Source organism: Porites lutea, chromosome 7 (genome assembly GCF_958299795.1).
Source record: "Porites lutea chromosome 7, jaPorLute2.1, whole genome shotgun sequence".
Taxonomy (NCBI): Eukaryota; Metazoa; Cnidaria; class Anthozoa; order Scleractinia; family Poritidae; genus Porites; species Porites lutea.
This window is the reverse complement of record NC_133207.1, coordinates 9,115,896-9,187,984: the sequence shown is the minus strand read 5'-3', so window position 1 is coordinate 9,187,984 and position 72,089 is coordinate 9,115,896. Positions and strand designations below refer to the sequence as shown.

The 72,089-nt window shown below is 38.6% G+C and overlaps 2 protein-coding genes and 1 long non-coding RNA gene across 3 annotated transcripts in view; all 3 read left to right on the top strand.

Annotated features, from left to right (window-relative positions):
- The window catches only part of LOC140943238 (uncharacterized), a 22,976-nt gene extending 5,100 nt beyond the window's left edge, over nt 1–17,876 (top strand). The window contains exons 6-21 of the mRNA XM_073392306.1: nt 1–41; nt 714–895; nt 1,760–2,062; nt 2,514–2,798; nt 3,414–3,579; nt 4,343–4,533; nt 4,884–5,216; nt 6,396–6,683; nt 9,125–9,317; nt 9,540–9,760; nt 11,653–11,952; nt 12,576–12,884; nt 13,649–13,802; nt 15,057–15,250; nt 15,754–16,071; nt 17,551–17,876. The exon at nt 1–41 is cut by the window's left edge and continues 149 nt beyond it. Coding sequence (XP_073248407.1) covers nt 1–41; nt 714–895; nt 1,760–2,062; nt 2,514–2,798; nt 3,414–3,579; nt 4,343–4,533; nt 4,884–5,216; nt 6,396–6,683; nt 9,125–9,317; nt 9,540–9,760; nt 11,653–11,952; nt 12,576–12,884; nt 13,649–13,802; nt 15,057–15,250; nt 15,754–16,071; nt 17,551–17,876 — 3,804 coding nt within the window. The remainder of the gene's footprint in view (nt 42–713; nt 896–1,759; nt 2,063–2,513; nt 2,799–3,413; nt 3,580–4,342; nt 4,534–4,883; nt 5,217–6,395; nt 6,684–9,124; nt 9,318–9,539; nt 9,761–11,652; nt 11,953–12,575; nt 12,885–13,648; nt 13,803–15,056; nt 15,251–15,753; nt 16,072–17,550) is intronic.
- A 4,449-nt stretch (nt 17,877–22,325) lies between these two features.
- LOC140944173 (uncharacterized) lies at nt 22,326–24,294 on the top strand. Its single transcript, XR_012166674.1, has 3 exons — nt 22,326–22,363; nt 23,459–23,583; nt 23,961–24,294. It is a non-coding gene; the product is annotated as an uncharacterized lncRNA (long non-coding RNA).
- A 1,171-nt stretch (nt 24,295–25,465) lies between these two features.
- Nucleotides 25,466–44,952, top strand: LOC140943237 (mucin-like protein). Its single transcript, XM_073392305.1, has 19 exons — nt 25,466–25,507; nt 25,585–25,685; nt 27,209–27,301; nt 33,295–33,836; nt 34,759–34,977; nt 35,086–35,418; nt 35,753–36,010; nt 36,804–37,003; nt 37,203–37,545; nt 38,030–38,152; nt 38,332–38,454; nt 38,639–38,704; nt 39,426–39,548; nt 39,965–40,090; nt 41,597–41,712; nt 42,320–42,417; nt 42,728–43,153; nt 43,553–43,675; nt 44,703–44,952. The coding sequence occupies exons 1-19, from the start codon at nt 25,466–25,468 to the stop codon at nt 44,770–44,772; spliced, it is 3,525 nt and encodes a 1,174-aa protein (XP_073248406.1). The 3' UTR covers nt 44,773–44,952.
- The last annotated feature ends 27,137 nt before the right edge of the window (nt 44,953–72,089 follow it).

The following is a 72,089-nucleotide window of genomic DNA, read 5'->3' as shown; positions in this document are numbered from 1 at the left end:
AGTTTGTCCGTTTACCATCATTACCAGTTCTTCTATTGCAGGTAGGCCAATTGCATGTAGTGTCTTAGCGTCTTTGTTTGTTTGTTTTGTTTTTCGCGACTGACTTTTAAAAGAAAACATATTGCAGAGAAAATGCCATTTACAGTGCAGATCTCGTCTCAAACGCGCTCTCTTCTCATAATAGTGCTGCAGAGAATTATAAAACCTCAGAGGCGGATCCAGAAAATTCAGAAAGGGGTGGCCGAAACACTTTTCCACTTGTTAGCTATATAGATACTTTTTATTTTTCTGAGAGTTCTATAAAAAGTCATACCTTCTCTTCAAAGAAAAAGGGGTGGCTGCAGCCCCCTCAGCCCACCGCTAAATCCACCCTTGAACCTTTACCACAAAAAGTCACTAAATGATATGAGAAGTGGGGCTTTTAGAAGGAGGTTCCAAATTTGGAAAAAAAAATCAGTTGAGGCGACCAGTAACGAGAGGTGACCATGGACGCACATGGAACTCGAGCTCAATGATTGTTAACCCTGGTCAATTGGCAAAACTCCTGGGCCAATTTCTTAAAACGGTTTCATGTGTTATATTATGCCCATTGTTTTAGTATCTAAAAACAATAGTTACACTTGTCAAGTACACTTCTTGTAGTTTTATTAGACTGAACCCTGTATTGTTTCTCAACGTACTAATTTAAGCTCCATTTCTCTTGTCTGATTTAGGTTGCAAGACTATCTTGCATTCTCATCTGCAGTGAACAAGAATGCCAGTTTTTTGTGTGATGGAGATGTTAATTACGTTCTTGTATCAAGTAGTCAGGCTGATCTTACTTTTTCGGCGCTTCACGACCGAAGCTCCTCTGGTTTTAAAGCCACGTATGAAATCCTGCAGAGTAATTTTACAGGTAATAATTACAACAGCCTTTCGTTAAGTAGCCTGCATAACTGGCGCTTTATGAGCCAAGCGAGGCTTACATGGAATTTCGAGGGAATCGCGAGACGAGCACGAATCGCAAAGCGGGAGGAGCAATGCAGGCTATTCGTAAAGCAATGGTTCCGACAGATTTTTGGACGATTGTTCTGAACATTTTAGGATCGGTGATACGACTCAATGAATATTTCGTTGGGGGCAATGTAAACATTACTGAGGAATTCGAATCCCGGAAAAGAAAAAAAACCTTAGGCTAGCGGAAAAGGACTAGACGTAATTGTTGCAAATTTATCTGTTGAGAATGAACAGGTAGTCAGATTTGAGTAAAACTTTTTGTTCCACGTAAGGGAAATTAATACAGTCTTGGATTCTGGATTCCACGCCATGGATTCCGGATTCCAGGTACTGGATTTCGGACTTTTTGTCAGTGGGTCCTGGATTCCGAATTTAAATCGCTACTGGGATTTCGGACTCTTTTATTCCAAAGCCCAGGATTCCGAAGCCAGCCGTGGCCAGCCACGGGAAAACCGGGTTTTGCCTTTCTCCAGTCCTGCCGAGCCTTGACTCGACTGACTGAAAAGGGACTGCTCGGAGTCAAAAACATTTTTAGGAACCCAGATTTCACAAGAAAAAATTTCTCCGATTCTTATAATCATTGCACCAGGGGGGGAATTATGACTACGATGCGATGATGAGTCGACCATGTTGCCGTTTAACAGCCCTGAAATTGATGAGAGTCCGGTAGGGACAATTGCCAAATTCTGGTAGCGGCGTTCCTTTAGTAGGACTGGCATGGGCGTGTTTAATTACGTTTCTTTTCGTTTCTTATAAACATTAGCTGAAACTGCGCTCTCTTCATGGAATGTCTCTGAAAGATGGGTAAAAGAACACGAAGCTGAAGTAGAATGGACAGAATTTCCTGGACATGGAGAGTATATTGCTCAATTTGCTCTAATGGTAAAAGAGCTTAATAAAGATATATCCAGGCTTTATCTAGTCTATCAGCACGACAGGAATAGACACATCCAAGAGTTGATACCAAACCGTGTGTACGTGGTTCAAATTTTAGCTTTCAATGGCTCACTCACTGATGGTCCGTCCTACTCAAGTAAAACGATCATTATTACAACGCCGCCAGGCGGTAAGTTACAAGAAAGTGGTGAATGCAGTAAATAACGCAACGATTTCTTTCTTTGTTTTACACACTTCCTCGTCACGTCGAAGAAGAACAATTTACGCTCCTCTTACGAACTACAACAATCTCGCCTTGAGTATTATCTGTTCTTAGTTGTCTCAATATGCTTCTATTTTCGGGCTTTCAGCTCGTTAAAAAATAACATTTCTTCTCCTTTGGTAATGTACCCTTTTGTACTGGGTATTATTCGGCTCTTTCGTATAGGTTTGGGATATTCAAAATTAAATTCCTCGTGCTAATACTTCCTCGTAATAATACCGACGCTTTATTGAAATGATTACATTCCTCTTCCAATTCAATTAAAAATACAAAATACTAATCAGATGTTGTTGTCTTTACTAATAATACCATAGGACCAGCATTTTTGGTTCATGTCTTATTATTGTGTCTCCTTTAGCGCCTAGTGTGTCTCCCGTTTTCCATCTGCACAATCTGCAATCCGGCAATGCTATCGTTGTTGTATGGAGACCGATTCCGCCAGAACGTCAACATGGTGTGATTAATGGGTATAACTTGTACTATAGAGAACGACATCATCACGAAGAGAGAAAAATGAACATCAGCTCGTCTGAAAAACGAGTGACTCTCTTCGATTTGCAACCATTGAAGGAGTACGAGATTGCAATTGAGGCCTTTACATCCATAGCAGGACCCCGTTCGGAATGGCAGACCATCGTAGTTGGTAAGTGGCAGTACTGTCTGTCAAACATTCCCATACAAGCATGAAGAAATCTAAAATAATAAAAATATATATTATTTTATAACAGAACAAGAATAAAGCACGGCGCATTCTGATTGGCCAATTTCCCATTTACTATTTGCCCATGGGTGAATGGTGGCCAAAGTTAGCGCGGGCACGTTCTTTTTTCTCTCTAAAAGTCCGGGTGGCCATGCCATTTACCGGCAAGACGCGAGAGCTGTTTGAAATGCAAAATATCACCCCGAAGTGGCCTACAAACATAAACTGTGAAATGCACCCAGGCAAAGAGTTTCGTGAATGACAATGACATCCAGCTTTTATAAAACATTAAATTTCATAGGCTATTGGCTTCTCAAAGGAGTGTGGTGGCGGTGGTTGCGATCGGACTGATCGAATCAATTGAATTATAATTTTTTCTATTTGCTTTAAAATCAGTTGAGTATAAATTTCTGGATTTTTATAGGTTGAAGCGTATTCCTTTTTTTTTTTTTTTTTGGTTATAAGTACTGAAAAGTATATACATAGACGCTTCGCTTTTAGCCTTCGCTAAATCTATATAATTATTAACGGTTTAATATTGTATTTTGCTACTGTTAGGTTGTGGAGGGACATTTAATCAGTCATACGGAATGATGAACCTAAGTAGATCGGACTGGGACTGGGACACCCGCGAATGCTCTTGGACAATTTACAATCCTGGAATAGAAAATGCAGTCCTTCTAATGTCCATATGGAAAATAAAGTTCCACAACTGCGGATACAAGTAAGGCAAATTTCTTTCAAGTTTTATTTTTATGCCGTTATTTATGATCATCATCATCATCATCATCATCATCATCATCATCATTCCTTTAGTGTCAGTTATTTGTCAGTTTGCCAAGTTTAACTTCGCTTTAAATCAGAAAAAATACAATACAAGTAAATAATAATAATAATAATAATAATAATAATAATTACAAACTAAGACGATTAACTCAAGATGTTTTTGACTCAGCTTTATATATTTAGTATACTTTTTTTTTCAACATATACAAAAAAAAACTTTTACCGAATATTTATACCGTATACTTATTTTTGTTGTTGTTTTGTCTTGCTGCTGTCGATCTATCAGGAGTTAATGATAAGCTGGCAAAAAATAGTTACAATAAAATTAAGGTAAATAAGAAACAATTGTTAATATTAGCAAAACAGCAAATTTGCACGTGCATCACGCTTTTTGTGCATTTCTTTGCCGTTGCTGCACGACTACAACGTGAAAGTGCCTAATTTCACGTTTTGTCGAGGACGTGAACTACATGTGACAACGCTTTTATTTTTCTTTTCCTGAACTTCAACGGCAGTCTTTTAGAATTTAACTGCAGATAATTTGACAACATTTGACGAATTGAACGAGTTGGAATAAGCGCGATAATGTTTGAAGTAGCTCGAATTTACTTTTTAAGTGATGTTTTCATAGCCGTCGCCGTCGCCGTCGTTGCTGCTTGAACTCCGTAATAATAATCTAAAGATACGCCGTTCATTTATAGCGACGAATATGCTACGATACTCAAGGGTGACCAGGAGGCTAAAACTCACCGAGGATGCGATCCTCTACGCCTGGATATGACAACAGTACCGTTCGGAGATTCAAACTTCCTTAAAGCAGAAGTTCGAATACAGAATCCGCAAAGTCGAGTGTGGACTTCTTTCGTAATTGTCAAAGGAGGCCTTGAATCAGGTGACTATATTAGTGTTTTGGATACATTTCTGTTCTTTCCCACAAGTCTGGTAATGTTTGGGTATCCCTGAAAAAACAAAACACACACACACACAAAAAAAAAATAAAATAAAAAATAAAAAAAAATAAAAAAAGTGTACTCTTAATACTTACCCTTAAGTAATTGAGCTTTAAAATACGCTTATTTCATGGCGGAGTTTAAGAGTCGTGGCTTTCTTTCTGAATTTGAATTTCCTATATTTCCAAAACACAGGAGTTTGCAATTAGTAATACGTCGTCGTTATAAGATAACGGCATTTTTCACATGCTCCGCTCGCATGTTTAACTGTGTTGTTCCTCTTTCTTTGTAGCTATTGATCCTCCCACGGAGTCTTGGGGTTTAACAGCTGAAGCGAGTGGTAAAAGTCTCCTCGTAAACTGGAGCTCCTTCCCAAATGATTTAAACGCCGTGTACTTCATAGTTTCTCTGAATCAAACAGAAATTCATGAAAATAATGATCATCATTATGACCATAAAAACTACAATCCTATACGCATGCTCAGGTTTTTTAACGTTTCGGAGACGGAGGTCAACGTATCAGACATTCCTGCAGCCACAGAGTTCCAAGCTGTCGTCTATCTCGTGGCCTTAAATAATGATATCTACAAAAGTGAAAGACTCACCATTAAATCTGCTGAGGGTGGTAAGAAATTAAAGTTTTTTATACATTATTCGAAGCCAAGCGGTTGTCTGCAAATAGTTGTGGTTGCTGGAAATCGATGGAAATATCAAAATGTCGTACCCGTTCGATTCATCAATTAGGCAATTTCACAATTCGTTTGGGTGCCATTATACCCGATACTACTGAGTTGTGGAATATTTTAGGAGGAGCTACTTACTATGTGAGCACAGTTACTAACAAGGGATAGGAAAACAAAGGGATGGAAAACAGAGAAAAGTAAATGCAATACACCAAATAACAAATTAAACGCTTAGGGTGTTAATTACTATTCATATTTGGGCCATCGTAAGACATTCCAATTGCGCACTGAGTCAGCAACTAGTTGTGCAATGCCATTATTGGTTTCGCTCAATTTAACACTGCAATAGATTGTAGAATATTTTAGCACAAGCAACCCACAATTTGAGTGCATGCAATTAGTGACAGGACGTATTGATTTCGATCGAAGAGGACAGACGGGGAATTGTTTTTGCAGGAAATATCTATGATTAAATGCAATTCCAAAATAGTTTTGTTTCCATGACATCTAAGACTAACTGCAGAACATAGGGAGAAGGAGGAGGAGGAGGAGCCACCTACAGACAGTGTGAGCAACGTTTCTGACAGGACATAGGAGCTAGGAGTACAACCCAGAGTAAATGCAAGATGTCAAAAAAGAAAGAACTAAACGGGCGACAATTGTAGTAGGTTCTAAAGGGCTGCAAAGCTAATGAACTAAACGCAAAGTTCAGCTTATCATAAGTACGTATATCTGAGAAAGTATGTTTGCAGACTGCCTTAAGATATTTCTTACAGTCTTAGTTTATTTTTGATCTTGCTAACTGTCGTAAGACTACTTAACTGATAGATTGATAGATATTAGAAAGAGTTTTCGCACACTCTTAAAGTTACAACAAAACTACTTGGATGAGTCTTGCCACTCTATTACCAGGATCGTGTTCTCGATCCGTAATTGCTCTGACCAGCTGTGCATGGTTTGGCATAAACAAGAATTGAAGAGCACCTTGTGATGGCGAAACGACAAGGAAATGTAACAGCTACGCAGCTCACAGCTTCCCTTTACTTCAGGGGTTTCTTGTTATAGTATCTAGCTGTTTCATTACTTGTAACTCCTCCTTATTTGTTTATTTTCTTATCAAGTACCCAGTGAAGCACCTTATATCCACGACTGGAGACAAGACTTTGATGCACGCAGCATTTCATTCCGATTAGAATCCATTGAAGAGAGCAATCGTGGAGGAAAAATACTGGGATATAAGCTGAGATATCATCGATTTGGGAGATCAGGCGAGATAGTATACCAGGACTTGGACGTGAACACTGAGCAAGTTACTTTGAATAATTTAATTCCCGGGAAGGTTTACGTTATTTCCATTTCAGGATACACAAGCGCAGGAGAGGGAAAAACCAGAACAGTCTCCGCTGCGTGTAAGTTTGTAACCTCCTTCGCAAGGTCCTTTCTCTCTCGGTGTAGGGAGGTCGAGTAGGAAAGGACGCTGGAATCGAAGTTGTGCAACTTTGTAGTCTTATAAATAACTACGTAGGCAGCTGCTGAGACGAGAAGAGAGGGTCGTCTCTCGTTTTCCATGTGTACTTCGTAGAGTAGACAAGAGAAAGGAGGAGAAACAAAAAAAATTAAAGCCCTGAGAAAGATGAAACACAAGAGGGTTTTGCTTGGCTCAATTGACAGCCACTGTTCGGGAAAAAGAGCCCGCACTAGTATCAAAGACCCGGCTCGGGAGAACGGCAGAAACCGAGCCTAAGGTTTTACTTGCGTTATTAATGCTATATATACGTAGGTTCCTTATGTTACTGCTTGTGCTCATGTGCTTCTTTCATATATGCCTTACTTCTTCTTATGCATATCCTTGCAAAGTAACTTGAACCAATCCTTACATTTTCTATAGCCACCATTATCCACCATGTAAAAATAACCTAAATTGCATTATTTATGTTCACAACGTAAGCGCTGCTTCCAAAACATCCGTAGCGTGTTTTCTTTACGGTTTAGGTCAAAACTAATATCAAGTTAATAATAATAATAATAATAATAATAATAATAATAATAATAATAATAATAATAACAACAATAATAATAGTTGCGTTCGTAGAACACCATCATAAATTTGTTAGCCAGAAAAAATTGAGAGTTTTGGCGACGGACTTCCAAATAACTTCGCCTCTTGAAAGAACGTAGCGCCGCCCTGGGTACGAACGATACGATACAATACACATGACTTCTTTCGACTACTACTGGATGACTGTTGATCAACTTGACTGGATCGGTATAACACATACAGGAAACTTTCAAAGTGTTTCTCGATCTGTTTTCCTTCTTATGCTCGATTCAAGGTTTTCCTGATGCTAGCGAAGTCGCGAAAATCAAGTTTTAACGAGAACATAGGTGAATTCTGCTCTATTATTATTATTGTTGCCTTTATTTTATGGCGCCTTAGATTACTTGGATATAGTTCGAATTCAGGCATATGCGATAAAGTGCGTTAAGAGAGCAAATTTTTGGTGTACACGGCGTACAAAAAATGTTCTTTCGACTTTCGAAGATCGTTTAGTTACTTTAATAAATTAAGGTTCATGAATTGAAGTGTGGATCTTTCAACCTTGAGTCACATTTTAAGCCCTTTCGATGATTTGAGTAGATAATAAAAAACGCATGCAGCGTTCAAGTTAAATAACTATTGCTCGAGCCTTTCCCGATAACACCGCACTTTATTTACTTAAGTAATGATTTAGAAATTTATTAAAAGAACTCTACAATAGAAGCCTGTAAAAATCTATGGTCTGCCCCTCAGGCAAGTTAAGGCATCGGTTGAAAGGCTAAAAAGACCCCCTCGGCGACTGCAAGGATCATTTTTAATGACGTAGAAGGATCTAAGTAAAGGGTTCCACAAAGATATGATAAGACATATCTTACTAAAATAGTTTTGGAAAATTCATCCCAAGCATCACGTGACATTCCTTGGACCATGACGTCAAAAAACCTGTTTTTTCAAACGGGGTAAGTTGTTACAAAAATACTTGTCATCAAATTGTCAGCGAAACTGTCTAGATTGTCAATTAGCCCTGCAAGATGGATTGAGTTATTTAAGTCTTTTATAAGTCACGTGACATGTTTTTCATTATCTTGTAATCCTTGCTCCACCTATGCATACACGCAGGGCTATCTAGGCTATGGGAAAAACACTGGTGCCTAAAAATATTTGCCGCTCTTTCATTTCCTTTCCACCGTTTTAATTTGAACACTTTGAACGTTAACGTTCATTTCCAGGTCACGTGACTAATATTTCAACAATGAATATGTCACACATTGTTAAGGCCACCGAGCTAAAACTATTTGCCAAGTTTCATGACGACTGATCAAAACAATCCGTTTCAAATGCCACTTTGCCAAATTATGCAAATTATGAGGTGACCCATGCCTTAACATGCCTGAGCCGGAAATAACTCACTTCGCATATCGAACACACCCTTTAATCTATGATTACCCCTAGTTAATAGTATAAAAGGGGAAGAGATGGTACCCACTTACACTCCATTTTCCACAGGTAAGATATTTTTAGATTCGTTCCCAGACTATAGACCCCAAGGGGATTAGGCAACAGCTAAACAAATGCCACCAATGTTACGCGTTCACGACCTACGCTCATAGCTACGCTCCCCTTATGTTTTATAAGTTTATTTACTACCTTTTTTTCCTCAATTTGTTTTGTCTCTTCACCAAAAGAGACAAGAGAGATTGAGGATCAACCTAGATTAAATCGAAATTAACCTGGAATCAGATTTGGCTTTTAAAGTTTACACATAATCTGTCACGCACCAAAAAATAATTAGTTTTTCTACTTGTTTTTTAGTATGTGGTGGTGTAATAAATGCACAGATGGGAAATATTTCAAGTCCTGGCTATCCTAGTACTCCATACAGGCCTAAAGACCAACATGACGACAATATCCGCTGTCACTGGAGACTTCGACCTCCGACCGGGTCGTATATGATGGTGACATTAAAGAACTTCTTTCTTGGCCGCAGAGAATGGAATTATTGCAGGTCAGTGTTTATGTTCATGTAAAGCCTTCTTCAATGTCCCTTGAAGAGAATGTACCGGAGTATAATACATGGTCAGCCTATTAAGCAAGTTATTAAGAATAACTTTCATACGGCAACCCTTCAGACCTTATTACTTTGTTGAACCTTTGTTCTATTTATTTATTTTTTAACCGATGGCTTAATGTATGAATAAACAAATAATTTTACCGCCCTATTTTTCAGTGGGCAACTTAGAGTACACTTTCCTGATCGCGACTGGGACGAAAGTAAGAGTATGGACTTTTGTGGAAAAGAAACGAATTACTCCATTCTTATAAAGAACAGGGATGTTGATATACAAGCCTGGGGATTCCATTACCATCGATATGACGACGAGTTTAGAAAAAATAATGGTACCAAGTTTCTAGTCGAATTCAAGGCTTTCTCTGAAGAAGACTTGACAGGTAACGTTTAATATACATTAAATGCCTTTTCCTTTAACTGTCAGTCCAATTTTTGACAGCTGTTTGTCAAAATTTGCGTTCATTCTATAAAAATGTTTTATTTTTATTCTTAATAATTGAGTTCTTGTATCAATTATACTAAATTTAGCATATTTTATCAAGTTTATTATAACTGTTATTAGTAGATACACACTCAGTGATCTTGGTGATCCAAGCAATCCGATTGGTTCGTTTTTTCGGACTATGACGTAACATTTACCTCGCTAGACGAGGTGTTTTGCCAAAGTTTCAGAGTAAGAACTTGTTGAACATATAAGAAAATGCCGAGTGTCGTTGTGTTTGAAGGTAGGAAAAGACTTTATGGTGTTTTTTTCACTGTTTTGTGAACTCGGGATTTCCTGGAAAAACGAATTGAAATAGAAATCAATTTATGGGGAAAAAAAGGAAAGCAAAATTTTCGCAAATTTTATTGCCAGCAAGTTAACAAGGCAATGAACACCACAGATAAACAACGCTCACCTCGATCGTAGCCGCTGTTGACAGCATTTGCAAGAAGCGACCAAAAAGAAAAAAACTTACTCACGGTGAGTTGAAAGAAGCATAAAGCTCCGCGTCTCTTCTAAGTAGTTATTCAAACTTTGGATATTTTCTTTTAAACCACTGATGCAAAAGCTTACAAAAAGATTAAGACTATGATTTGCCGTGTTTGAAGATAATGTAAAGTTCTAACGTTTGCTCATGTACTGTTTACGGCTAAGTTAACGCATGAATTAACTCGGTATTTCAACTTAAATCGCTTTTTCAGGTTTCCTTTCTAATTCTGTCGGGATCACTTCCTGTGTATATAGTAATTTTAAAAACTTTTTTTTTTTCAATCTCGGCAAATAGTGGCCTTAGGAATATTTATCTCGATTTCAAAGGATAATTGTTAAATGTGTCCAGGTTTTTCAGTGACCAAAAAAACGTGGATTTTTAAATAACGGGTTTTGTAGCTGAAAAGGAACAAATTCAAACTGAAGAGATGGCGTTTGGCTCAAATTTCAGTAATTTTAAATATCGTAAATATCAATAATGTGTAAGCGGAACTATATGGTTTTATCAGACACATTACCATTAAGGTGTCCTTCGCTTTATGGCTACTTTTCAGGAAAAAGAGATGAAATTTGGCTTCTGCGAATAAATTTAACAACATGACGCCACAATGACGTAGAGAGACCGGTCTTATTGCTGGTTTTCAGTGTCACGCCATTCAAAATCGATTGAAATCAAAATCAAAACCGTTCAATAGTTTAATGCCAGAATCTGGGAAATCAAAGGAGGTAAATATACAAAGAGCCTCGCCAAGATTCGGGTCAGAGGAATATTTCTTATAGAGATATCCGAAGAAATGTTTTACTCAAATTTAAAGGAATTTGTAAGGAGACGCCATGCTGGTGCCCACCTGGATGGACACCAACATGGCGGACGGAAACCAACAGAAACATCTGTTACCGAGTTTTGCTACAAAAACGAGAATTTATCCCTCGAGGAACTCATAAACATCAAAGTAATACTGGTTCTAATACATTAGCCGTTTAAATAGAAAAATTCCCCAAAGTAAGTCACTTTTTTAAACCTACATTACGGCGCTCTCGGCCGTCATGTAAAAGCCGCGTCACGCAAAAGCTAAGAAATTTATGCGTACTCTAACACAAAACCAAGAACGCTTTTGAAGCAAAAATTTTTATGAACGATAGTTTTCAGCTGCTCTAATACATGATGAAAGTAAAATCTCAGTAGGATCGATAGTTTTGCAGTTTGAATTTTAGTGACATCATGTGAAAACCAACAATATGAAACGCGTGCTAAATGAATTCAACAACTCGATTATTCTATTCTCCTCTTCCCATCAGGGTCAGTGTTAGGAGACTGGGAAGTAACAATAACAAATATTACCAATTCGTCAGCACTCGTGTCGTGGCCCCCGCCCCCGAGTAGCTTTGCGGGTGGAGCCACTGTTGAGGGGTACCTTCTAATTGGCGATCAAGCTTCAAGGGAAATATACCATCCAACTTGGTTATCGGCATCTCAAAGTGCTCACCTCGTTGAAAACCTGCTTGCGCGAACGAACTATACTGGTAAAATCGTGGTCATTCTAAGTAATGGAACGCGTGGCAGCACAGACTGGAAAAGTTTTCAAACTAAAGAAGGAAGTGAGTGGTTAATTTTACATTAAGAGTTTATTAAATTTCATGCAATTCAATTCACTTCGGTGATTCTTAACCAATGGACATTATTGAGAGGCTAAACAGTCAAGAGCAAAACCTAAACAGCTGTTTAAGAAGTGATGAAGTGAAAAACCATCGTTACTTAGTCCTGTACATGCTACGTGAGAACTTTAAGGCTCAACTATATATACTTTGTCATAATAGAGTGAAACGTAAACATGTGTTAAAGAATTGAGGTGAAATAATATCTTTTTTCAGTCCTTCTTAGGTTGAAATTTTACTTCAAGAATTAAGAAGGCTCAGCATACACTACTTCGTTATAAAAGAGTAAAATGCTCGCATTTGACTATTGGTACATCTAAGTGATGGGTATTTAAGAACGATGGAATGCAGTTTGAAGAAAAAACATTAAAAGCTCTTTTATCCCAGGTCACTTTGGTATGGGCGTAGCTTGTTATCTATTACGTTCCTTTGATTTGTTTCAATATGGTGATTACCTATATATGAGGTCTCCGTTTATGACTTGCATTGTCAAACTTGGCCCCACTGTTTTCGGGGAGCCTTTGATTTTGGAATACTTAAAGTATGATTTATCTTCTTGTTGCCAGTTCCATCTAGGAACCCTCGCATTTACGAGCGCAAAGCCACCGACTTCAGCACTCTTTGGATCAGGTGGGAAAAGTTGGAGGAAAGTGCAAGAGGAGGAACTCTTTTAGGATATCGAGTCCACGTGGAAGAAAACTACCATGGCGATTATCGACCCATAAACTTGTTTTTCAAAGTTGTGACTGTGGGCCCTGATGAGTTTGAGTATAACATAACAGGACTCCCACAGTGGACTGAGTTCCAGGTGTGGGTTACAGCCTACACAGCAGCTGGAGAAGGAATCCAGCAGAACAAAGAATGGATGAGAACAAGTAAGTCATTATTTTCGACTTGAATGCTTCAAAAACAAAAAAAAATCAAATTGGTAAAGAACTCCAAAATATTTTGTCAGGTTATTTTTTACATTGTCCTCGATAGCGATACTGGTTGTTCCTGGCGATTTATGGTTCCAGTGCGCTGCGCTCTTGGGCATACAACGCTGTAAAAACACTTTTTGTAATGTCATTTTTTACAGTGGAAACCTCAAATGTTGCTTATAATTTGGATAATGTATTACGAAAAGCACAAAAGTGACTTATAATTAACTACTTTGATATGGACATCATTTTGTATGTTGCTCCAAAAGACTGATTGGTGAGTCATTTACCAGGTAAATGGATTTATTTATGGTTGTTGATATGGGAAAGGTCATCGGGGAAAACTTCAGAATTTATTAGTCCCTTTGAAATTTGTTCACCCACCTGATAAACTCGTGAAAAACAACAACAACAAAAACAAAAACAAACAAACAAAAACAAAAAATACATTCATTCTCAATTTGCTTTTTGTAATGGTCAAAACGGGAGCCGCAGTGTTTTATCATGGTTACAAATATTTTAGATTTTTTTGAGCCTGGTAGGCAATTTTTACTTTTCGCTGTAAATATTATATGTTGATTCTTGTTTGACCCTTTTTTCAAAAAAAAAAAACAAAAAAAATGTTTGTAGAAAATATTATATTCGCTCTTGATACCTTTTGTTATTTTACAGAACTAGTTAGTAGACCATTTTGATGGTTTCTTTACTTTTCATCTTAGAATGCGGTTGGTGGCTGAATAGCACTACCGATTTCATTCGAAGTCCCGGGTATCCTAACGAAATGACCTATTCTGAGTGCGTCTGGTACATCCAGTCGAGAAACAAAAGTGTCCTGTTGTGGTTTGTTCATGCTGATATTGAGCACGATTGCGAGTAAGTTATTTGAAGAAGGATCCTCCAGGAAATTGAGTAATTTTAATTTTCAGTGGACAAAAATCGTGTACCCGAATAATTTAAAGAATATTACATTCTCTTTTACATTTTTCAAGGGCTAAAGGTGTAATAAATCATCTGTAGTAACACTAAAGAAAATTTCTAATGGGAGTCCGAGAAAATAAATGTCAAATTTCACAAGAATTGTGATTATGCCAGGTAAAAATCTAAAAATTTCATGTGTAAGAAGCAATTTTGTGAAATTTGACATTCATTTTCTAGGGCTTCCATGAGAATATTTTTTGGGGTGTTACTACAGATGATTTATTACATCTTTAGCCCTTAAAAAATGTAAGAAAGAATGCAATATGCTTTAAATTATTCTGGTACAAGATTTTTGTCCACTGAAAATCAAAATTACTCAATGTCCTGGTGGATTCTGTCTCAATAATTAAGACAAATGTGTGAGGTTCAGATTAATTACACCGATTTACATTTTATTCATTTAAGTTGTTCCCGATGTCGTCGTTTTATGCATGTCGCTATCCACCCTGCCAACAGAGCCTTTCTTTGGCTTGCTAAATTTTGGCGTCCATGAGCGAGTAAGATCTTCGTTGAGCATACGCAGCATGTTGCTATGATATAGTTTCGAATCCAGGTCTAATAGCCGTGCGCTTTCTACGGTGGGCTCGGTTATGACCATAGGTAGTTATTAATAATAAGATGCTTGGAAGAAAAATAAAACAACATAAATGACAAAAAGAAAGAAAGAAAGAAAACGAGATTGATTAGTCTAGAAGTTTGGGCCTCGGCGACCTCAAAGGTTGGACATTCAAGCAGAGCTGCCTTTTCTCCTCCTTACTGAAGAAGAAAAAAGAGGCTTTGCTCGTAGGATGGTCGTTATGGAGTCGATTCAGGTATTACATAATTTTTCATAATTTATGCGTCGCAATTTTGATGGCACGGTCTTCGAATTAATCAAATGGGTAGTTTGCAGGCTTCCAGGATGTAAATAGGATTACAACCGATATAAATAATGCTAGGTCACATTACATGCATGTGTCTGGGATTATCAATTATGGTGTCACTGGCTTCAGTGTTTAAAGAAATAAATCATAAAAAGTAATTCAACGTATCCGGCAAAAGCAGCCACTCCTCCTCGTCTCTCGCCAATGGAGACGTTTCGCGAGGAGAAAGGAGCGGCTCAGTTCTTTCGCAGGCTAAATTCAAAGAGTCTTGGTTTTTAATCCACAGGCGCCATTTTGTGGCTGTTGGAGATGATAGTGGTGTTGTACCAAAAAGATGGTGCGGCGTTACCTTTGAACATAAACCTGTCCTCGTGCAAGCGCACAGGGTGCCTTTAGTCTATGAGAGTCACAATCATATCAGCGATCAGAAAAAAGGATTTGAATTGGTTTATATAGTGTTAAATGAATCTACATGGGAAGGTAGGCATATGCGTAACCTTTATTTACTAGTTATCTTAGGGTGCAACTCCATGAAAATTGAAACGTGTATGGGGGAATAAAAGGACGGGAAGACAGGTTATCACTTACAAAATGAGAGTTGTCTCCCCTTCAAAATCCTTTTTTCGATATTTTCCATACCTGTCCAAGATCTAAAAGGTAATCACATGACTTTCCAACGATGAAAAGAGCAAGAAGGCGAATAGGAGAGTTATAAAGAATCTAATTCGAAATGTCCCGTTTACGATATGCCCAGAATACATTCAAGAAAATTGACGTTTAAAAAAGAGTTCTCATAGCCGAGGATATTCCCTACCAAATCGTGATAACGATTTCACACTGGTATTCCATAAAATATCCCTTGCAAAGGAACGCTTATCATTAGATGAAAAATGCTTTGCGTTTTTTACTAACACAAATAATCAGAAATGATATAAACACACGATCTGTATAGTTAATGGTTATTTATATATATATATTCTTAGCTACCCGTGTTCCAAACTGGATCATATTTAACATCACGAAGATAGATCTTGACAAGGTAGTAGTTGAGTGGCATCATCATCCACCAGTGACGTATCCGCTCGAATTATTTGCATATGCAGTGGTTTGTACACCTACCGATGGAAAGCTAGGTCCAACCCTCACAACTGTTCGTGGGAATATAAACAGAACGGAAGTACATCGTCTGAGACCCGGAACTAATTTTTCCGTGGAAATTGTTGCCTTAATTTATAACAATCAAACGGAGGAGATCACTTTAGAAAGAAGTCAGAGCGAAGACTTGGAGACTGACGAAGGAGGTAAAACGATCTTAGTTCATAGCGTACAGTGTACTTGCATTGGTAGGGTCACCCTCCTAGTCGGGGCAAATTTTCCGTTTCTCTATGTAAACACTTCAGTTGCCGAGCCTAAATAATATATTTTATAAGAATATCAAGGCTTAAATTTGCAATATCTTAAGAATATGATAAGAATAAACCCAAGGCTGAAAAGAATATAATTTTGTGTGCTGAAAAATCGTGTAACTTAATCGTGAAATGATTTCTTTCTCTTATCGGCAAAACTAGACACCAAAACGGAAAACAACGTGCCATTGCCATTAATTGCAATTTATACCACAATACATTCTAAAAAGGAAATTTAAGAATAATGCAAGAATATTTTCAGCGCAAAATCGTAAGAAAAATAATAATATTCAGCCTGGACCGGAAAAACAAAATTATTTTAAAAAGAAAAGAGTGTACCAAGTTCAGTTCAGTCAAGGTTGCATTGCGCCGAGAGTCATAATCTGCAAGTCGTTTTTCTTCTTCGTATTTAGGACACAACAGGGAGGTCGGTCTCCCAGGCTTTCCTAGTGGAGACCACGAGACGAGACCACGAGACAACTTTCATTGTATGCAAATGAGACTCGTGATGAGCATAATTATGGTTTATTCTTGGCGATGATTGAGATGATACACGTAGTTGATCACGTTCCGTAATTTTACGTAGCAATGATGTAATCTTTCCCCGAACCAAGACCCTTGATTTTTGTGTTTTCATACTCGCGTATTGAAAAACAAATTCCCTGAGGAATACTCGACGGTCGATAAAGTAGGACGTGAAAATATTATAGCGGAGGAAATCATGTTTAGTGGTGTATTGAGGCATTGCTTTTCTCAGAATATTGACGCAATTACTGGAACTCTACAGTTAAATACATTCGATAATGCAGATTCAGTTTGTTTTATGTATTTAACTGATAGATTTTCGCAGTTGTTAAGTTGTGAAGTCGCGTTATACTTTATAAATACCTGACATATCAACGATTTAAGCTTCATCACGCACTCTACTTGCAGCACTCATCGGCCAATGGAAATTACTGATCTACAGATTAAAGCAGTCTATTTATTTTTGAAGTTCTCTAGTTTGGGAAATGTGTATTCTGTTATTTTTCATACTGACGTCCTCATTGATGTTTCCTTGATGTCGTAGATTTGCAGGGTCTCGATCTTGGCCTCTTGGTATTGCCTGTTACTGTGGAAGACTGCTTGAAATTACAGCATATTGCCGAGACTTAATTGGAAATTCCCACTTTAGATTTATAGACTGTAACGATTGAACAATAATCTTTTTCCATTTTATGCCTAGCCTGACTATTCTATGAACCATAAGGCAGTCAGTAGTTTACAGTGTATTGCCTGCACACTGGCTTCCTGAGAATTTATCTCCTCCTCATTTCTTATCTAATCTCCAATCAACCTCGAGTTAACACTTCAAGAGTGTCTTGTTCATTGTAGTGCCATCAGAACGCCCCAGTATAGAAAGGACAAATACCTACCTCGACGATTCCACTTTCTTCTATATTACGTGGAGGCCAATTCCTCACGACAAGTGGAACGGCAATCCCCGTGGATACAAGGTCTTCTATCGCGCTGGCGATACAGGAGCATTTCACACAAAATCTGTCCCACCAGATGCCCTTGAGGCAAATATTACGATTGAGAGCGGCCCAGCACCTTACGAAATCAGGGTGGCAGCCTTTACCAGAGCTGGAGATGGACCGATGAGTGATCCACGAGAACGGCGAGGTACCTTTGAAAGCAGCCTTGTTTCATTTAAATGAAATGCTTTTGATTATGATCCATGTTAAACAAAGGCTCGTTCTAGCGATGCTCACATGCAGATTCTAGGTATTCAACTCTTCCTTTTTCCTATGAAGCTGAAGAATCGTTGATCATAGATTTCAAGTGCACGCAATTTAGCTGTAGAAATACTTTACCGTGCTCTTTGATAACTAGACTTTGTAGAATGGGTCAACAATGGGGTGTTGTGAAACAAGTTTCTTGAGACCAAAATTAGTTAGACTCATAACATATGAGTTAAAAGGAAGTCAAAGACAGACCTGCGCAGATTCCCAATGTATTTTTTTTGTGTGGTTACGTCGTATTATCAGCTGCCTTCAAGTTATATTTTTTCATCTTAAAGGCATGTGTTTTAGAGATCTACCTGTGGGATAATTATAATCGGAGATATTTTCTTTTAACAGGGGCTGATTTTTTATTAGACTCCAGTTTGCCATGAGGGTCTTTTTAAAATCTTGTACCGCACTGATTACCATTAAACTTGTTTCTATAGAATTAATATCTCAAGGAGCCTTTATTAACATTCGTATAAAAAATAAGGAAAGAATGGAGAAATTTCAGCCAAAAGCTCGCGGCATATTTCGATTACTTAACTGATTGATTTTGCAGCATACCAAGCTGACGTTATTGGAAGAATGGGTGTATTCACAAGTCCTGGGTTCCCACAGACCATACCTGGAAATCTGGAGTGTTACTGGGGTTTCCATCCAGTCTATGTTCCTCAGCGTTTCCGGATGGTGGTGGCTTTTGAGGCGGTCTACCTCAGGGATTCCGAAGGAGCTCCAAACTGCACGTGAGTAGAACTAGTTTTTTAGCCAACTGTTTTTTTTTTCAAAACAACTAGCAAGCTTATTAGCCTCCATTGCAGACATTTTGAGGGCTTTGTCACGCGTTTAAGGCTTTCCCGAGAAGGGGAGGATTAAGTAACGATCCAAAAGTTCGTCTGTGCGGGAAGCTAAAAGCTTATAAAAAGATAGAAAGCTGAGCAGCAAATCATACCCAGAGCACACGTTCTCAATCCTCCCGTTTTATCTTTTTTCGTTTGATTCTATTTCAGAAATTTGCAGAATGATTGGATGGGAGTTGCTCGCATTAACCCTTTGAGGTTCATATCTGGCCCGTTCTGTGGAACCTACCGTCCCTTCGCTGTGCTTTCCTGGGAACACACAACCGATACTCCTTATATGGGCTTTTTCACAGGCGATGGACCAGCTAATCGAGGCTTCAATGCCACTTACTTTGTCGTCTTTGATGTTTCAAAAATAAGTAAGTACTCTAACTCTTGTGTTTTTCTTTCTTTATTTATTTTTTTATATCCAATGCTTCCTTCCCTATTTTCTTTTTCCATGTTGCAAATGGTGTATAAATGAAGCTCAATAGTTTCCAAATTAGGGCTGAATTACACCATATGAACGAAAAAGTAAGTAAATTGTAGCAATGCAATGGGTCATTAAATGCAATGGATCGGTCCTGTAACTTTAATCCTTGAATAACAACAACAACAACAATGATAATAATAATAATAATAATAATAATGATAATAATAATAATAATAATAATAATAATAACAATAATAATAGCATTAATAGTAGTAACAATAATAATCAAGATCAGGCCCGGCTGCGGACTAATTACATCAGGAACACGATTGACAAGAAAGATGTTTGACCAATGTGTCGCCTATGTGGTGAAAGGGAGGAAAATGTCAGCGATATACAACAAACAACAATGTAATTATTTAGCTCAAAAGCAATATAAGTACTGGAGGCACGATCAGGTTGCTAAGGTTGTTCTTTGGTAACTCTGCCAAAATAACGATCTGCAGTCCAATAAAACCTGGTATATGATCATCCTACCGAGGTAGTAATGGAAAATGACCAAGTGAAGTTACTGTGGGCGTTCAAATTTCAAACAGACCATCTCTTAGATCATAACAGGCCCTATATAGTCGTACTAGAAAAGGCAAGCAGAGTGTGCCAAATCATCGATGTGGCATGTTCTTTGATACCCGAATTGCAGAAAAAGAGAAGATTGACCACTACCAGGACTTAAAAGTGGAAATACAAAAGATGTGGGGGACAAAAGATGTTGGGGCACTTACCAAAAAGTTGATTATGTGGGTTACTAGGATAGGAACACCTGGGATCTTGAACTTACTCCAGAAAGCTTGCTTGTTGGGAACAGCAAAGTTCTTAAGAAGGACCCTAGACACCTAAGGCTATAGAAAATAGCTTGATGACCTAGGGATAAGTGACCAACGATACAACTAGTGGTGTGAGATATGAACAACAACAACAACAACAACAATAATAATAATAATAATAATAATAATAATGAAGAAACAAGCAATTCTCAAAGGAGACACTTGTATGGCTATGCTTGATGGACGAAACGCTAAAATTAAGATAACAAAATATTATAGCGGCAATTGTGTCATTTTTCGCTTGTTAGGTCTTTCAGTTGTCTCTGGGACTATCACAGATTACAATGTACAAGTGGCCTGGACCAATACTGGTATACCAGAACAGATCAAAGAGTACTTCATTTTCTATAAGCCGGTCAAAGAAGAGAATCAGCAAATTAAAAATGGCTGGAGTTTTACGAGGTCTCCCCAGCCCTTGGCCACACTGGCTCCTCTTCAGCCTGCAACCGAATATTCTGTGTTTGTGCTGGGTTACACGTCAAGCGGCAAAGTGTACGGAAGCAATGACGTTAATTTTACAACCACTGGAGGTATTGTAGACTAGTACTTTTTTTTATCAATGTCGTAAAGACCTACTTCAATACTGTGAACAAAGGAAGTAAGATTCATTCATTCATCCATCCATTAATTCATTCATTCATTCATTCATTCATTCATTCATTCATTCAGTCAGTCAGTCATTCATTCATTCATTCATTCATTCATTCATTCCATTGATTCTTTCATTCATCGTCGTCATCATCGATCAGTTAAAGTATACTCGACTGGGCTTTGCTAAATTGTGATAGCACAATTGTTGGCATAATTCGTGTACACAAGCATAATTCTCACCTATTTTCCAAAGAAAAAAAAAAACAGAAAACAAAGGTAGCATAATAGGCGCTTTTGCGGGCTAGTTGTGCTGCACAATGTTTATCTTTTAATGATTATGTAACAACCTTTTTGGCCCGAGATCAGTGTTACAAGCAAATGTCTGCTTATTATCGAATTCATGGGACCTTGGTCCCATGGGAAGTGACCCAGGGACCCTTTCCATAGATCTCAACGCATGGGCATAACTAGCTCGGTTACCTAAGATCAGCTATATGGCGTCCACGTGCTTGTTGTTAATTGTTGGTAATGAGTTTTTATAGTTGTCAGACAATGAATTATGAACTCTTAAAGTTGCTAGATGTTGGATATTGGGGGAGCAGGGATGGCGCAGTGGTGAGAGCACTCGCCTTCCACCAATGTGGCCCGGGTTCGATTCCCGGACTCGACGTCATATGTGGGTTGAGTTTGTTGTTGGTTCTCTTCTCTGCTCCGAGAGGTTTTTCTCCGGGTACTCCGGTTTTCCCCTCTCCGCAAAAACCAGCATTTCTAAATTCCAATTCGATCCGGGATGCTCGAGCGTTTGATACATGAGCCCCTTGCTCGGGAGATTGGGAAACCACTCCTCACGCTTCGAGCTTAAATAAAAATTAATTTAATTTTTTTTTTAGATCTAAATGGGGTAAATCTGTTTGCAATTTACTTGTTTGCAGCATCGGTTACTGAGGTGCTTTTACCAAATTTAAAGTAAAGAATAGAAGCATAATTTCTGCATTTTTGCTAAAATGAGCATAAGTCTCAAAAAACTAACATAATAATTGGCATTTTTTTAAAAATATACGAGCACTACTAGTAGCATATCATGCTACTGTTGCGAGCACAATCTATCGAAGCCTACGTACACTCGACTGCAGGGTGTTTCTGGGTAGCTTAGCCTTGGGCAAAGCTTGAAAACACGCTTGTTGTTGTTTTAGGTCTTGGGTCATACATCTGTTGCCTAGTTAGCTAATTAAACCATTAACTCAGACTGAGAGCGTCTGCGTGGCTCGCTCTGGAGAAAAAGATAATCATTACGTTAGTTTTTAGATTTTACTACGTCTTCTACGCTCTGCATTGTAGTCTTCATAGATGCATACCCTCAAGGGTTAAGCAAGCTCTTACAAGGATAGCGAAAGTTTTGCGTATGTTTAGGATAGACACTATCTTGACCCTCTCATACTATAGTACGAATTAATTACCTGCATCTGCAAATTGAGCAAGACCTATGTCAGACCAGGGGAAAAACTGAGCGCTTGAGAAATTAGATTTTAACTCTCCGCACTTGGAAATCTATCTCTCTTAATACTTGTGGTGTGGTTGCTAATAATAAAGTAAGGCATGTATTGAAATTTGCTAAAATTACTCTCTATTTTTTTACAGTAATCGTGCCAACGACCACAATGATACCAACGACACGTTAGTATATTGATGTTATTTTTTTCTCATTAAACAAACACAGACTAGGTAGATGTTTTAAAGTCAGTAACAGGCGGCTCGGAAGAAAAAGTCCGAGGCTCAGTTGGGACCAAAATTTGTCTTAAATAATGCGATGACGGCCTGACTTATGATTATCCGTATTATGGGTCTGCATACCACGGTAGGGAATATCTGTGCATTAGGGTCTTGTTGGGAAAGTAAAACAATCCGTGATGCATTGAACTGTTCTAGAGCAGAAGATTTTATGTGTTACCTAAAGGTGTGTTCTTTTTTTTAGTTTTGAGATCCAGGACAGTGAATTTGAACAGACCATTAACTGACTTCTGCTTTACATACTGCTTTCTTTTGCAAATCATCATTACAATAATAATAATAATAATAATAATAATAATAATAATAATAATAACAATAATAATAACAATGGTAATGATAATGGTAATGATAATGATAATGATAATGATAATAATGATAATGATAATAATAATGATAATAATAATGATAATGATAATGATAATGATAATGATAATAATAATAATTAGTATTTACCAAATCAATGAATAGCAATTTTCGCTCGTTTTGAATGGCTCCAGTAACTCGGAATATCCTTGGCTATTCACTGTTTTGCAACCAGAGCCAAGATGGTGTCTCGTTTCGAGACATTTCCGGAAGACGAAATTTGTGCGATAAATGAAGCAGTCGTATAAACAAATACCAAGAAAGCGACGAACTTTGGCTTCTCGTTGTTCACTGGTTAGGTAGAAAATTATTTTCATGCTGAATTTGCAACAAAATCGTAAAGTGCACTTGACAAAATCCCCGAAATGTTTGTAAATTGTAAACATAGTTCCTACCACGTGACGTTTTTAATTTACGAAAAGTTACTTTTTTTCAGTTTTATCCAGCTGATTTGGTAAATACTAAAAAAACTATCCCCCTCAGGGTCGGTGAACAGCGCTAGATATATACCTCGACGCTTCGCGTCTCGGTATAAGTGCCGCCATTCACTTCCCCTTCGGGGAATAGTTGTATATAGTAATAGTACTGTAATAATAACCACATACATCTCTGTTTCAGCGCCTGTTAAACGGTTGTACCCTTACGAAGGAGACACACTTATCGACTTCAAACTCAAATGTGAAAAAATCAAAATACCAAGAGGAGGGATAAGAATCTATGGGAAACGTCACAGAAAATGCTTTGTATGTAATATTATGTATCATTTGTTTAACGATAGTCAAGTTTTTATTGATCAAGACATATCGATGCCCTCGTACTGCTGTTCTTTCATTGATTTTGTGATTTTACTGAGCGATAACACCTTGTAATTGGTGCTTTTACCCTTTGACAACTGCTTTGTTCATTTTCACCCCCATTGGTTACATATGGAGCGATGCATGTTCTCCTCCCTGTAACCATTAAGCTTCCAGTTTAATATACTTAGTTAGGAAGCAGCAAAATCAGCAAGAACAAGCTTGTTCTCTTAACACGAATAGATATTCTCAAGTGTTCCTCCTTTTGCAATCAGTTTTAAAAATCCCGATCCATTAATATTGTATTTTTTGTATCACGATGTCAGATATGTCCAAATGGCGTAATCCAGTTTGAAAGGAATAGAATAAATCAGCGCCCTTACCCATTTGGTCAAAGATGGTGGTTGAGATTTAGTTCAATAATAGCACCATACTGGACACGAGTCGATCTTGGACGCTCATTCACCAATTCGATATCCAAAGTGTATTATCACATCTATACCGGACAAGGAGCCTATGAAACCTTAAGCAAGGCTACATCTGACGTGCTGAGTGTATACCAAAGCAAACTTCCAGAAGGAAAAACATTCCAAGCTTCCTGGGTTTGTGTTGTGACATGGGTGAATCTCCGCCCTGCGGATTTGAATGATTTTACGGAAACCCTGGTAAGACTTAAGCCTTGTTGACACTTGGAGCCTGGGCACGTTTTCTGTTAGCCAATCCAATATATACGAAAATATACGCTTTATCAGGACTCCATTAATTTTGCATGGATATCCTGCCCTAGGCTCTTGGATAACTGTCCATTTGTCTACGGCCTCGTTTATATGGACAAAAAATTGTCCCGGGTACGGAAGAGTTACTCCGCCTACCCGCGCTACTTTCAGCGTGCCAACTTTTCCTACATTCCCTTAAAAAGCATGGCGAACCACGGCCGTTTAACTAGAAACATAAGGTTGACACGGCTAGAACGGGCTCATTCTTTTTTAATGGTGGGGGTTCACCCTCTAAACGGACCCACTTTACTATATGAACACTTTGGCTCGCCCAGCCGGGTCAACAGCTCAGTCAAGGTGAGACAATCAGAGCGTGCGTGAACGCTGCTGGCTCAGACAATGGGGTCAATTTTTTTTCTCATATAAACGCTGGCATAATTTGACTAGGCTGGGAGAGTGGCTGTCTTTCCAGGACAACTTGTCTTCATTTAAACGGTGCCTAAGTAGCTCTCATTTTTTTTACTAAAAAGCTTACAACGATTTTCGGCGGTTGTGTTTTTCACAAATTATATTACCAAGTTATTGCGATTATTGTTTAAAAAGGGAACCTGAATATTTCGGTAAAAACACTATACGTCCCCTAGAATCTTCCTATAAAGGTACACTAACCCCATGTCCTCGAGTAGTTAACAGTTTCGGATGGCGGAAACAAATGCAAAAAGCCACCTTAAAACTTTCGAGACGGCCAAAGTTCCCCTACGGTATCCCAACGGATAAAAATGCTTTAGAAAAGCTTCAAATTAACCAAACAGGTTTCTAGGGCATAGAGAAAACCATTTCAGACACTTTTGACGTATTTTTCACGTTTGGTCGTTAGATGCCCATGAAGCGTTACGAGCACTAAGCTAAGTGCAAAAGGAAGCAACAACTTCCAACATTGTTGGCCAACAATGTTGGGAATTGTTACGCCCATTTGCCCGTGGCTAAAAGTTTGACCGGTTTCAAACTTTGCACAACAACTCCCAACAACACACAAGAACAAAAGCAACAGAGTGAGTGTGCAAATGGGCGCAACATGTAACATCCAACAATGTTAGGAGTTGTTGGTTAACAATATGGCGTCCGTTTGCACTGTGCTTTACGCTCCTTTATGTTTGGTAATTTTTAGAAAATAGTTGTTAAGTAAGCCAAAATCATTGATGTAACTTGTGATTTCAGTTTACTTTGTTTTCAGGGGAACACATTTCAAGCAGTTATCGTCACTGACAACATATTCTCTTTCGTTATATTTAACTATCCTCATAACGGCATTCAATATTCTGCTCCAACAAGCCGGTAAGTGCAAAGCACCCTGAATTATTATGCACATTCAATCACCCCCTCCATCGACTCTCCCCAACACTCGCCCCTTGGAATTCCCCCTTCACCATTGCAGGAGAAAATACTCAGATAGAAAAAACTAGGTATAAGCAGCTTGCACTTAAAAGGAACTTTATTCTCGAAAAATGATAAGAAAGGTTATGGAATGGAATCAAGAAGTAATATTAGGACAGATTCATAAAAAGCATGTGTACACGCTGTCAAATTTGTCGGTTAAAGTTTTTGTGTTAACAGTTTCCATAAAAGCTTTAACACCATGCAGTCATGTCGTGTCAGATGTCCGTAAGAAAGAAAAGTGATAATTCTGAAGGCCGCATACAAAACTGCTGTATGATTCAGTTATCAAACAAGGAGAGTCTATTACGTCTAATCGTTACTTGTCATTTTATCACCGGCCTGGTATCAACAGCTGCCCACACTAGATATTTTGGTGCTCCTTTTTCGTGAGATATCTGTGACCAATGCTACCCTTTATAATATAGCCTAAATTTTGGCAATCTTTAACAGTGTAACCTAGGAGGAGTGGTTTCTTAAGCAAGCAACCGTTTGCTTTTCCATCGAGCATGCGCTCCACGTGATGCCTAAGTGAAAACGTCAAACGACTTCACTTCCTCTTGTTTCGCAAGAGACATAAAGGAATTTAAGGGCCTGTTTGCATCAAAGTGGGGGACCCTAGATAGGTGAGGTAAGATGTGGCGGGTCACCCCACCTATCATGTAAACGTGATCAAATTAAAATTAAATTCGGATTTAGTCCCTAGGAATTCAACTCCATTTGGGTTCTCCTGCGATTGACAAAGAGCGAAAAAGAGTGGAAATTCCCATCAGGCTCGCGTTAAGGCAGCACTTGTAAGCGTAAGCAATAGCCTGCTAGCAGGCTCACTTATGCGGGCTACGTAACCAAATGTGCGAGAGCCTTAACTTGTTTTTAAACAGTTTTTAACCTGATCAAAGTTAATCTATTCGTCCATGGCGCTGGACGGGGGCTCGATCAAAAGAAGCAAACGGTCGCTCGTAGTAGTTTATCGCCCTCTCTAGCGTAGCGTCCGGCCTTAAAAAATCCACTTCTCGCAGGGTATTAGCAGTGCTGAGTTAGTATGCAAATTTTAAAATGGAACATTCGATGTTTATACATGATGCACTACAATAATCTGCACTTCAAATAGCATTAATGTATTCTCTGAAGTAATGCCTGTTGGAACGGTTGAATAGAAGTAGCAAATAATTATAACGGCGACGAACTAGGGAGCCTAGCTAGTTAGGTCGGTATCGTGATATAAGAGTAATTGAGTAGGCTAAGTAGAGGCCAGAATGTGTTTGTCCTTTAAAGAGCCAATTAGGGATTCCACTAGGACAAATATAGACCAGGTCCCGAAAAGAGTAGCCCGTCGGGGGACCTTCTCTTATGAGTGTTTTCTGGCTTAAGATAACATATACATTTTTAACAGACAGAAATGCCTTTTTCCACCCTTTTTACAGGTCAAACTACAAATATTTTACCGACTATGAGTTCCTACCTGTTATTGGTTTCAACGCAGGAGACGACGACAACAATTTCCTTAATATCAAAAGGTATGCAATTTTAGGGCTGAAGCTTCACCCCAAAAACGAAGCCACGACTTCAACGTTTTACTAGGGAGCTTAAGCAACTACGACGACGACCCCAACGACGACTTCAAAAAAACAAAGGGGGTTTAATGATAAAAACAACAGCTCTGCGCGTGCATCACGCTTTTAAGTACATTTCTTTGACGTCCAATGCACGACTACGACGTGAAACCTCTTAATTTGACGTTTTATGGGGGACGTGGACATACGACGACGAATTTTCCTTCCTCTTTTTGAACCTGAATATAATCGTTAAGAGCGAATGTCTGTAAATATCGACCAGAGGCGGGAAAAATAAAATTTTTGAAAAATCCCAAAAAAATTATGTAGACTCCCCTAGGTATTCTAGTAATGAAAATATGAATTTTAGTTTCATTGGATAAATATTTTGGCGAAACAGCGAATGTCAAGTTCGGGCGATTGACGGCCTCCGCCAGACCGCTTTTTCGGGCCCCTAGACCGGGCTACGAAAAGACCACGATTTCAATCGAATTTAAATATGATTCAACCCAAAGAGCTTGGTATCGTATTAGAAGGGGTTTAATACACATATTGAGCGGTCATGTTCTTGAGTTGATCGCAACTGGAATATTTCATGGATTTTTAAATATTTACAAAATTTTAAGGCTTTTACGCGAGCAAAATATAGTCAGATTTCAAAGGCCTAAAATCACATCCGATACATGATTTCTAATACAAAAAGAAATTCTACGTTAAAAAGCAATCTCTAAGCTTTCAAAATATGCTTTCAAAACTCTGCGCAACATATGAAATGAATTTGGGGCTAAACAAGGTGAATACTAGCCGATCTCCCCTTTGAATGTTACTTCCCTGAAGTGATCCCGCCGAATAACTTTTGATGACTTTCACGATCCCCGCCGCCGCTTCTCCCCCTCCCCCCACCATATGTCTACATTTTCCAAGCAATTTTGAGTGGTCTCCCCTCTGAATCCTTCCAAAGTTTTTAGCGATCCCCCTCTTTGGGTTCTCAGTTACGACTGATCCCCAGGGGATAAATAATGACCGGTCCCTAATGTGTTTGGCAGTGATTATGCAAAACGCTAATATGGCGCGCCTATCATGTGCAAAGGGCTTATAAGGGGCCGACCATTTGACTTTTGAGGGGAGGGGGGGGGAGGGGGGTGGTAGAAGTGATGTGAGAAAAAAATATCCTTAAGTTTAATTTTGAGCACAGAAAAGTCTTGCAAGGAAATACCCGCCATACAATAGCTTTGTATGTCAGGGAAAAACATTCTATGATTACCAGAGGTTTGGGGGAAAAATATTCTTACGCAAACCCATGAAATCACCCAAATTACATGCAGAAAATCCTGCTACTGTCTCACATTGCGCTTGCGACACCAATCTTTGATAGTGCACTCTCGGCCTAAGCTAGTGCATGTCTACTCGCTACTGCACGACGAGTGTAATACCTCTGGCAGGCTAGGTACTTTTTAAATCTAACTTTAAGCTGTCCACCAATTGCACTATTGTAGTCACATAGCAAGTAAACATTATGACAAAAAAAAAAAAGCTATTATCTCCAACGCTGATTTATCTGCAAGGAATGGGGTTCAAAAGCGTGGTTTGCAAGCTAGAGCTATAAACGTATTACACCGTAATGCGTTTCTGGCTATTATTATTATTTTATTATTATTATTATTATTATTGTTATTATTATTATTATTATTATTATTATTATTAGCGGAGCTCTGGCGCGCGAAGCGCGCCTGCGGAGCACCATGGGTAAGTAAATCTACCCATCCAAGAAAATTTGGTAATCACGTGACCGTACACCGCCCGCCCGCCCGCCCGCCCGCCCGTCCGTCCGCACCACAGGGAAACCAGTGTTTAATCCTCACACTTTCTAGCCAGTTTGGGGGCACAGGAAGACTGATATTGCACACATATATTGCACGTCAATGTTGTGACCAATTGACAGCTGTCAAAACAGGGTATCCGCTGACCAGTATCACCTGACCGTTTCGCGGGCTCAGGTGTCGACCCATCGAGGTCGATATCTTTTTGAAGTTATCCGCTGACAAGTTATTAGTTTTCAAATGATCGCAGGCTCAAGTTTATTTTTTTAAATTTAATGAAATATGTTGTGTTTTGTATGTGCGGCACAATTAAAATGTTGATTTCAAACTGACCTCGGAAGCTAAAATTCAGCCAGTTTTTACAGGCAGGGAAGACATGCCAGTTGCTTTTGACTTTTCTCACCAAGGTCACGCGTTGGCCACGCTCTACGTCCAATTTTTATACTCTGATTGGTCAAAATTTGACAGGTGAATTCATGCCGAAAATTTATGCAGCATCTTGAAACTTGTTTATTTTGCTGAAGACAGAGTTTTGTGTCAACTTGTGATGTTTTTAGCTGTCTTTTTCCACTGAATGTACAAAATGAAATTCAGCTGCTATCAAGAGTCTTCTGTTATTCATGGCTAGTTTGTTTACTGGGTTTTTGGTTGAGAAATACGTCGCTTGTCAAAGTCGGAAATCCGATTTCGGATGGCATCGTTTTCGTTTTCCACCTTGCTTGATGCGTAAGAGGGTTGAAAAGTCTGAAGCGATTCTGGCCTTACTTGATAGTTTTCAGCGCATCTCGAATGGTAAGCCTGAGTAATTATTGCATTTGACGTTTGTCTTTTATATCTAATTTAATGAAGTCGAGCGTAGTTTATGCGGCTATTTAGTTTATGCACGTTTTTAATTGTAAGATTTGAGACAATGATCTGACCGAGTATCAGGTTTGATTATAAGCTTATAGAACTTAAAAAAGCCTTTAGACATTTTCTCACCGCAAAAAGAAAGAAAGTAAACGTTCCAAAGAATATTTAGTTATAATTCTGGCTGTAAAAGAAAGCTTTGAGCGATTTTCTTGCCTCGAGTTCATCTTTGAAAAAGCAAACACCGGGAAGCCGGCTTACAAAATGAAAAACATAAACAAGGATTTTCAGAGGGCTTTAATACTTGTCTTCGTGAATGAAAATTGTTGCCTCTGTATATGTTTCACCGAATTATTTTCCTTTTATTGATTGTTAGTAGTCTCTTTTGCAATTTTTATCGCCGTGCCGTTTGTTTTCAGTCGCTCATGAACATCGCTTGCATGCAGGAGTAGTCAAAATGTCACGCGTATCAAACGCCTTTGACGATTACACATCGTTATAAAACCATTAAATAAAAAATAAACATAATAAGTTCTTTATTATGTTGAAGCGTATAACTCTATTAATCATAATTTAAACAGTCGACTTTGGCGCTTGTCAAAAGTGAGAACTGACTAGCCGTATAGGTGATTTTGGAAATTTTTTGAACGGTTTCGCTAAAAGCCCAAACGTGCTTCGATCGTCCTGAATATTGAGTGAGTGCAATTTGTATTGCAAAATTGTGGAATACTGCATTCTGTCCGAGGTCTGTATGATAAAAACAGTGCCTCATGGTACTGTTTCACCTCAGATGTGATGTATAAAAAGTATAAAAGGTTGGTTTACACGTCCCCAGGCATGTTGGCAAGATTTTGTAAAGTAAACTTGTCGAACGCAAAAAATTCGGCCTGATTTGTTTTCCAAGAATTTGTTTTCCAGGCCTAATCTACTGTGATCAAGAGCCCGCGCTCTTAAATGTGATGAAGATGATTGCTTTTTTTTTGGTGTACATATAAGGCTATCAACTCGATGTAAGATTAAGTTCACTCTTAGCTTGTACTGTTTTGCAAATTACTTTTCTCTAAAATCACTTAACCTTTCCCTCAAAAGTCACATGAATAAGCTCTAAAGTTAACTGAATTGTGGAAAACAAGTTTATTGTTTGATTTAACTTATAAATTCGAGTTAATATACAGGAGCTTCGCTTTTAGTCCTGGCTAAATCTATATATTATTATTATTATTATTATTATTATTATTATTATTATTATTATTATTATTGTTCATATCTCACACCACTAGTTGTATTAGTGGTCACGTATCCCTACGTCATCAAGCTATTTCCTATGGCCTTAGGTGTCTAACGGACAAGGGGCGGGGGAGCTAAAGATTGGTTCGTGTTACACTGATTCTTCTATAATAAGTTCGAAGATGTGCAGGCACCTACGCAAGTTCAATGGTATGATGCAGAACTGACTGTAAAGTGTCACTTAACTGATCAGTTGCTCTCTCCTACGCGCTCGTACTGTGTGCTCGGTTATTTATTACTTGAACCACACTGATCACCCACCCAACGCTCCATTTTTGCACGCTGTATCGCCACACAAAAGCAAATATCGACGCCGCAATCGTTAGACCGTGGTAGGACGCCTTTGCTTGACATGTGCTTTACACTAGCCTTATACAGCGTATTGCAATACAATTGCACAACGCATTAGGATATTTCCAAACTGACAGAAACCAGGACAAACAGAGGAAGGGGGAAAAGTGTCGAACAACTTTCAACAACCAAAAAGAAAGACGCAAACAATAATATCTGACCCTAGGCCCGGCCCGAGGCGGGGTTTAGAGGGGAAGGTGAGAGTTGCAGTTACCGAGATGATAAAGGGATTTCTTTTTTGTTTTGAAATTTTTCATCACGGGATTTCTTTGGGGATAGGAAAATTTGAAAATATAAATATCTATAGACATTTTAGGTAGCTTGATTTAAGTAGGAATTTCAAAGGGTATTCAAAACAATCTGATTGGTGTAGTACCGCACGCGTACAATACTGGCCGCGCAGTTCAGACTGTCAGATGAGAAAAAGTGAAATTCAGGGGATGTACGATGAATAAACCAACCACAAACATTTACTGATCCTGACATTGATCCTTCACGGAAAAATCTCAGGGCTTGGAGAAATTAGGGCTTGAAAATTTGGGCGGTTAATTTTCTGTCCTAAGATTTTTTGGGTTTCGTCGGGAATCCGACAAGTCTAGTAAAACTGCGCAGTAAAAAAAAAAAAAAAAAAAAAAAAAAAATCCGATTGTCGGTTCATTCAAATGGCATATCTACAACATGTAAGACAGAAATGGATTTTTTTTCATAACTCAGAAAAAAGTTTACCCTAACGCAATCAAGTCTAGAACGGCCCTTTCACGTGTCACATGTTGAGCGAGCGGGAATTTCGGGAATTTGAATTCGATTGAAATCGTGGTCTTTTCGTAGCCCGGTCTAGGGGCCCTAAAAAGCGGTCTGGCGGAGGCCGTCAATCGCCGGAACTTGACATTCGCCGTATCGCCAAAATATTTATCCAATGAAACTAACATTTATATTTTCATTACTAGAATACCTAGGGGAGTCTAGATAATTTTTTTGGGATTTTCCAATTTTTTTTTTTTTTTTTTCTGGTCGATATTTACAGACATCCGCTCTTAAGAATTCAACTCCAGGAAAAGTTGCCTACATTTGGCATATTGAGTGGGTCAAAATAGACGCGATTAAGTTTGAAAGCACGCAAATTCATTTTTTTACCGACGTTTTCACTGCCGTCGTGGTCGTCCTTGCTTAACAAATGAGTCGCCAGCAAGGGTTAGGTACTGATTCAGACAAGGTCATCGTAGCGGACATGGGGAGGCATTTCTGCATACCTATAGTTTACAAAAACCCCCTTAAGAAACAAGGTTTACTGTAAAGATATTGAAAACTTATTACAAATGTAACGAAATTTGTCTTAGTTGTGGAAGAATTTTCGATATTTTGTGGGCGTTTTTAATAAAACAATTATTCCACTCGCGCTTTTTGGATATGAGATGTTTATAGCTAACTCGGCGCTACGCATCTCTTTCCCCCTTTGCGGCCATTTCATATCCAACGCGCACTCGTGGAATAATTGTTAATTAATTCATGAGAATTTTGCGTGATTTTCATTACAAAATTAATAGTTCAAGGAACTGAAATAGTATGTCAATACACAAAGGCAGATGAAATATATATTTTCAAACCTTGTTCTCAATGAACTGACTGTTGGATTTTGTTGTCACGAAACAGGTCAGGTACTGTTGAAGCTGAAAGCATTGACAACCTTCCTGGAAACCAGGAAAACATACCCGGGCGATGGATCATGCGACTTGAGAATTCTGCTGGTGAAGAGGATAGCGATTTCAATTGCGTAGTCTGGCTTGAAAAGCACGAGCTAGACCTAGATTTTACCAACTCTACTAAACCGGACCCTTGTCCCTGTACGTTGGATCAGGCAAGAGTGGATGATAGGTATACATGGGTTGAGTCAATTTTTCCCTATACAAGGTGCTACTACACGGTCAGGCGCTCTAGTAATAACCACGGTAGAAAGTGTTGTTACTTCATAAACGCCAATAAATTGGGAGCTTTGATAATCGGACCGCGTCGTGGTGGTACAATTGACCGCTTCCATAAGCTAGTTCCAGAATTAAAGGATGACCACACAGAAAGTGACGTCTTGGGGTTTCAATATTGCTGCATTGGAGCAATCAAAAGGGGGAGACTGTGCAAGTTATATTACCAATTGCGGCCATCTGAGGGCTGTGAAGCTTATGTCCCCCCGGTTCAAGGTAGGATATTCTTGCGTGTTTGTGTTTTACTTATTTATTTTTGGCTTCTCAATTGTAAGCGATTTAACTTTTTGCCTCATTTTTGGCAACAAGAAAAGTCATGAACATTAAAGAACAGACAATTATGGAATGACGAAGCTGAGTACGTGTAAAAGCTGAACCAGCCAGTTTGTTTTTCATTCAAAATAACTTAAACTTGGCTCGAAAAATCCTTGATTTTACCATAACAGTTCCTCGGCATTTTAGGACGCGACTTTCTGTCGAATTTCGATGCCTTTCTGCGATCTGTTTCAGTCAATTGTTTAGCTATTGTCATTACCAGTGGTGTAAAAAAAATCGATTGGTATTCGAAAAAGTTTTCAAAACGTGCAACCTCGATTCAAAGTGTACGTGAACTCGCAATATGGCTAACCGCGTCCTGTCATTGGATATCCCATTTAATTTTAACGGCTCTTAGAATGTCAACTGAAACTAATAAGGATGGCGTATAATGAAAGAGGACAGTGTGTGTGTCATTTCTAAGTCACCAAAACGTTTTTCTCTTCCTTCTTATTCAAACAAACGCATTTTTAGATGAAAGTTTTTACATGTAATCTTACCGTACTTTGCGAATTCGGAAATGGCCCATTGTTATTTCTAATTGTGGGTTAATGGGACACTTTATGTCAGCTGACATGGAGAGAGCGGACGGGCGGTCCTACAAACAATCACCTTACCCATGGGCTCCAGAGCTTTACTGAAAAAGCAAACAAACAAATAAACAAAAACAACAATTTTTTACAATTAAGCACTCAGCACAAAGTGCTCACTTGATTCAAAAGACATAAAAACTTGACTAGACCACGTCAGGTTCGTTGAAAAGTATCTTGAAATTTTTGTTGAGATTTTACTTATGATTACCAACTGCTGTCTTGTATCGCAGCTCCTACTTTTGGAGATCCTCATGTTGTGACACTAGACGGCAGAAACTACACTTTCAACGGACTTGGTGAGTACACTATGATAGACATCAACGATGAGTTCTTCCAGCTGCAAGCTAGAACAAAACTTGCTAAAGGAGGAGGGACAGCGACCATCTTTGCTGCGGCAGTGGCGAAGGAGGAAAGTACAAGCACAGTGCAGGTTGCTCTGAAAGAAGGAGGTCAGTAGACGATACGAGTTTTTTTCTTTTCTCTTTTACCTTAGATGGCATCCTATAAGCAGGTCAATGTTCCTAACATATGAAATTGTGTGCTTGGATTGTTTACAGGAGGATTGGAAGTGCTCATAGATGGTCAGCCATACAATGACTACGATGGTTTGACAAACTCCAGCGTATTTGTCAATGGATCTCTAGCACTGTCACGTCCAGAAAGCAACTCCTTCCTCATGACGTTCCCCTCTGGGATATCTGTAACAGTCACTGAACTACAAGGCTCTCTTACTATAGTCTGCGCTGCACCCATATCCTTCAAAGGAAACACCAAGGGGCTCTTAGGGACTTGGAACGATGACACCCTTGATGACTTCTTGAGACCTGATGGAACAACGCTACCATCCAACGCCACAGGCCGTCAGATACATTTCGATTTTGGCTTACATTGTAAGTCTCATCACACTTTAGTGCCACGTTTATAGTATTTCATGTTATATAGTCTTTAACAGTGTTCTAGACGGCTACCTTCGTTATCCAGTATTTAGTATAAATGTGCAGGCAAGAGGTTTATTAACCGTTGAAGCAAGGGGCTCTTTAACATTTTGTCTCAGTGTTTAACACATAAATGAGAAAAAAATAGTTGTTAAACTGCGAACTAATCTTTCCTACAGTATACTTCATTTTTCTTTCCAATAATTTGATTTATGTTTTAAACAAGAAAAGGCGCGTGCAAAGTTCACAAAGGTACATGTTCTAATGTTCTAATATGTTATTTTGCTAGGGCAAGTGATGGAGAATACAACCCTATTTACCTACAAACCTGGAGAAAACACAAGCACTTACGCTAATGCGTCATTTGTTCCTATCTTTTTGGACGAACCAATAAATTTTGCAACCAACGAGTTAAGAGTTGCAGCAGAGCTTGCTTGTCAAGGGGACGTGAACTGCTTGTTCGACATCGCTTCCACTGGAGATGTATCTGTTGGAGAGAGCACCAAACAAGTAGCTGTACAAATTGAAATTGACTCACAGGCATTGGGTAAGACAGTGGCGCAGTTGTTTGATTATGCGCGCTATAAATTTTGAAATATTATTATGTCGTTACTGTCAAGTATCTTCTTGCCAAGGATTGCCGCTTTTAAGAAGTCTGGATGTAAACTCTACCACACCGAACACAGACATCTCAGCTGATAGGAATAATAATTCGTAAAAAGTGAACCACAATTTTGAATTTGAAGAAAGACATTTCTTCATTGATGTATGATCATCTTCAGTTGCAAGTAATACAGTAACTTTGGGTTGAAACAGACCTTTGTCACGCGGCGGCCATTTTATCCCAAGAGATTAAAAAAGCTTTCTTTTGCACGGCTAGCCTCGCAGTGAAAACGACGCTAGCCGTGCAAATACAAATCTTTTTTAATCTCTTGGGACAAAAAGGCCACCGCGTGACAAAGGTCTATATAACAATACATGCACAAGTATATGGTGATACATCATGCATCACCATAATTGTTATTTCGAAGCTGATAAACTGTATTACATGCAACTGAAGATGATCGTAGACGATGGAGACATTTATTGCTTTAAATTCAAAGTTGTAGTTCATTTTTTGCGGATCTTTGTTTATTCTCCATTTTCCAGACCAAATGAATGAAAATTAGATTCAAATCCAATGGTATCTCATTGGCCTCCTTCTTAAACCTGGTTACCATTTAATAAAACTGTGCCACACATCTCTGCACTTCGTGATAGTACTAATTCCATGCTTAGAGTAAGGGATCTCCGTCCTTTTTTAATGCTCAGTCTATTTTTATAATGTTCATGTTTTGCAGAAAATTTCCCTCCAAGGATTCTAACAGGACCAACTGAGGTCAATATAACTGTCAACGAAACAGCTACTATTATTGTGACAGCAGAGGATCCTAACAACGATTCCTTGACTTTCACTTTATCTGGAACACTTCCCACCGGTTATACAACGACAAGCGATGCGTCGTCAATAACTTTGACTTGGAGGGTTACCTCTGAGGAGGTAACCGTTTGTTATTGTAAATCACAGTTTGTCTTCAGCCTGGTGTGGGGGGCTTCTGAAAAAATAAGATATTGATTTTTTTATTCTTCTTTAATACCGTTTTCAAATAGATCTCATTTGCTCGTATTTATATTTTCATGCAGACTCTTTTGAGTATTCCGCTTCAAAATTAATTTTGACAAGCACTTTACTTTTACAGATCGAAGTAGACTTCATTGTGTCGGATGGAACTGCAACCACAGTCTTAAGTCCAGTCATTTATGTTTGCGCATGTCTTAATGATGGAAGCTGCTTTCATGAAGAAGAGGATAGCGAGGAAAACAATGCCAACAACACAGAAAGATTCAACACTCTCTCGTGCGCGTGTAAGGATGGTTACACCGGATCCTTTTGTGATTCAGATCTTGACGCCTGCGAAGAAAATTCCCAGCCATGTTACCCAGGTGTCACCTGTACTGATTTACCGCCACCTGCAAACGAGACTGGATTCCAATGCGACCCCTGTCCAAGTGGTTACTCAGGAGATGGTATTGATTGTACAGGTATATCATAATTATAGGTTACTGACCAGGCAAAACGGCTCAAGGCCAATACCCAACCATCTTGTCTTGCGGCTGGACCACCAGGGAAATCCCGAAAGGTCAAGATGGGCCTTTCTTTCACGCTCTGGTGGCCAATCAGAACAAGGGATTAGCTTCAAATTGCTCACGGCCTCTACAGTCATATAATAAAGGCGTTTATTGCAACTTATGATTTCCCGCCTCCAAATAATATCCAGGGATATAGTCATCCTTCAAACGATCATATATAATCCCGAGCCGGTTTATGTTAGCTACGAAGGAATGCTAGCATCGTACAAACGCCCTTCGGTGCTCAAACATCTTCGATGGTACGGTTTCTGTCGTTTGTTTCTTTAGGTTATCCATTTGAGCCCGGAGTTCATTAGCAGATACTCAAGAGTTGGTATTCTTACTCTTTTACTTAAAATGTACTTAGTATGTTTTCTATATACTTCGTTTCTTTTAGACATTGATGAATGCTCTGTAAACAAAGGTGGCTGTCAGCACAATTGCATTAACACCCCCGGCTCATTAGCATGTAAGTGTGATGATGGATATTATCTCGATGCAGACAAAAAGTCTTGCCAGGGTAAGAACGATTCAACCTTGTTTGTCTCGTCTTTTTTTCTCCCATTTCTTAATTTGAAAGTTTGTCAGCAAGAATCTCATGTGTTACGTTTGCCTAAACCTTGAATCGGATTCTCAATGCCACTTCGTTTGGAAAGAAGTATGAAGATGACAGTTTACAGTGTACTCTTGCGCTTTCAGATGTGAATGAGTGTTCCCCTGCCAGTGACTGTATGCATCAATGTGAAAATACCGCAGGAGGATATAATTGCAAATGTGATGAAAGTTTTAAGGTGGATCCTGCTGATTCAAAGAAATGCATACGTGAGTATTCTTATTCAAGGGCAATTATCGCCTGTCTGTGCCACTCATGTAAAAAAATATATATTTTAAAAAAATCACCTTTACTTTCATTGTTCCTAACGTGATGTTTGTTATTATTATTTTTCGTCAGCTGAAAATGTATGTACAGGTCAACATGGCTGCTAACAAGTTTGTTATCAAGCAGATGGACAGAACAAGTGTTCGTGCCACGCGGGATATGAACTAAACCAAGATGGCATGACATGCTCAGGTATTTATTTAAACAAATACTTTATTCAGGCAGCTGATCATTTAAAACATGAGTAGTTTAGGAACAAGGTCGCTAGAACGAAAGTTGTTACTGAAGTAATCCAGGTTGGCATGACCTGTTGTAACTATCTAAGATTACCAGTAAAGGGCTTCGTCTCGATACCCAACCATACTAGTGTCCACTGACCTTGTCTGGGAGCGTTCCGCCAGGTCGTGGTTTCTAAAAAAAGATATTTAACAGTTACGGTGGACATCGCAGAATTAAATGAAACTTGGCGACTATAATTGGTTGCCTAGGGAGGTCTTGGTAAAAGTCCTCTAAGCCTATCAAACCCTTTTTTTCACTTGGAACTTTCTTGACCGCTGAAGACAAAATTTTTTGCAAATTAACCTTTTCGCTGCTTAAAAACAAAGAGCCCGTCTAAATTCAGCGACGATTGATTGATCGGTCGAAAACTGAGAAGCGTGCTCGCTTCCTGGCGCCCTGCGGCTCACGTATTGTTAAATTTCTTTCACATGATTGGCTAGTTCGTTAGACCACAAACACAAAGGGAAAGGAATGTAGTTTGGTTTTCAGCAGCCGTTTGTGGGAAGGAGCGTTTCCTGACGACACTAAAAATGGTTGTGTAGCTGACTAATCAAAGGGCAACCCTGCTCTATGATATGTCACGTACAATGGTATGATTTCACATAATTATACTTTAACTACTCCTCTTTTCCAGATATAAACGAATGTGAGACTGGAAAAAGTCTATGCAGTCAGACGTGTAGTAATCGAATGGAAGGTTACAATTGCTCCTGTGCAGACGGATTTAGTCTTGACAGTGACGGTTACACTTGCAACGGTATCCAGTTTGTTCTGACTTGTTTTTCTCGGGCATATATTGAAAGAAAACAAAACTGATAAAAAAGGAAAGATATATAGATATAGATATAGATATATATATAAATAGGAGAAATAATGAAAATGATTACGATAATGATGAAGATAATGTTAATGATGATGATGGGTCCATCAACTGAAATTACCCATGCAAAGCTTTAATTATTTTTGACCAACAAATAATTTTAAATAAAAAAAAGATTATTCTTAATAAAATAAGACTAAGAAAATTAGTGAAAGCGGAGCATGCAAACTGATAATCATTTCCATTTTAAATTGACTCATTAGATTGTCCGCAATTAGTTTTTGATTTCGGTATAATCTTGGAGCATTTAACTTTGTTAAACTGTTTTGGTCTACCTCTGTTCTCTTTATAAGATATCGATGAATGCAGGGAATTCACTTTCCAATGTCAAGATGCTTCCCAGACTTGTAGTAATCTCCACGGATCTTACAAGTGCGTCTGTGGAGAAGATTTGTACTGGATTGACAACAAATGCCAAGGTTTGCTTGCAAATGAATTCAGTTGTTATTTGAATCAAGCCATGACTTTAATTTGTTCTGATTTATCAATGATTTGGACTCATCTTTAACAGATTGTTCAGTCAAAGTTGTTTTGCCACTATCATTGGTGATTTTCTACAGTTTACCATGTTCCTACATACATACATACTTACATACATACATATTTATTGGTTTGTCCCAACAGGCCTTTCAGAGTCAATGTCACAGTAATAATATTAATCACATAAAGCTCAAAACACGAAAAATAATTAACTAACTAAATTAAAAGGAGGCGTCTAGAAGAAGTCGCCTAATTGACGCTTAAAACTTTTAACGAATTCGCTTACTTTGAGCTCTGGTTGTAGCTTATTCCAAAGGGGACGTCGCTCTAAATTCGAAGGACCTTTGGCCACTAGCAGTGCATAAGAGTGGTATTCTCAACATTTCCGAGTTCCTGATTGTCTTTCATTACCAAACCATAATATCTTTGTAACACATGTACTACAGCATCATTACAGGAGGCTGCTTGGCCATTTGGTCAGCGCGTCGGACTCTTAATCCGGTTGTCCCGGGTTCGAGTTCCAGTTTGGCCACTTGCAGGACTTTTTTTCGTTTTTCCCGAGTTAAAATCCTCGGAGACGCTTGTAAATAGCCAACTGGTTGCCGGATGTTTTTGGGATCTTAATCCTTTTATCTTAAGTTTGAATTATTTGTTCTAATATTGTGTGTTTTCACATGACGTCATGGAGGCCATATTTGTGTCCCAAAACAATGAAACGGCGGCCATGTTTGTGTCCCAAACCAATCCTGTGTCCTAGAATTATGAATCCTGCCTCTGTTAAAGACTAACTGGAATGATTATTCCTTTCAGGAAATCAGCTTAATACAAAATATTAACAATTAATGAACGAGACTGAGTATCTTATGAAGAATTATGAAGATCGAGGAGGGTGTTATCCGTCGAGGCCGTAGGCCGAGGCGGAGGACACCCTCCGAGATCTCCATAATTCTTCAGATGATACGAAAGCCGAATTCAATAATTGTTTTATTATTCATTCAAAATAATTGCTAGTTTAAAAACATAGCTAAAAAATGCTTACCACCGTCGATGTTAAGTTCATTCTCGATGGTGCACGTTTAAGGTTGTTCAGATCCGCACATATTCTCCAAATAGCCGATGTCGCAATTCGAGTTGTCTTCTTGCTGTTCTTGCCATGTCTTTAACTATTATTTCGCCTAGTTCTTACTCTTGAAACGAGTGAAATTTCCGCCATTTTTGTTTTCACAACCTAAACAACTGAACCTCGTCCCCAGGTATCTTGGTGAACGGTGCATTAACTGCAAGGAAGCTGCACTTTTGACGTCATCGGTTGATTTATCGCAAAATTCTTTCAAAGCTGGTCATCAGTAGCTGGTTATGGTGAATTATGCGTGTGCTTTAGCCAATCAGAATAAGAGAAATACTTTGAATGAATAATAAATATATTTATTTCTTTTTTTCCAAAGGACTTGGTAAAGGAGAAGCTCCTCCACCGCCTCCACCCGCATCAACACCGAGAACACCTTCTGCAGAAGAAACGGCCGAATCAGTCAGCGTAAATGTCGGATTAAATATTTCTGAGGTGAGCCATTTTTCTGGCAATCAATTAGTTGGAATTTTTTGAAAACCTACCTTGCGAAAATGGCCATCATTTGACTAAAAACAAAACCCATGTTTCTGCCCTCCGATAAGCGAAAGTGAGGTAAAAGGAGCACCCCCTCCTCAATTTGTAAGACGCTCCAGATCAAACCAAAGGGGCAAATTCAATAGTTACTTAAAGGCGCCAATATTGAGCCACGAGTTAGACACAAGGATATTGCTGTTTTGGGTTAATTCTGTGCAAAAGTCATTGCCTTTACCCTATACACGAAATGTTTCTATACAGTTATGAAGAAGATATCAATAGTCAACAATAACCATGATAACCTTTTTGGTGATTTTTGCAGGCATAACATTATAACTTGAAAAAAGTTGACAGTTTTTAATACATTATTATCCTTGCCCTCCGTTGCAACAGACGACAAGAAACAGTTTAAATGTCTAAATATAATCTTAAATAACAAAATTAACCATTATTTTTGGAATTAAATTGAAACGAAGACAATTGCAGATTTTAGCTTTTTAAAAGAGAGGTCAACTAGCGTGACATTCTAATTTCTAGATCTCTCAGCTAATTTTTCTTATTGCAGTGGAATAAACCAAAGGAGGACGCGTTCAAGCAGTCCGTTGCACAAGCAGCTACAGATCATTGTTTGACAGGTAGCAACTGTCAATCAACGGAAACCAGGTATTGACTACTTGTCGATTTATTGCTTTACTGATTGATTGCTTGAAGAATGGATGGATGCTTAATTCTCCATAGACTCATTTCTTGACAGTTTAACTAAATTTGTCATCATTTCAATATTTTGATCCGGAGATTAAGAAAGTAGCTGTGAAGTAAGGAATCTGCACAAAACAACAACAACAACAACAACAACAATATATCATAATAATAATGATGATGATGATGATGATGATGCTTATACATTGTAGTTATGATAAATATAATATGATAATAAATAACAAAAAGACAACAAATCCACTCCCATTTTAAGCTCTCGACGCAAACGCAGATCAGCGGGAAGCCTGGTCTTTACAGAGAACCAAGTACACGTGTTGCCTGGTTACCCAAAACTGATTTCAGTGAGTCCACTCCTGGCAAATATTTCATTTTACATACAGTCTCCAGCTGGATCGTCGTTTACCGTCATGCCGAAAGCTGTCGTGGTTGCCATCGTTCAGAGTTCTCTGGCAAGCATTTCAAGCGCCCTCAATGCCAACATATCAAGTGTACAAACGCTTTTTGCAGACACAACGACAGCGACATCTTCAACTCCGCCGATTACAACCGCCACTACACGGGTGTTACCTACGGAGAAAGAAAGCAATATGAAATATATCATTGCTGGTTGTGTTGCTAGTGGGGTGGTGATTATCATCATTGTCGTAATCCTTGTGTGGTGGTGCAATAAGAAAAAAAGGTACCTGTGCCACCTTAATTCTTATAAAATCTACGGAATTTATGGGATTAATAAAATTCCCACGAAATGACGTCTGAGAAACAAGAGCAGAAATTCCATACTGATGACACGTCACAACCCAGATCTGGGTAGGCCGTAAATTTGCTTCCCCCAATCAGAACCATTACCCCGATCTGGCATGGGTAGTGTCACCGCATCAGTATGGAATTTCTGCATTCGTTTCCTGAACAGCGGCTGATAATCGAACCTAGACGGGGTGGCAGGGATCAACAAGTGATACTTACGTATGGCAACTTTATGGCCTAAAAATTGGGTCTAAAGTAAAGAATTAACCTGTCTTGCAGTCTGTTTTTACTATAAGAAAGATCTTCTCTGATCGCCTTTTTCTCCGTTTAAAAGGGAAAAACCTCGAAAAATTGACAGTGAATTGTCAATCGTCAGGAAGGTAAAGACTGCAGAAAACATGGAAATGAATGAAACTCATTCACCCAGCAACGAAGCCTTGGACAATGATACTTATATGTAAGTTAATCAAAAATTACTTAACGCTCTGGAGCTTTAACTAGGAAATAAAAGTTACCTTTGGTCATATTTAATTAGCGCCCCTCGTTCCGAGTGTGATAATTAATGGTAATCGAACTTCGTGCCCTGCAATTTGATCTGAAATCATACGTATCATTAGAACACGAATGACGCGATTTAGAACAGATGTGATTTAAAGCGAAAAATAGTGTGATTTTTGAATAAATCACACTGCTGAGAGCCAATCAGATTGCAGGAATCGCCAGTGATTTTAAAATGAATATAATAAAGTTTGGAATTAAAAAAAAAAACAGCAAGCACTGCTTTCAGCACCAGGATGAGACCAGATGGAAAGCCAATATTTGGCGCAATGTCAGGAGAACAATGCTAGGAAATTTCTAAAGTCAAATTAAACGAGAAATATTTACAATACTGTAATAATCTAATGTCCCTAATCTATGGCAACTTCGATGTCATTGTAACGCTGATCATAACAAATTTTCGGCCGTCTTTATCTAAGTATCTTAGCTGTGGAGGTCATTTTTCAAAATCTTTGTTTTAACAGAGTCGTAGATAATAGTCAAGGGTGAGAGGTATTGCCGTTGAAAACCCTATCGAGCCACCTTAATAAGATGATAAACAGAAAAATATATATAATTATCATCTATAGAGAGAGAAATAAAAAAAAAGGAAAGAAAAAGGAAAACGAAGGAATGAGGGGGAGGGGAATAGTCAACTACCTTGATGATGTATCAGTCGTCAATCTCTTTTATTACAATATGATATCTTTAATTTTTTATTTGTGGCTAGAGTTGGAAGCAATAACCCAATGCCAGACATTGAACAACAGGCTCCCAATGATTTAAAGAGCCCCGCCTAAATTGTTAGTATTTATTCCTAGTATGTTATTATATCCACAATTAAATCCTTCGTAGACTTGCAGGCAGACACCTGCTCTATATCATTCATTTTCCATCTTAAAATGTGCGGGACTTAATACAATAAATTCAATTACCTATATTTGCAGGCAGTCTGTGAAGAAACGTGTGGAGAACCAGGAATCAGAATTACCAGGTTCCGCTGGAAAAACTATGTGACCCAAAATGGACGCGATGTGGACATGTCTGGGCTTTTGAAGAAATGAGGACTGTTTTCGTACCCCTTAAAGCGTACTAAGCAAGAAACTTACTTCAGGAAGCACTGAGATGTATATTTTGCTGTTCTTATATCCGGATGACCCCTCCAGGATCCGGTTTGCTTTCTCCTTGAATATATATATATATATATATATACATATATATATATATATATATATATATATATATATATATATATATATATATATATATATATATATATATATATATATATATATATATGTATGTATGTATATATATATATATATATATTTTTTTTTTTTTTTTTTTTTTAAAAGAAAAGGCATGTGTGAAAGACTTTTTATCATTGTTTATATATTTTTATTTATACTCCAAATTATTGCATCCGTTAAAAACCAACACAACCTCTACTTTGCAGTTGAACTGCAAATGGGCGAATTACAGTGGACACCAAGATATAGAGCTTTTTTATTTGCAGTTGATCTCCGCCTTAGTTTTACCTTCTTGTTACTAAAGTCTGTTTGTTGTTGTTTTTTGGTTTCCAGATAACGCAAGCTCGTTCTTTTGAAAAGCAATATTATATTATTAGATTAACAGTATAGGATTTTAAATCCATTTTTTATATTACATGTGCGTGGTCTATTATAAACATCTACAATAAATATTGTCCTTCACAAGGTAAAATTGCGTCCCAAAATGTAGTCATATCTTGATTAAAAAAAAAAAAAGGAATCATAAATATAGCACAGAAAAGACCCCCCTCCCCCACTGAAGACGCTCACTTTTAAAGTAATGTGACTATTAGAGAGCTTGGAGAGAAAACGTGATAGCCGTCGTCACTCTACTATGGGTTTTAGTGAGATTGCCGTACTAGCGGGAACAAAATATCAAATGTAAGAATTTTTATCATCTTGCTTATCAGGAGAGGGCTTACAGCGGTTACCACTAACACCCGCCCTCGAAGGGATTTTTCTCTCTGTTGAAACCTGAGTTTTCGTGGGCGTCAATCAACTGTTTCCATGTTTTTTGCACGCGCTCTGGCAGAGATGGTTCCCTCATCATCGCTGAATGAACTTACAAGAATAACTTCGAATGGCGACAGCGTTTTTAATTATTTCATTAAGATGAAGGATTACATTGTTAAAACAACGAGGTCTCTGCGAGATGAGTGAAATAGCCGAAACACACTCTACAGTTTACGTAAAGGTTATCAGGTTGTTTATTTATTTGATTGTATGAAACCACGGGAGCCGTGGACCACGAATGCAAAGGATCGAGTAGAATTTAAAGAAACGAAAGATATCACACCGACAACGGAGAAAGTTTCCTCTGAATAGAGGCTGTTTTCGAAAATGAAGTTTGTAACCTGCAGATCTACTTATCATTCTTCATGTTATCGAATAGGACCCAGAACTAGCAAGAACTCAGACGAGTTGCGAACGTGCATTGAGAAAGCTTATGTTGTTGTAACTTACAGTGTGTGTAAAGCGATAATTTGAGTTTCCTCTGACAAGCACTCAACAAATTCGTACTTCTCGTAATCTTGACATGCAGCTGTGCCGGGATCCTGTAGCAAAATATTGCAGAAACGGCTCAAACGCGGGCATGTTCTTCCGAGTGCTCAAGAAACGGGGAAAGAATCTGCTATGGGCCAACGCGTGAAAAACCATGGTAACGGTTGATTGACGTCCATCAAAACGCAAGTTTGAACCCGACGAAAAAAACCTTTGAAAGCGCGTGTTAGTGGTAACCGCTGTAACCTCCTTCAGTATAAAAAAAAAAAAAAAAACGGAATAACTTTTTTGGTAAAAAACAAAAAAGTGAGCTTTTCCGGGTGTCTTTTTTTTAGAAAACATGCAGATAAGTTAAGTTAAATCTCGTACTCGTTCTCCGATACTCGTTCTCGTCCCCAAATCTAAAGCTCTCTATAATGAACAAACACAACATAAGGAATCTAGGAAAACCGTGGATTTCTCATTAAAAACAAACAGCGTTACTTCTGTGTACTTCTGTAGAAAGAACGCAGATTATTACTCAAACCATAACCAACTAAGGAAGGACAACTTCTCTAAAAAAATTTCTTTACTAGCCAAGCTTTTAATACTAATACGCTACATTTATTGACAAGATTAATATTTAACACTAACAAATTTGAGAAACGTTCAGTCCTTATGGCCACGGGCCTGAAAGAACTCCCTGATCTTAGACACACATTGGTAGAAATAAATATCACTCTGTTGTGTATTAGTGGGTATAATGAGTTACCTGGCCGAACCTTACCTATAAATTTAATGCACGAGACTGTCTGACGGTCAGAAAGAGTGGATAATGAAGCTTTATCAAGTGCTGTTTCATACGAAATACCAGGCCAAATGATTAATTAAATGATTCGGAGACTATGGCAGCGACGTCCTCTGGGGCAGGGGCTGCGTCGTTGCCGGCAATTGGAACAGTGACCAATTGGGAGGGAAGTTCCGAGGCGGATTGACGGCTGTCCGTTTTAGGAACTGTGGCCAGGCCAGCTGATTTTGACCTTTTTGCTTTGTGGGATTCTCGCGTCGCCTGGACCGCACGCTTCTGTGGGCGTGGTGCAGGAGGTACGGTAGGGGCAGCACAAGATTTCCGACGAGTCATCATATTGACTGGAGAACAAAAACAGCTTATGTGTAGCAACGGAAGTATATGTGCCCGTTGCCTAAAGAAACGGGTTATGCCAAGCAGGTCCATTCCCCACTTTTGACTACGAACCAAAACAGAAAAAAAAGCAAAACAAAACAAATAAAAAGTATTAATATAAAGAACAGTTCTAGCGAACTGTAATATATAAGAAAAACGGCAACCTGTTTGGCAAGCCCAAATAATGATAGCTGCCGCAAGGAACATGCTTAGGTGCCGCAAAGCTTCTGAACTCATAGAGTTCCCAGTAAAAGTATACAAACAGTCTATTTAGACATGTAAGACAAAAGAAAGTGTGGGTGGACAAAATGACCTAATTTAAACTGGGAGCGGGGAGGGGGGGGGGGGGGGGGGGGTAACTGAGCTTAATTGCGGATAGAATGGCGCCCCTGTAACTCCGATAGAGAGCATATTGCCCTTTGAAATTGGGGTGTACCCTGCCTCTGCATAAAATGGGAACGGTTGGTTGTCGAACAATCAAGCTTCATTTACGGTATCACTTCATTAAAAATGCTCTCCCAGTGAGCCGTTTACATAATAAAATTTTCAGAGAAACTATACTAATGCTAAAACACATCTATATATTAAGAAAATCTATCCTATAATTAATCACACAAAAATCAATCAACCTTAAAGATAAATTATATGACTAAAATAAATTCTATCTCAACTCCCTCAAGGAAATCCCTGGTTGGTGTTCCATCCACCCAGCTAAGCAAATTACAGCGTTTACATAATGCAGCGGCTCGCCTTGTTAGTAACGTCGCAAAGTATGATCACATTACTCCTACACTTGTTAATTTACAGTATAGGGTAAGTTTTAAGATAGCAATGCTTGCTCATAAGTGTATCTATGGCAACGAACCCGAATACCTTAAGGATCTAATAAAAGTTAAGATTACCACCAGATATAATCTTAGATCGGACGGGGAGATGTTACTCGAGGATTATAGTGCACGATCAAAGAAGACGCTTCGAGACAGGACTTTCAAAATAGCCGCCCCCAGAATCTGGAACATTTTACAGAAGGAAGTTAGGAAACAGGACAACTATTATGCTTTTAAGAAACAGCTAAAGACTTATTATTTCAAACTTGCATACAATTTTTAATTGTACATAGGTGTATATTAATTTTACTCTCTTTTTTATCAATTTTAATGAAACATATAACATTTCTTTTGGTTATAATTATTGTAAGTAATAGGTTAAGTACTAAATAATTATGTTAGGTGTCATTTACGGATATACTCATGTTTAATTCGATAATTAATATATTTTTAGTTAGCTTTAATAGTTTGTAATGCGCATTTGATCATTTGATGTATGTTAATTTGCGCAATACCAAATAATAAATATTATTATTATTATTAATCCCTGGTTCAAGAAAAGTCCTTTTTGAAGCCAGAAAACAGCAAAAGAGCAAAAGGGAGGGTCTCCAGCACCACGCTGAGATGTTGGTTGAGAAGGGCCACACGATCTTGAAACTAGGAGGGTGGATCCTTCAAACCTGTAGCGCCGTTAATGATCTGACAAACTAATATCGTTTGAACTTGGCATTTAGCGTGTAAACGCTGAACGAGGGTCTCGATCTTCGAACCTACCACCTCGAGCCTAGTGTTCAGTGGGGAAAGGTTGTTGGAACCTATCTCCAAAATCACAACCTGAGGTTGTAGGCGCCTTACTAAATGTAAATCAAATTTAGAGAGCTTGTCGACAGTGCAACCGCCAACTCCGAGAAAAGTTATCTGCGCGGAACGGGACAAGTTAAGATCCCGTCACACCCTTCGTCTGCGCCTTTAGACAAAAATAATTCAAAACGACGGGCAAAGGAGTGGCCCATGAAAACATGGGGTTCAGGAAACATGGCTAACTTTAAAAACAACAAGAAAGATATACTCAACTCTGGAAATGAAGGACGGAGGTGTGCTGTCGTCCAATTCGCAAAGCTTGTGACGTCTGGAGACCAAGAGGAAGACTTCGAGGAACACAGCTTGTCATTTCCGTTATTATATTTTTTCTTTTTTTCTTCTTCTTCTTTTTTTTCTGTAATTGTTGTAAAAAACTATAATAATAATAACAACAACAACAACAACATGGCAACAGGTTAAAAACAAAACAAAAAACAAAACAAAACATACTAGTAATCGCTACTTAATTTGAACGCGCGAGCCCAATGGACTTATCGACCTAGAGAGCGTCAGACGGAATTATATGATATTGTAGTTATATCGTTGGCTTAGTTTTAACCAAGGAGCATTTTATATTATCACAATCAAACAAGTATTAAACAATTTTTGAGTAGATATTTAATCGAGGAGTTTATTTGAACTTGATAAGCAAACTAATGACACTCACTGAATAAGCGCAAACATTAAGAGTGATTTTACTTCAACCGTGAAACAGATAATAACAACTAGCGCAAAATAGCTACAAATAAACAAAAGAAGACATTAGAATTGCTGCATAATAGTGCGTAGTATTCTACTACCTATTTCACGGGTTAAGTAAAATCACTTAAAAGAACTCTCAAAAGTGTAATAATAATAATAATAATAATAATAATAATAATTTTTAAACGTAATGATTCTCGATTGGTTACTAGGTAAAAACACAAATCTAATGTCACAAAGTCGATACATGATGTAAAAGATCACAATCACCCATTTCAAACATAATACAAGCAATCGCCCTTTTGACATTGACATTGTTATTCCTGGTGATGAATCTTCACGTTTTTGTCGTGTGACGTTTATACTCTGGTATTACAATCTCCGGGGTAACAAGCCCGGTTCCCTCTTCTGCCATGCAGACAATACACCCATTACGGTTAACCAATTTAACACCGAACTTAGGCGCTGCTTAAATTTCTGTGGTTTGAATCCTCAACGCACAGCTTTCGCATCGGCTCGGCCTGTCTCGCGGCAGACAAAGGTTTTTCTGACGCCCAGATTCGCGCTCTTGGCCGATGGAAGTCTGATGCCTTTAAACTTTACATTCATAATTCTACATTACAAGGACTTTAATTTCGCATGGGTGAGACATGGGCTGTCATGCATCTTGTCTGTCATATGTAGAGCTTTTCGCTCCGCTCAGGGGCTCTTTTTCCTAGTTACCTAGTTGGTGGTCACGCAAGGGCTGCACCATAACGTGTTTGTAGTACTTAGTCGTAACTTTTTACAATGCCGCGTGTGTATGCGATGATGGTCAGACAGGGGCTGCATCACCTCATACAAGGACTCTGCAGTGCGTTTCTTCATTGCAAAGTATGTTTCGCTGTATCCAAAAAAAAAAGTGATGGTCAGACGGGGGCTGTATCATTTCTTACCGCAATATAAAGGATTCATGTTTTAAGGGTTGATAGCTCTCTAGTTGGTTGGTATAGTTGGTCACGCAAGGGCTGCAACTTCCCGACCTACTTGCTCACGAGCCACATTTTGTGGCTCTAAAGCGGTTTCCCACCCCCCCCCCCCCCCCGCCCCCCCCCCCCTTTTGCTGAAGAGATATTAGTTTATCATACATTGGCAGATCTTGAAAATAAAGCTCGTCACCTTTGGTGGCCAAATTTTCTCCAACCTAATCCGACTCTGTGTTTAGCTCCTCAGCAAACATGTGCGCCGCCACGTAGAGCTCTTGGTCACGCAAAGTTTTGAGCGTCCTTCTTATCGTAAAGATGCCTTAATATAAAAAGAACGTTATGACGACATCGTAATGGGATTTAATGGCAAGCCTATCTTATTTCCAGCCAATCAGAATTTAAGGCGTTCCGGACGATATGGTTCTTAAAGGCGCTTTTCCACGCGCTCGTCCCTTTTGATCGCTTACCATCACGTTGTTCACATCGCTTGTTTAAACCAATTTTCAGCATTTTCCACCACCTCCTCTTCCGCCTGCCTGCGAATTAATTCCTAGTTTGTTTCTCTTTCTTGTCTTAGTGGGTGGCGGTTTTTTCCCCCACCTTTGCTGAAGAGATATTAGTTTATTATACATTGACAAATCTTGAAAATAGAGTTCGTTACCTTTGGTAATCAAATTTTCTCCAACCCTGAATCCGACTCTGTCCTCAGCAAACCAGTGCGTCTCCACGCAGAGCTCTTGGTCACGCAAAGCTTTTAGCGTCCTTCTTATCGTAAAAATGCCCTGATATGAAATGTTTTTATTATGATGCCCCCTCTCAATCCACCCTCAATTAAGGCTGTTTAATGTTCATTGTTTCTAACATCCACCTGCTATAAATCATTTAGTTATTTGATTATTGACTGACAGCTTTAAAAAGTAATGCTATTTGAATTCTACTAAAAATAGACGGACTCCCGTTCAGGATGACTTCACCAAAATGGAAGCTGTCTGGATCAACCGTATTCAAAGTGATTACATAAAGGTGTTGTGATCTTCCATAAAATTTCTCTGCAAGCTTTATTTCATAAGCAAATTTTCACGACGTCTCTCATAAGTTTTTTTTCTTGAAATTAACTTCAGTGGAATGGCAAAATAATAATAATAAAAAACTGTTAATGTCCTCGCATTTAAAACATTCTTATTATCACGCCAAGTTATCCAAAACAATTTGTAGCCATCGGCTAAGATATTGTTATGACTGCACATCAATTGAATGCGGTGTGATGGCAAAACATATATACAATTTGATCGCCGATGATCGGTTAAGTATACGCGATGGTCAAACAATTGAGCAGTTCAAGATCCCTGCAATGCCGTTACAAACGCATTTCACAGTTCTTTTGATCGTGGTCTGGATATATTCTCAAGGTATAATTTGATATTATAATTTTAAATAACTGACGTACATGTATGAAGAATACTTTTTTTCAAAACGTGAGAAAAATATGGAAGCTCCGCAGTACTGTTGCTATATGTTTCCCTTGTTTTTACTTGCTGATCAAGCAATTCTGTCTATGTTGTAAATATTGTCTCTCTTGCAACAGTTATATCGCTTCTTCGCTAAATCAATTGAGAGAGTGGGATGCATTTTCCACTTCAACAATAATTCTTAGCTATGGAGATAAAACCTTTTAGTAAATTAAAACAAGGTTAAAAAAAGCGAAATGTTGAGTGATTACGTAACCACGAAGTACATCTTGGTCTTGAAGTCTCCGATGAGTTTAAGCTATATACATACAGGGGTATATGAAATTTGTGGTACAGCTAGATTTATCTTCAATGAAGATTCTCTTTTCTAGATCTTAACCGTCTGTATGCATTAAGATTTAAAGCAGCATTTTGTTACTTGCTGTAGTAATTCTTTTGTAACGAGCGAGCAAGGATTGTAAAGTAAGAATCAACTGCTGGTTGTATGCACGCGTTTAATTCATTGTGGGTGTCCGCGTTATTAAAGCTGAGAGAGCTGGCTGTATTTTCTTTCTGGGCAAGTATGTCTAATCCAAGCAAACTGCAACCATATCAAAACGATGGTCATTAGTAGTTTCCGAATTTATATTTACAGACAGTCTAGACGTGAACGCGACAATCATATAGTCTGTATGCATTGCTTGTACCTACCATTCGGTTGTTTTTGACTCGCCTTGAGTTCTTTCGACGACCGAGTAGATACTCTGTTCTTTTTAATAGAGCAATTTTTCCTCTCGGCTCGGGTTCAAGGTGTAAATTAATATAACATTATGTGGCCGAATTTGCCTTTGGCTTTTCCGTTAGTCAGCAAATTTTCACATGCAGAGATTGCTATGTATCATAAATCTTGTCAAACGTGAAATGCTTTCCAGTACAGACCACACCACATGTACAGCGGCATCAGAAAAGCAGGTGAATATGTCATCTTCGTCAAATCGCGAAGCCGTCTTTGAATTAGCTTGTATAATACTCAGATATGCTTCATTTAGTATTTAGCAGGACAGAACACATCGATCCCAGCCAATAAATGTATTTTGTTTCTTTCTTTCTTTTGAATTGAAGCAAAAATTGTTTCGCTCTCGTTTTTTAAAATCGACGTCACACAGATTCAATATTTCATAACAAATGTTACTAAGTAGCGCAGGCTAAGAGGAAAGAGTAGTCTGCAATGTCCATGGCAAGATGTTGCTGTTCAGGTCTTTTTAAACGGGTGCTTTGTTTTCTTTGGGCTTTATTCTGAAGGTAAGATAACGAGATGAGACATTTCCAAACTATAAAACCCTGGTTAACCAGGCTTTTTGCACATATGGTAGTCTGGTAAGCCTGGTTCATTTAAAACTTTAAGAGCCTGGTTAAAGTCTGGTTTTCCTGGTTCTTAGGATAACCAGGCTTACCAGGAATACCCTGGTTAACCAGGATTTTGCACATATAATAAAGTCGGGTAAGCCTGGTTTGAAAACCAGAAAAGTCTGGTTGGTTCAACCAGGCTTGCACCCCGGTAAACCCTGGCTTAACCAGGCTTGCAGGCTAGGACTGCAGGTTCCAAGCCTATCTTATTTCCAGCCAATCAGAATTTAAGGCGTTCCGGACGATATGGTTCTTAAAGGCGCTTTTCCACGCGCTCGTCCCTTTTGATCGCTCACCATCACGTTGTTCACATCGCTTGTTTGAACCTATTTTCAGCATTTTCCACCACCTCCTCTTCCGCCTGCCTGCGAATTAATTCCTAGTTTGTTTCTCTTTCTTGTCTTAGTGGGTGGCGGTTTTTTCCCCCACCTTTGCTGAAGAGATATTAGTTTATTATATATTGGCAAATCTTGAAAATAGAGTTCGTTACCTTTGGTAATCAAATTTTCTCCAACCTAATCCGACTCTGTCCTCAGCAAACAAGTGCGTCGCCACGCAGAGCTCTTGGTCACGCAAAGCTTTTAGCGTCCTTCTTATCGTAAAAATGCCCTGATATGAAATGTTTTTATTATGATGCCCCCTCTCAATCCACCCTCAATTAAGGCTGTTTAATGTTCATTGTTTCTAACATCCACCTGCTATAAATCATTTAGTTATTTGATTATTGACTGACAGCTTTAAAAAATAATGCTATTTGAATTCTACTAAAAATAGACGGACTCCCGTTCAGGATGACTTCACCAAAATGGAAGCTGTCTGGATCAACCGTATTCAAAGTGATTACATAAAGGTGCTGTGATCTTCCATAAAATTTCTCTGCAAGCTTTATTTCATAAGCAAATTTTCACGACGTCTCTCATAAGTTTTTTTTCTTGAAATTAACTTCAGTGGAATGGCAAAATAATAATAATAAAAAACTGTTAATGTCCTCGCATTTAAAACATTCTTATTATCACGCCAAGTTATCCAAAACAATTTGTAGCCATCGGCTAAGATATTGTTATGACTGCACATCAATTGAATGCGGTGTGATGGCAAAACATATATACAATTTGATCGCCGATGATCGGTTAAGTATACGCGATGGTCAAACAATTGAGCAGTTCAAGATCCCTGCAATGCCGTTACAAACGCATTTCACAGTTCTTTTGATCGTGGTCTGGATATATTCTCAAGGTATAATTTGATATTATAATTTTAAATAACTGACGTACATGTATGAAGAATACTTTTTTTCAAAACGTGAGAAAAATATGGAAGCTTCGCAGTACTGTTGCTATATGTTTCCCTTGTTTTTACTTGCTGATCAAGCAATTCTGTCTATGTTGTAAATATTGTCTCTCTTGCAACAGTTATATCGCTTCTTCGCTAAATCAATTGAGAGAGTGGGATGCATTTTCCACTTCAACAATAATTCTTAGCTATGGAGATAAAACCTTTTAGTAAATTAAAACAAGGTTAAAAAAGCGAAATGTTGAGTGATTACGTAACCACGAAGTACATCTTGGTCTTGAAGTCTCCGATGAGTTTTAGCTATATACATACAGGGGTATATGAAATTTGTGGTACAGCTAGATTTATCTTCAATGAAGATTCTCTTTTCTAGATCTTAACCGTCTGTATGCATTAAGATTTAAAGCAGCATTTTGTTACTTGTTGTAGTAATTCTTATATAACAGGCGAGCAAGGATTGTAAACTAAGAATCAATTGCTGGATGTATGGATGCGTTTAATTCATTACGGGTGCCCGTGTTATTAAAGCCGAGAGAGCTGGCTGTATTTGCCTCACCTTACCTACGTCTTTATATACATACTCTGTATCCTTTTCCTTTTTTTAATAATTTAGAAACCATTTTAGTTGCAGTGCGCTTTCCCGCTTTGTTTGCGAGTACCAGTTCTCAGTGTGTATTTTTAAGTCGAGAATATCAGTTTTAAACTATTTTTATACCCTCATTGTATCGGTGTAATTTTTTTTTGGCTTAAGTAAACTGAAAAATTCTTCCGTGACTGAATGCATGGTTTTCATCGGAGTGCTATGTTATGATGGAGTCGTCACGGTTTGGACATGCATGCATTACTCAAATGGCTTCATTAAATGTCGCTGTTTTCGCCTAACAACTACTATTGTTTCAAAATAGCTCGAAAGGTAAAAGTACACGTTCCTAAAGCTACATGACATTTAGCTACGGGCAGCTAAATTATCGCTTTGGACATTAAAAAAAAAATACAACTTAAAATCATCAACCATACCCCCAAATACCGATTTCACCCTGATCCCATTTGAATGGCAAACCCTTATGAAGTTATGGAGATTTGGGCATTAACAAAATATGTCATTGTTTGAATATTTATTATCTGGTGGCAAATTGCACAATAGTTTAGTTGCCTCAGGCAGCTGTTTTTCATACAGTTGTGTAATAGTTAACATAGTGTTGTGAAGCATCTATTAAGAACACTGAAATAATTCAGTACCTGCCTCATATGTGTCAAGGTCGTAGTCTTTTCTTCCATCCTGCAAGCTTTTTTCGATTATTTCAACCCTGTTTTATATGTCAGTAATCGTTAACAGTTTCGTGTTTTCACACTTAACTTATTAGACTAGACCATTAATTTTGAAATTGAATAAATATCGAGGTCAAAATTAGAGCTTGGTAACTCTTGTCCAAGAGTTACAGAAGTCCTCTTTGTTCGATACCCGGAGTTCATCGAAGTAAACTTCGCGGACGGTATATTTATCGGTTGCTTTGGTAATCGTTCACAAGTTGCACAGTATGTAAACCTTATGCTTAATTACACTTTGCTTTACAGCAATTAGATAGCAAAGCAATGATGCTTAATCTTCCAAAAATGTCTCCCAGACTAGGATTATTACGTAATCACTTGTTTTATAGTCTTTCCATAGTATCATACAAATTGCAACTTTCAAAGCCCTTAATATATAGATTTAGCCAGGGCTAAAAGCGAGGCTCCCATTAATAAATTTATAATTCAAATTAAACAATAAACTTGTATTCGAATTCCACAATTCAGTTAACTTTAGAGCACATTTATGTGACTTTTGAGGGAAAGGCTACCTGATTTTAGAGAAATATAATTTGCAAACAGCCCAAGAGTGAACCAAATCTTACATCGAGTTGATAGCCTCATATGTACACCCAAAAACTGGTAATCATCTTCGATCACATTTAAGAGCCATAATGGCTCTTGATCACCGTAGATAAATTAGTGGAACAAAAATCAGGCCAACTTTTTTGCGTTCGACAAGTTTACTTTGCAAAATCTTGTCAACAAATCTGGGTGCGTGTAAACCAACCTTTTATACCATTTATACATCACATCTGAGGTGAAACAGTAGTATGAGGCACTGTTTTTATCATACCGGCAGACCTCGGACAGAACGCAGTATTTCACAATACAAATTGCACTCATTCAATATTCATAAAGTGTTAAAAAAATTTCCAAAATCATCTATACGGCCATCCGGTTCTCACTTTTGTAGTGCGAGCTGTGGCGAGTGTTTGAATGAACATTAACAGAGTTACGCTCCAACATTATAAAGAATTTATTCTGTTTATTTTTTATTTAATGGTTTATCAACGCGCGGCATTTTGAGTAGAGTTTGACTAATAGTCGCGGGTCGCAGGTCGCGGGTCCAAAGTCGCGGTCGCGGGTCCAAAGTCGCGGTCGCGGGTCCAATGTCGCGGTCGCGGGTCCAAAGTCGCGGTCGCGGGTCCAGTGTAGCGGCAGGGGAAAATGATTTGGGGTTCGAGGTAACAGCTGAGTGAAAACGGCTGATATGAACACAATATAAAGGGAAAAACTCTTTTTTATGCATGATACTCTACGGTAGCCAATTTACAGCTTAGGGATGTTAGAGTCAACGAAATAATGTCTCAAGAAAAGACCTAAAAGAAAAAGCTGGCCGACTTTTGTGTTCACTGCAAGTTTATTTTGTTTTCTTTCTATCGGGCCCAGTTATACTTATGCATAACAGTATCTGATAAAAAAGTTACCATAAGTTACCATGCTTTTTTCTTGTCGATGAATTGCTCACAAATGCTTAGGGGTTCATTTACTGAAAAATATGCGATACACTTCATAGACTACAGATTATAAACGTTACAACAACTTAAAGTCTTTTTTTTAAAAAAAGCGAACTCGGGCTCAAAAAGCTACGAGTCTGTCGGTAGAAGAAACGAGAACTCTTATATTTAACAAATGTTTTCGACAAAACTGAAAGAAAATGTAAATAGGCGTATGAAACTTCATTCAAGCGGTATTCAAGGCATGAATTTAATATGGAAACAAGTAATAATCCACAGAAAGGAGACTGTTCCTCGAAACAAGATTTTCGCTTAATGCTTTTCTTTTTACATCTGAGACGGCAACCCAGAGTGTTCAATATAACTTCTTGTTCTCTACACCTAAATGGCAACCAGGACAACCTGACAATAGGAAGCCATTCATGATCAATGTGCGTCTCAGTCAAATCTTGAAAACACAAATAACCAAGTGATTAAGTAGGTAAGGAAATAATAACGCCCGATATCATGAAGCTGAAAAAGAAAGTAAACCAGACACTGAAAACGGTAAGTTATCAACTCCACCAGACTGAGCTAAAAAAAGACAATAAATTAGGTAAGTAATTCCAGATTCCAGGTACTGGATTGAAGTCTTTGTCAGTAGAACCAAGAGACTATGATCTATTCTGTCTTGGTAGAACTTGGGTTCCGGATTTCAATCGTTAGTGGGAACAAACTCCTTTCTGTGGACAAGAGAGGATAAAGCTCGAGCTTTATCCCCTCTTGCTGTGGATTATTACTTGTTTCTATATTAAATTCATGCCTTGAATACCCGCTTGAATGTACTTTACTGGTACTTCAAGCCCAACGTCTCTCCTCCTCTTTCCAGTTACTTGTGCAAAGAGTTTATTTTCGGAGTTTGCGACCAGGAAGTTTTTCAACAAGCGTTTTCTTTATTTTTGCCGAAAACATTTGTTAAAATTAAAACAGTTCTCGTTTCTTCTACCGACAGACTCGTAACTTTTCGAGCCCGAGTTAGCCTTTTTTAAAAATGGTTTTAAGTTGTTGTAACGTTTATAATTTATAGTCTTTGAAGTGTATCGCACATTTTTCAGTAAATGCACCCTTACGAATTTGTGAGCAATTCATAGACAAGAAGAAAACAATGGTAACTCATGGTAACATTTTTTATCAGATACTGTTATGCATAAGTACATTCAAAGCTGAATTTATACATAACTGGACCCGATAGAAAGAAAACAAAATAAACTTGCGGTGAACACAAAAGTCGGCCAGCTTTTTCTTTTACGTCTTCTCTTGAGACATTATTTTGTTGACTCTAACATCCGTAACCTGTAAATTGGCTACCGTAGAGTATCATTCATAAAAAAGAGTTTTTCCCTTTATATTGTGTTCATATCAGCCGTTTTCACTCAGCTGTTACCTCGAACCCCAAATCATCTTCCCCTGCCGCGACACTGGACCCGCGACCGCGACTTTGGACCCGCGACCGCGACATTGGACCCGCGACCGCGACATTGGACCCGCGACCGCGACTGAGGACCCGCGACCCGCGACCGGCGACTATTAGTCAAACTCTTTTGAGTACTCCTGCAAGCGATGTTCACTGAACGACTGAAAACAATCGGCACAGCGCGATTAAAATTACAAGAGAGACTACTAACAATCAATAAAAGAAATATAATTCGGTGAAACATATACAGAAACAACAATTTTCATTCAGGAAGACAAGTATTAAAGTATCCCTAAAAATCCTGAGTCTTCAAGCTTCAAGCTTAAGTTTATGTTTTAAGCAGGCTTCCCGGTGTTTGCTTTTTTCAAAGACGAACTCGAGGCGAGAAAATTGCTCAAAGCTTTCTTTTCCGGCCAGAATTATAACTAAATATTCTTTGGAACGTTTTCTTTCTATTTGCGGTGAGAAACTGTCTAAAGGCTTTTTAAAGTTCTGTAAGCTTATATCAAACCTGATACTCGGTCAGATCGTTGTCTCAAATCTTACAAACGTGCATAAACTAAATGACCGCATAAACTCCGCTCGACTTCATTAAATTAGATCAAAAAAAAAACAAACATCAAATACAATAATTTCTCTGGCTTACCATTCGAGATGCAGCTCCTGAAAGGTATCAAGAAAAGCCAGTATCGCTTCAGACTTTGCAATCCTCTTACGCATGAAGCAAGGTGAAAACGAAAACGATGCCATCCGAAATCGGATTTCCGACTTTGACAAGCGACGTATTCCTCAACCAAAAACCCAATAAACAAACTAGCCATGAATAACAGAGGACTCCTGATAGCAGCTGAATTTCATTTTGCACATCCAGTGGAAAAAGACAGTTAAAAACATCACAAGTTGACACAAAACTCTGTCAGCTTCAGCTGTCAAAGTGAACAAGATTCAAGATGCTGCATAAATTTTCCGCATGAACTCACCTGTCAAATTTTGACCAATCAGAGCATAAAAATTGGACGTAGAGCGTGACCAACGCGTCAAAAGCAACTGTCTTCCCTGCCGGTAACAGATGGCTGAATTTTCGCGCCCGAGGTCAGTTTCGATCAAAATTTTAATTGTGTAGCACATAAACACAACATATTTCATAGAATTTAGAAATAACTTGAACTTGAGCCTGTGATCACTTGAAAACTAGTAACTTGTCAGCGGATAACTTCAAAAAAATACTCGACCTCGATGGGTCGACACCTGAGCCGCAAAACGGTCAAGTGATACTGGTCAGCGGGTACCCTGTTTTGACAGCTGTCAATTGATCAAAACATTGATGTCCAATATGCGTGCATTATCAGTTTAATTAGTAAAAGTATGAGATTGAACCTTGTTCGCGATCTAGTAAAACAATTAACTGGTCAGCGGACAGCTTCCAAGTAAATCACGTCACCTCGATGAGTTGACACATGAGCCCGCGATATGGTCATGCGATACTAGTCAGTGGCTATCCTGTTTTGACAGCGGTCAATTGACCATATTGTGAACGTCCTAAAATCCTATATTAAAGATGTGGACTTGCCAAGACACGCCTGAGACACCCCTCCCTTCCTTTTGATAGTCTCCCCTACCCCACCAGTACAATCTGTAGACGCGTACGTACGTACGTACGTACGCTCGGTCAATCATGTGACAACCAAACGAAAAGAGGTTGACCATATTCCATGAGTATGGGGCTCTGTCCCACGCGTGCTTCGCGCGCGCGGGAGCCCCGCTAAAAATAATTTCAATTAAATTCATACATCACACTTTGTGGTTATATATAGAGAATACTTCATGGAAAGTGCTGGCGTACGGTATTTACGCACGAGTTGTTGACGTATCAGAAATTGAACGAGTGAGCGCAGCGAACGAGTAAGATTTCTGATACAAAAACGAGTGCGTAAATACCGTACAAAGCACTTTCCATGTGGTATTGTGTTTATTATATACATACTGAGACGTTCATCATTTTGGCGGCCTTTTTAATTTGAATCTTTCAAAAATGCTAAAATTTGCCGCTACACACCGCAAAATGACAACGAAAACGAAGTATCGGCTTTTTAGTAAAAAGGTTTGTTAAAAACATAAATGACGGTAAGGATATGAGGTAATCCAAGAACCACAAGTAATCTTAACTGTTTGTTCTGAACGTACAAGCGAAAATGAGCGAATTTAAGTAAAATGGCCGGTTTCAATATAAGCTTAAGCTTAAATGAAAGGCAAAGTAACTCCGACAAAAAGCACAACAAAAGCTTACGTCTCGTTCTGTTTATCCCTTTCCGCTGTTGTTTCGCTGGCTCTCCACCGTTTTCTTTATCGACAGTGAAACAAACGAAACTATTCCCCTCCATTTCCGAAATGTTTTTCACTTTTTAGCGAGAAAAACCCTTTGAATAAAACTTTTCTCGTTGAATGTGTGCGAAGCGGCGCTGCAAGCTGCAATAAAAGGCGGGAATTTTGGCGCGAAACTCGCAAACCTCTGTGGCTTCTGATTGGACGTATCATTTTTCTCACACGTGAAAAAACATCGTTCGCGATTCTGATTGGACGTATCATTTTTTTCACGTGTGAAAACCATCGTTCGCTCCTCTGATTGGCTAGAACTAATTAGCGTACGAAAATTTGCGACATAGCTTTTTGGTGAGTATTTCTCAGTATGTATGTAATAAACATTTATTCTGCTGCCTTTAGTGACATAGTATAGAACATCGATCATCTTTCCTAGACTTGCTACAAGTCGACCTCGCGAGTTTCTAAGCGAGCGGAACGAGCTTTTTAGGAGCTTTCTAAGCGAGTGGAGCGAGCCTTTGAAACTGCGAGGACGAAGTCGGAATCGGATTGACGAGGGACTTTTTTCTTTTTTGAAAGTCTACATCTTTCGTTGTGAACTCCTAATATAATGCCCCCATTGATGGAAAATTAATATTTTTATGTGAATGCCCGTTCTTAGTCATTTCAATAAACTGACAAAAAAGATTCTAATTCTATGGCGAAACCCCGGCCTATGAAAAAGAGATTTTACAGTTCTAAATACCGTATTTATTCGATTAACCGCCCTGGGCGCTTATTAAATTTATGGACCTTGAGAGTGGGCGCTTATTAAATTTTCACCATTTTCAAGAAGTGTAACATGTATATTTTTCAACAAAACAGTAAATGGTAATAACAAAACGCGAAGATGTAACAAAGCAAGGTTTCTGCAAAACACTCTGAAAAAAAATCCGTCTTCGGGCAAGTCTGTTATTAGTACTTATTCCTTTTTGGGGGGTGGTAGGTGTAAGGGGGTGGGCGCCTATTTCATTTTGAGTGGGAGTGGGAGAGGGGTGGGGTAGGGGTGGGCGCTTATTCGAGGCTGGGCGCTTATTAACTTTTTCTGCCTTTAGGATGGGCGCTTATTCGAGGTGGGCGCTAATTCGAGGTTGGGCGCTTATTCGAATAAATACGGTATTTATTAAAAACGAATTTTGCATCATATCAGTTCGAGAGAGACGCGCTTGTAGCGGCTGTGGAAAAAGAAATGAAAAGACCCCATACCGATAAGTAAATATCCGCCTTCAATTTCGAAGGTCCCAAAAGCCGAAGGCGCAGAGGAGTTATTTGTGACCTTTGATCTATATCGTAGTCATTCTAGTAAAATTTTACAGTTTATATAGCCTGAATCACCTTCACCATTTACTGTAAAATCGATCAAACCGTCATGCGATCGTGTTAATACTGCTCATGCTCGGTGGGAACGAAAGGCGCCGGAAGAGCGACGCATTCAAAAGAGTATCGGAAAAGCAAAGCTTTCATCTTAGTCGTTCTTTTTCGTCCTCAATCATTGCCTTCAGCGGTTTTCCGGAGTGCTGGATAATATTTTTTACCAGGCCCCGGTTGTTCAAACTTTGATCCACCGGATATTAATCACTATCCAGCGGATAAGAATTAGGGAAACCAATTGCGTTATATATCCAACAGATTTTTATTCGATTGATAGCGCTACCTAACGTTTGAACAACCAGGACCAGTTAAGTTGGTACGTGGAGTAACACGATCGTATGATTGTTTCATCGGTCAATTTTCAGTAAAACAAAGGTAGCCTGCGTGGCAGACGTTCGAAAGGGAAAGAGAAGGGAATTTGGGCAATATAATCAACTGAAATCAAGGACACAAACTAACTCCTCAAGGCCCTGTTTCAAAAGTAAGGGAAGATTGTTTGTAAGGAAAACGTGATTTTAATTGCCAGTTTCTGTTTTTCTTTCTTGGCAGTGGTCAACTTTGTAATCGCCAATCCATCAGACGGTGAGTGTTTTGTTTAAAGTGTATCCTTAATTGCGGTGTATATTCAAACTTTCCTCTCTCCAGCTATAATAAAATGTATAGGGGGTAAGACCCCGCAGCACAGATTTCATATGGTAAGAATGTAAGGCAGTTGAGTAAGGACGAGATTTCTGAGGGTGCTAATAGGGGTACCCAGTTATCAGTTAACTGCTAATTGTTTGGCTAATTCTCAGTTAACTATTAATTCTAGTTAGCTATTATTTTTTTAGTAACGTATATTACTGCACTATAATTCAAATCTTGTTTATTTCAGCACATACATCAATCACTTTTGAAGTGGACCCTACTAAAATCAAAGTATACTTAAATGAATTCACATAAACTACACCACTAACGTGATTTATAGGTAACAAAAAAATACTAAAGAAAATAAACCGAAGGAGTAAAAATTGTTTAAATAAGCGATAGCTCTTAACCTATTTTCGCTGTAAATACAAATAAGTCGTAAAACCATAATATAATAACACTGACTTCATAGATCCGGACGTACAAATGCACGTACTGCTTTTCCGGACCTGGTCATACATGTCTTACTCACTACTTTCAAGTCACCTTCTTCGTCACTTCCTGTATCCGAATCAGTCTCGTATTCATCTAGTTGCTGTATGTACATGCATAATGATTAACTACTACCTGCAGTCTGTAGTTCTGACAGGATTCGTTTTCTTTAGCCATTTTTTTTTTTTTTAGCGTTAAGGTTCTTATTTCGGCTAAATGACTCAATATTAATCAAATTTCTAGTTTTTCTCGTTTTTTTTTTTCCGAAATGCGTTTATCTAAATAAATACTTGTCGTACTTGTGGTTTTTTTGTCCGTCAGCTAGTGTGATGATTCCCTGCTATGTTTTGTAACACCGGGCCCAGCCATTGGTTTGTCGGAAAAAAGTGATCTACAGATGCGAATTTGAAGGAAAGAATTGAGCCCAAACGTCCACATTAACTGCTGAGAATTGTCCTGTTAGTCAGTCATAATTCTTTTGGCGCAGATACAATGCATTTTGTTTTTCTTGAGATAACTGGGTCTTTGGACTGGAGCGCGATGTCACAATAATTCCTCCGTTAGAAAATTACTTTTGAGTTAACTTCACGGTCGAGCAACTGTTGTCTTCTGTTCAACTTTTCAAGCGCCAGTTTTATCAGGCAACTCTCATGGTGATACAAGTCAGTTGTAAAGAAAGACTGCAATTTCTCAAACTTCGGAACTGAAGCATTCCTAGTTAGTTGCTACTTAGGTCATCGCTTTTGCACGCGGTGCTTAACTGGCGAAATCCACTCCGCGTGATGACAAAAATCAAATGATCCTGGCGCTTTTTCGGCGCTGATCATCGAAAAGTTCCAAATCGTCCACAGAACGCTTAACCCTTCTACTCTTTTCAAGGTACATGCTTAAATGTGGGATGTATGACTGCAAAAAAAACAACAACAACAAAACAAAACAAAAAAACCCTCGCAAAGATAACCTTTCAGTGATCCTCAGTTTGCTGTCTTTGTCCCATCGCTTCATGCTCAGTCTCAGTCGGGTAATTCATTAACTTTTATTTCATGACACCCAGATACCAGCGGCTGTAAAATTGTAAAGATGGACGTATAGTAAAAAAGGAAAACGGTCGAAGGACGGGCTTCTGAGTTCGACTTGATCCAACTTCATTTTTTCACGGTGACATACGATAATCACGGAAATACGACACTTTTCGCGGGCAACAAGCCGTTCTATTTATAAATCTACTCGGGAAAGGGTTGACTCAAGAAATTAATGGAGATGGAGGCTCCATTTGATGGGCTCCTGTCCCTCATTAATTTTTAACATCTTTTAACTCATTTTTATCTATCACTGAAATGACAGAACTTGTTTGGTAAACCCACTTGCTGGACAAAATTTGATGTAAACAGATATAGGAAACAAAATACCAATCATTTAGCTCGCTTGTCGGCCTTCCACTTAGAAAGGGTAGTTCCATTTCCAGCTGAGCCTTTGTAACAATTGCTTATTTTTTAGCTTTTCCGTCGATCTTCTCCAATCTAAACAACTTGACTTCAAATGCTCCCAGCCCAAACTTTTCCACTTGCTGTTTAATACCCATAAAATCAATTACATGTTTACAAGCTACTTCCATCATATATCATGCCATGTCAAAAGGTATGCGACCTCTGTGTCGTTCTAGTGCCGATCCCTTGTCATCATCTCGATAAAAACTCAGAATAACTTTGACCACGCCACTAGACGCCACCACGGGCATCAACTGGAGGTCAGCTCGTTTGGTCAAAGCACGCTTTTCGTATCTGGTACGAAAGGAGGGTCTGGTGCGACCATTTGCAGTTGTCACGAGTTTTTGCGGCGAGACTACAGCAGGAGGGCAGTATCGATGAACGACATGAATGTCACGAAAAAGCTTCGTTGTCAGGAAAAACTTTGTTACGTTTGTTAACATCTACGATCGTCCTCAGTATGATTTAGTAGAATGTCAATTAACTGTTAACTTCTCATTTATCAGTTAACTACTATTTGCTGGCCATTCGCGCCCTCATTTCTGACATGGTCAGAATGTAGAGAGAAGGCTTTGTCATCACTTCAATCTTTCATGTTAATGGCAATACAACTTGTAACATTTACTACGCCGTTTGTTGGTTTGACCTATATTAATTTTTCTGTTCCAATTCGCTTGGTGTGCTCAGATTTTTCACCCGCGTTAAACGTTTTGTATTACCGGTTTTTAAACTCAAGCAATATTATTTTATCCCCAAAGAGAGAAGAGGTCATTACGTCACATAGCCACGGTAGCAAACTCCTGTTTCAGTCAAGAACAAACCATAGTTCTCAGGAAATATGGCAGGAAAAAAAGTAAATAATAATTTCCTGTGAATGATTTCACGCAGAAAGAAAATGGTAGCCTATAATTTTCTTCCGTTGTTGGACAATGCAAGTGGCGGTCTCTGTCACGGAAAGATGGTGGAGATCCAAAATTATTTTGCTGTGACGGTAACATGACTTCACACTTCTCTCTGTTGCGTGCTACACTGTAAAATAACTGTCACTGACGAAATATCTCATTATTTTTCCGATTTTCTTTACAGGCGATGTAAGGCTTACCGATGGAGGTGCACCAAATCAGGGACGAATAGAGTTCTATTTCAATGAAACTTGGTGGACACTCTGTTCCAGTTACCTTGGTGGTGACGCACACGGTACAGTGTGTCGAAAGCTTGGTTATAGTTGGGCAACACGACACTATGGGGATAGTGAATTTGGCGCTGGTAACTTGTCAGTTTTATACACGTCATTTTACTGCCACGATGGTGCTTCCTCCTTGCTCAACTGCAGTCAGTACCAAGAACACGGAGAGTGTCACAGTGGAGTGGTAGGAGTTGTTTGTGATGAGATGGTATTTGCAGGTAATTAAATTACGAAATATTTCTAAGAAGGTCTCAAAGCTGTTTTTAAAGTAAAGGACGCACTAGCTACCCTTGTGTAGTCACAGGTATCCCAAGCTGGCGAATGAGGATTGCTTTAACGTAGCAGAAACATTAGGGTTTGTAAGGGTTGGTTTGGGGATTTTCAAAGCGTTCCGTATTTAACAATTTGGTAACCCCCATCGAGTAGCGAAAAAATAAACGCCTTTCTCACCAATTTCTCTTTTTTGGACTGGTTTTGGGCTAATTATCACGAGAATGGCTAAAAAGATTGAGATTAAGGACAGAACTTGTCATCAATCGGATGTGACGAAGCAGCTTTTTTGCTTTTGGCGCATGCGCATAAGACGGAAAAAGTCAAAGGTGGCCTTTTTTGCGAATCTATTTCGATCTTTCTCGTTCTCTTTTTCCCCCTTGCCTTTCTTTTTTAAGTCCATTTTTGTTTCTCATTTAATCGTCTTTCTTTTTTTGTGTCTGGCTTTTTTTCTTTTAGGAAAGGGATAAGTATTTTGAATGCAAATTAAAGCGCAGTAGATAAATTGCGAAATTGACAGTGAATTTTCCCCATAATGTTACTATTTTGTACATAACTCTGACAGGATTGACAGAATTTATAATACGAGGTATCGGTGGAAACTAAGATCTACCTTTGCTGGCGCTGCTGCTTACCAACTTAATAGCTTAAACTGAAAAACTGGTTGGAAGGAAAATGTTCATCCTTCTACATGGAGCGAAAACGACCAAATGGTTGAGGATCAAAAATAGCACTGTAAATGTCATTGTCAGAGAAAACCCGGGCAGGAGCAAAAGATCGAGGTCGGCGTTTGACCTCCACCTTTTTACCATACAAAAGCCACCTGAAATGATTATCAACGGTGATATTTTCAGAAGTTGGTGGGTTTTTCTCACTTTAAAGTAAACATTTTCTTGAAATCAGGGCCCTACACGGGCCTAAAAAAGCTTGATTTTTGGCCAACTTTTGTCGAACCTATACGAAAGAAAGCAAATTGAGAAAAACTTGCCATACGTTTTGAAGTATAACAATCTTTCTTTGGTTTAACTCTATGTTTTCAATGTCGCACTTAATATTAGCACCGAATCGATAACGAATGTGGGCCAAATTTTGCCATTTTCGAAGTGCTGTTTTTCAAACGTGCGGGGTTTATTTTTAAAGAAAATTATTTTATCAATATCCTGTTGTACCTTTATTAAAATACAGCAAACTTAAAATTGGTATCTTTAGGTAAATCGCTATGGCCGGCGTCGAAAGTTACACTAAAATGCCATCAAGCAGAAATTTTTCCCGCCACATTTTCACAGAAGAAATAATATACAAAAATATTTGTCTGGACGATACGTCGAAAATTTACTGGAAAAAGATCAGCTAAGGTAATCAGGTTGTTTATTTACCAGTAGAAGAGTATTTACTTCTAAACATTGACACAGGTAAGCGTTTAACCTCTTGAAACACCCTTTATGCAAAACGGAATTTTTCCCGCCAAAAAAATTTATGTTGCAAGCTGCAGTGTCCCGCGGATTTATTTTCCGCAAAGTTCGAACTTCACAAGCATAAGAAAAAACATTCAAAGCGAGGATAATCCGAAAAATTGTGTTAATTCAGCAATGGAAAAAGACAAATATATCAGACTAGCCATCTTGTTTTGCTTGCCTGCAGTGGTACAAACTATTATGAACTATTCTAACGCTTTTTCACTTGCTTTTGCCTCATAATATATGTAACCCAAATGAAAGACTTCAAGCAGTGCTCTGGCAGATATTTCATCACCCAGTCCATGATAATCAGGCTTGATTCTTCGTCAAGCTGAGTAAGAGCGTTCTGTTTTACGTCTTCTTGATTAACAGAACGAAGCAAATGTGCTTTCCAGGCTTGAACTGCTCGAGAGCGCTCCTTATTTTCGAAGTTTATTCTTGCTCTCGTTTCGTCTCTGATGACTATGTCCTTGATCTTCTTTAATATCTTCCGGAATCTCGAATCAAGAGAAGAAGACCATACACCAGCTTCCTGTAAACAAATTAGTTCGATGATGAATAACCATTACCAGCCAAGCCTTGGTCCAATAGTTGAATTCGTTGAGACGAATTGACTATCTCCGCCTTTATTATACTTTACTGTGTTTGTATGTAGTTGCACTGTAAGCACTTCTCCTATTCTGAAGTTTCATTATTGGCCAGTTCTTAGATAATAGCAACCTGTTTGATGACATCTAACCAGGCAGTGGTCTAAAATATGCAGCAACCCATCAAAAAAGAAAATGTTTCCTTCATTTTGTAAGAACATCTCATCTTCAAGATGGGGTCAACGCGGTTTTGAATCCGTTTTTGAATCCCATGATGTCAAATTTTTACGAGGATTTCTCGTGAACACAAAATTTATACAAACATGGACTTGGCTATCCCTCTTGGGTTAGAATTTAGGGAATCGGACCGTCTTCTGGGACTCCATAGGTTCAAATCCCTTCATTCACTTTTTTCTTTCATTGTAAATATCACATGTTTCCCCAATTTTGATTTCATCGACAGTCCCAGCTATATAAGGTAAACTTCATCTAGTAAACTCTAGTAATTAGTGAGTCAACCCTAGCTTTCTTTCAAGACTCGAGTATATATGCTATAGCTGACCTGTTCCATGGCTTCATCCGAATGTAGATCAAAATCACTTTTCTCGCGTATTTTATAGTGTTCCAGCCTACAATCTGTGCAGATTTCTATCAAGAGTAAACACTAACAGAAAACAACCAGAATCGCAGCCCACTCATCACAGTGCCCCGCCCCTATAGTCCATCAGCTAGGGGGTTGTAAGGCTCACTTAAGGGAAACAAAAAATACATGTATAATCTAAATCTTTGAGTAAAGAGGATCACAAAAATGCATGATAGCAAGGATAAAACGGTAGCTTTCACTTAGTAAATCGAGTTTTAAATTTGCCACTTTGATTCCCTGTTAAAAACACACGATGTTTTTGAAAAAGAAGATTTGACCTACTAGGTATCTGAGATTATTTTAGCATTGTTAAGATTAGTCAAGATGTGATGACGTCATATATAACGTCACAGTGATCGCCATTTTGCTTTTAGCATTAGCGTATTCAACTGATATTTCAACCACCTAAATAAGAAAATTGTCATTAATACCAATTGAACATTGGGAGTTCTTTTTTTTTTCACATTACAAAACTTTTTCGTGCTGAAATGGGCATTTGGGCAAATTTGATTGGAAAAAGGCCAATTTGAAACAAATTGGTAACTTTCTTTAACCCTTTGGTGACGGCGGGCAAGTAGCGAAAAAAACGCATTTTTGACCAATTTCTCTTCTTTGGACTGGTTTTCGGCTAATTAGCATGGCTAAAAGAATGGCTAAAAACGAATTTTGCATTAAAAAAAGGCCCATCTTTCGACTCATCGCACGTAATTAAACAGCCTTTGTGTTTTTCACGCATGCGCACAAGCCAAAATTGGGACTTTTTTTTATCTGCGAATCTATTTCGATCTTTCTCTATCGCTCCCTTTTTTCTTTTCCTTTCTTCTTTATTAGCAGTTTTTTGCCCACTTTATCGTCTTTTTTGCATGGAATTGTGGCTGGCTATTTTTTAAGGAAAGGAACAAATTTAATCTTCAAAGAGTAGCAGGTAAACAGCGACATTGGAATTGGATTTTTCCTCAAAATGTTACCTTTATTGTGAGTGTAAAGTTGTTAGGATTATTAGAATATCCAAAACGAGATATCGCTGGAAATCTTTGCTGATGTTGTTGCTTACCAATTTATTAACTTAAACTGAAAGCTAAATGGATTTAGGAAGGAAAACATACGTGATCATGCATCGTTCCTTATGGGGTGATAACGACCAAAGCAGTCGTCGAAGGTTTAAGGCCATCGAAATCACAATGCCAGAAGACATTACGTAGAGCTACTGTAACGTCGTTTTCTACGGCAAGTAAAACATACCTCTACCCAAAAAGCAATAAGGCAGAAATAAGGGCAGATAACGTGCCCCCCCCCCCCCCGGGGGGGCATGGGGCACTTAAGGGAAGTCTTGGTAGAGCTGTGCCACCGAGGCCTTCAAACCTCGACCCTGTTTAAGACATGGCTGATTTCGTTACCGTTTTTAAGATTCTGAGTTTGATTTGTTTTGTTTTACATAAAGAATCAAGTAGTTTTCCAAACTATCATCACGGAATTAGATACTTTGGAAAAAAGTTATTGGTACTGCAAATGTAAACTGCTCATCGCAAGCCTTCGCATTCTTTTTAAGGCTTCCAGCCCCAAACGACACTGTTCAAGACGCTCAATAGTAAAATTCTACACCCTGTTTAATACTCAAGACCTTGTGTTCAGCAGCCCATACTTGACCTGTATAAACCAAATAAGGGATTGCCTCCCCCTACCTCGAAACATGCTCCACTCTTCAGTCTAGAGCTTTTTTTAGAACAAAAGCACTATGATCCATGACATCATTTGCATAACACCATTCTTCACTGCGACACTCGCGTTTGGAATATTTAACATAAATTTAGATTCGATCTGACATGTACTGCATTTGCTGCTCAAACATCATAAGCTGAAGAATGGTTCCTAAGCATGAGTTGAACTACTCTACTTAACGTGCCAACGAGGGGAGCAGAACAGTGGTTCTTCTTCACATTGAGGCTTGATAATTGCTCCTGAAAAGTAAAAATGATGACTCATATGGCGGCAGATTCTCCAGCTTGACATTCCGGCCTTAAGCTTCGTATGAATCTCATAGCAAGCACATCCACCCTATGCCACTTCTTTCCGTACAGTTGACACGGGTACTTCCATATCTTGAATTTAAAGTGGGATACTGATCACTCTTTCGTGCGGTACTTGCCATAACGCGGGCGTACCCTCCATTGGCTGGAAAAGCTGGACTGTTTTCCACTTCCCTTTACCAAAGAAGGCAGAGATCTTATCATAGCCTGTGATCGAGTTTACACCGATAAGGGGAGACTTCCTCCTGAAGCAGTGGTTAACATTGCCGGGGTAGATTTGCATAGAATGTTCGCGCCTCTTCCCCTTTTCATGTAGCACCTTTTCGAAGTCAAGTTTTTGCTTTGAGCA

Coding starts and splice junctions, on each gene's coding strand:
- LOC140943237 (XM_073392305.1), top strand. CDS start 25,466: ATGGCGTCCGTTTGCACTGTGCTTTACGCTCCTTTATGTTTG. Junction 36,011..36,803: donor AATTGACTCACAGGCATTGG/GTAAGACAGTGG, acceptor CATGTTTTGCAG/AAAATTTCCCTCCAAGGATT. Junction 43,154..43,552: donor TGGTGCAATAAGAAAAAAAG/GTACCTGTGCCA, acceptor TCCGTTTAAAAG/GGAAAAACCTCGAAAAATTG.